This window comes from Ambystoma mexicanum, chromosome 1p (assembly GCF_040938575.1).
Source record: "Ambystoma mexicanum isolate Mex_15411 chromosome 1p, UKY_AmexF1_1, whole genome shotgun sequence".
Lineage (NCBI taxonomy): Eukaryota > Metazoa > Chordata > Amphibia > Caudata > Ambystomatidae > Ambystoma > Ambystoma mexicanum.
Window position 1 is genome coordinate 1,424,361,041 of NC_090921.1, and position 72,089 is coordinate 1,424,433,129.

General features: G+C 46.6%; 1 non-coding gene across 1 annotated transcript; it reads right to left on the minus strand.

The window, feature by feature from the left end:
• Positions 1-40,630: 40,630 nt before the first annotated feature.
• On the minus strand, positions 40,631-40,703 carry TRNAQ-UUG (transfer RNA glutamine (anticodon UUG)). The gene has a single exon. It is a non-coding gene; the product is annotated as a tRNA-Gln (tRNA).
• Between the last annotated feature and the right edge of the window lie 31,386 nt (positions 40,704-72,089).

Sequence of the window (72,089 nt, forward strand, 5' to 3'; positions counted from 1 at the left end):
CCTATCTGTCACCACTATATCCAGTTGCTAGTGTTCTACAGGGATCAAGAGATGTGCCTTACAGGCGCCCTGTTGGAGTCAGTCCTTCTTCTACCAGCTAACTCACTCCTCTATCTCTCCTGATCTCTTGTTACACTCTTTCTTCAACTTCACCCTCCACTCTTCTCACCGCCCTCTACTCCATTGTCTTACTGATGTCTCTCACTCCATCTATGCCTAGGTAATACTCCCTCCATACACTCCAACCTAATACTCATACCTCTGCACTACTACTTCCAAGTCACCACTTCTAATCCCTTCTCCACACTACTACTCCCTAATGCACACTCCAACTACTCCAACTCTGTACACCTGCTACTCAGTCACACCCCTTTCCCTCAGTTTCATTCACTTCTCAGTCACTCCTTACACTATCTCAATGTCACCACACTTCACACTGCAAGACTTATCCTTGGCCTCAGGCTCAGGGCCTGCATCCCTCCACTGGCTCCCGGTTGCTGCTAGGATTAAGTTCAAGACCCTATGCATCAACCACAGGCTTTCTGGGCCTGGGACCCAGCTACATCCAACTCTCTCTCCCTAAATACCTCCCTACTAGATCCCTTCGGTCTTCTAGCTCCAACTCTCTGCTGATCAGATTCTTCGCTAAGCAGAGAGTGGGGCTAGATTGCTCTCCTCCGCAGGAGCTGCCCTCTAGAATGGTCTCCCTGCCCCTCTCAGAATTGAGCTGGATCTCCTTAAATTCCGTAGGTGCCTCAAGTCCCCCCCTTTTCTCTTCCTCCTTCCCTCTCCCCCTCCCCTGCTAACACCCCTGTCTGCTGCAGTGACTCGCTGCCTGATTCCCTCTGAGTTCTACCGGGCACCATACCCCACCATGCCCAGTCCAACCCCCTCCTCACACGTAGCATGTGGACCCTCACCACCTGCACCCCATGCAATCCCTGGCACTTGCCCTCGTAGCCTCCCCTAAGCACTTGACTAGCCCCTGTGGCCCTCTTCCCCACCCCTCCATTTTTACTTGCACTGTTTGCTCTTTAACCTGCACTTCCTTTCCCACCGGTATCCATAGATATAAACGGGAGAAAAAAAAAAGACAAAAATGCTGAATTCAGCGCAAAAAAACAAACAAATTCCCATAATGTCCATCAAGGGGAGCGGGAGAGTTGACATTCCCCCGCTTCCATAAAAAGGAAAGCGGGGGGACAAACACACTAAAAAAAAAAACAAAGTACCCTGCAGCGCCGGTTCCCATGGATGTAAGTGAAGGGAACCGGTATCGCAGAGGATTGAAGGAGTTGGCGGCACACGGCAAAAGTGTTTCGCCAAAAAGTAAGTATGGGTGTGGGGGGATGCGGGTTGACAGAAATGTCTGCAGAAGGCAAAACCAAAAGTAATTTTCGTTTAAATTACTTTTGTTTTTTTCTCCCTCAGACATTTTGGATTTGATCAATTCATGGGCAATCTTTCCCATCCTAGCACTTCGCATTTTACGCAGACTGGCACTCCCCCCCACTCCCTCGCACTTCTTGTTACTGCACTTGTACGATCTGAATGTCACAAGGCCTAGTAGGACTGTTATTGTCATCTTTCTCCCTTGTACACCCTTTTTTTTCTTGTGGCACGGTGAAACACCATTTGTTGTATAGGCACCTTACAAATATCTAATACAAAAATAAAATTAAAATACTCACAACGCAGTACCACTTGTAGTCACTAATACCTCACCTTCTCCAGAAATCATCTCCACACTCCACTGTTCCTTCCTTTCTCTTGCTGGTATATTGGTCTGCCACCTCCACCTCCTCTGACTTCACCTAAACAACCCACAACTACCTGTCCTTTTTATTTCCCCCTTCTTCTTTGATTGATCTGCTCTCCTTGTCCAATCCACCTGAGCTTTCCCAATCCGGGGGTAGGTAAAATTAGTGAAAATGTTAAATAGGGGACTAAGCCCTGCCCAGTTTCTCTGGGTGGTCTCACCGTGGAGTAGCAATCATGGATTGGGTATCAGATTGTCCATGTTTGTGTTAGGGGAATAGGTTCTTGGATCCCCATAAGTAATTTCGGTCTTTTTGCAGGTCAAATCCCTTCTATATTGTCCAATGTGGTCTAGGAACACACCGCCAGTGGCGGCATCAGGGAGTGTTGTGCAGCTTCACTCACCAACGGATAGTGGCTCCTTTGCTGGCGTCCTTGTTCTCTGCTGCCTCTGTTCCTCCCTGGCTGGAATTTGGTAGCGCTAGGTGCAGGCGGGTTGCTGCTGCTGACTCTGGTCCAGGCCTCTAACAATGTTTGAAGAGTGGGTGTCGCTGGAGGGTTTCTTACTCTCTCTGATGCTGGTGATCTCGGTTGCTGATTGTTTCAGTGACTCTATAGAGAGAGTCCGGCAAGCATATTGTGTAGGAGGCATGGTGTGAGACAAATGTGGACTGTATAACATCATACTGGCACAAGGAGTGGGGTTAGGAACTGGGGGCATCTCAATTGCCATCGTCCTCTTCAGGGGATGGACTGGCTCTGGATTGGTCAATGGTAGACCTTCCACCCCCGGCTGAGAGGGTTTCCATTCCCACGTGACAAGGCCTTGCCACAATAGCTAATTGACAAGGGGGGTCCTGGGAGTCTCTCTGCCAGACATTAGTCCTGGTTACGAGAGACTTACCCAGAGTCTTTAGCTCACTATCTTTCACAGAGAAGACATATCCCAAACATATCAGTCTTTGTCCTGCTCTGGGGCAGTCCAGCACCGAAATGCTAGGCAATTCTCCTCTGAACAACAGTACCAACAGCATCCCCAGACACGTGTTTCGGTCTGGTTGGACCTCATCAGTAGGGAGGAGCTGTGCCTCTTTAAGAATAGTGAGCAAGGGGTCCACGTCTGGATTCCCCTAGTAACTTAGGGTGAGACCCAAAGTTACTTGAATATGCAAATTGACAAGGGGGTCCTGGGAGTCTCTCTGCCAGACATTAGTCCTGGTTACGAGAGACTTACCCAGAGTCTTTAGCTCACTATCTTTCACAGAGAAGACATATCCCAAACATATCAGTCTTTGTCCTGCCCTGGGGCAGTCCAGCACCGAAATGCTGGGCAATTCTCCTCTGAACAAGAGTACCAACAGCATCCCCAGACACGTGCTGGACTGCCCCAGGGCAGGACAAAGACTGATATGTTTAGGATATTTCTTCTCTGTGAAAGATAGTGAGCTAAAGACTCTGGGTAAGTCTCTCGTAACCAGGACTAATGTCTGGCAGAGGGACTCCCAGGACCCCCCTTGTTAACTTGCCACAATAGCTACCTTGATTTTCATCAACAAAAAGCCATGATCTCATTCACCCAAATCTAATTGTGGACCTAATACAGCCACCCTAATCCCAAAGGAATATGTTTAATATTACTGAGGATCCAGAACTAGTGTCTGGAAATATTTCTGCAAAGCTACCAACACCAGACTCCTCTTCAAACCCTCACCATTCCTTAATGTTGCAGATCCCACCATTTTTTTTTTTTTTCTTTTTATGATATCCTTTCAGAGCTTCCACTTGGAAAGGCATCACCTTCCACTGACCGCAGTATGACAATTGGTCCTCGCCGCCCCCCTTTGTGCCTGCATCTTCTCCCTTGTTCACAAGATTTTTTTTTCTTTTTTTTTCTTTTTGCATTTTTAAAGCACTCACACAGCCCGGAGGCATTGAGGCGCTGTTGCAGGAGTATGCCTTAGTTGCATATTTATAACGCGCTTAACTACCCAGAGGTTTCTAAGCACGGACTTGGATATCAAACCTGTGTTGCTTCGTATCGTCTTGCTTCTAAGGCGAGCACATTGCTGCTGAGCTATACTCCCAGGACAAGAGGCTGTGATGAATACTACGGAACCCTCAATGAAAGCCTGCCTAAGGTCTCCTCCTCTGGCCAGGGAAAGGCAGGTGCTTCTTGATCCTGACCTTGGGGGTGGTGTACTGCGGGAGGATTACCTGGGTGGAGACAGGGCCCACGGTGGTGAGGAGATCCCGTGGGATGAGACACAGTATTTGTCCTTAAAAGGAAGAACCTCTTTAAGTTTCCAGATAATGGCTTATTGTCATTATGATTTATCTTAAGTTTTGGACACAAATACCTTACAACCTGAACATACCTTAACAACAGAAAGACTTTGTAAGGTACTTCAGGATACAACCTGTCCTTACTCCTAAAGGCATAATGGAAGGAAATGTAAAAATGTTACTCTAAATAGATTGTCTTCCCTCTGTAACAACACATTCTAAAGGTTCATCCTTAAATGACTCTAAGGGAAATAAATGTACCCTTAAAACTAAGAAGTTACTAAAAAGACCTAACTTTGTTGTTGGGGACTACAAGTTCCATAATCCCATAAGTACTGGGATAAGGAAGAGCACTGAAGAGTCAGGCTGTAGTAGTAGTCAGTCAATTAAGCCTAAGAGCCAACACCTCAAGGAACCTCAGAGTCATCAAAGGCCCCCTCAGGTGCAGGCAATAGGAAGGAGCTGTAACTATGACTGGAGTGTGTGCAGTAGTAGCAGAGGCAGAAAGAAGAAGGCACTGTGGTGGAAATTCTGGCAGAAATGGGAGACCCTAAGGATGCTGTAATGTTGATGCAGCTGATTTCACCCGCTTGTTGGGAGAGGGTCCTGTCCCCTCAAACTCTGAGATGTAGAGGCTGCGCAGCAGAAGGCGTGCATGAAGGCTGCCTTTCCCCATGTGAGCCTAATTGCAGAGGTTGCTATGCAAGAAGCATGTTGGAGACCGAGATGAGGAGTTGTGGTAACGCTGTGTGTCTCAGGAGCGAGAGGGGCTCCTTAATCAAGTGGCCAGACCAGGGATATCTTCAACGACAATAGGTGTGGGTCCCAAGTGAAACCAGAAGCGGTAAAAGTTGTGCAAGCTGTGGAAAAGGATCACAGAAGCCAGTGAGGCAAACCTGGCATTCTGATTCATTGTGTGTGCACTGCCGGCAAAGGTATCCACCTTATTAATTTGCATATAAGCAGAAGCGAGCTGAAGTTGGTTGTTGTGTTATTAACAATGGGACAATTCGAGATGTAGCACTCGTGTGTGATCAGGTATTTTCTCTTTCACTCGCGTGAAGAGCAAACGCTATGGAAAACCACTGTTGAACATTTAAAACGTGTAAAACTTATGAAGAAGTAGTTGTGTGAGCCTACTTTCACTTTTCAAGGGAAGAGTGAACTTTTAATCTTTATTCAGGCGAACAACAATTCCTCGAAAAAAATTAGTGTTTAAACATTGTATCTGCAGTTGGAGAAGAGCAAGGATTGCCCAAGCTAAGAGTATTCCCCTATTAAGACTGAAAGCAGCCTTTCTCAAAGCCAGAAACCAATGCTGTGAGCCCAATAGAAATTTAAGCTTGCCTAAGATACAAGTGTGCTAGTATTACCTGAACCCAAGAGAGTGCCACCAAGGTTTCTGGGCAATTATTTTGGCTAACTGTTGGCAGAGAGATGAAGGAAAATTTGGGTAAGGGAAACTTGCTGAATATAAATATTATTTGAAGTTGACACAACCTATATTGCCAAAGACAGTAACAGAAAGAGAGAAGTCGGTCCTAAAGGCAAACCTAGGTTGATGTTGTGGCAGTCAGACAAAAGAGGGAAAGGGGATGCCCCTATCATGAGAGATATTCAGAGGAAGAGTGTCTTGACTATTTGACGGCGTTGAAATACCTCAAAGTAAATCTTGTCAGAACCATAACCTGTTTGGGTCACAAAGTCCTGGAGCTGTGGTGGTATATCTGGTGTCAATAGATGCAAGACTTCAGCGTTACAAGTGAAGTGGAATACTACGAGGCCAAGGAGAAAGTTCTTATAATATAATTTAGTAGAAGTGAAGTTGTTGAAGTAGGAGCAGTAGCACTGTGAAGTCATCCTGATAAAGATACCTACTATTAATCCTAATCTTGTGACCTACTATGAATCCTAATCTTGTGAATCGAGACATAATAACTGTTAACCAAGACCTGTGTTTCAATAACATTTACAGAAGTTATATTTCTTTTGAACTGTTGCAAGTCTTCTTGGATAACTGGAAGTGGTGGCAAAACATTGTGGCTGGGAATAACATTGATGCTATTTTGAGGAAGTGGAAAGTCCTTATTTCACCAAGAAGAAAAGCTTTGCTATTGTTGGAACTTTGGTTGATAAAACTTTACATTGACATTGAAACATCAAGAATTGATTTAAGACTAAATTACCTACATGGATTTCCTTGTTTCTTTCTGTTGCTCATTGGAGCTGAATTCACTTTGAATCCTGGGGAAGGGAACTCACCCAGGTTATTGAGAGGTTATCAAGAAACTGTCAATACCAGTGTTGATGTTATTTAAATTGCAATGTATGTTCTTTATATTTGATGTATCATGTGAGGGCCGGCCAGACACCCTGTGTTAGAGTGTTTTCCCTTTAGTTTTGTTAGGCAAGGAAATCCTCGTCAGAGTAGGGATAGTGAGGCTTCTAATAACTTTTATGATTTAATAAAATGGCATGTTTTGAGAAATCATCAAAATGTTGTCCACCTTATCATTGCTGGCCCCTCACAGTGCTCAAACAAAGGTACTTCCGAAAAGACTAAAGTAAGTGCTGGACTTCCTACGGAGAATTCTGGAGATTCTCTGGTGAGACTCTGAACCCACTCTCTAGTTTTCTGCTCCTTTTCCAGTCACCTAATCCCCTTCTTTCCACCTCCCTTAATTCCTCACATCCCTTTGAAGTAAATAATTTGTTATAAACTTTGCAGTATGTTGGTCCTCACTATTAAGTAATGTTGCATGTCCACGTTTTGTTATGTTTAACTATCTGGCAATCCCTATATTGGGACGAATGTGCTTTAAATGCACTAATTGGAAACAGTTTTCCAAATTTTCTTGCAGAAGAACCCCACCAAACTCAATTTTGAGAGGTTTGCCTTGCTCACAAAGTGTCATATGGGGCCAATTTGAAAAACATTTCTGTGGCCACTTTTGGTTCCTAGTTCACCCCCCTCCCTAAAGCTCCCATTTTATATTACTCTTGAATCAGAAGTAACATGAAAAACAGCAATGCAAACATTTGTCTAAAGACACTATATTAAATATGCAAGAACACAATAAAAATCAAAAAACAAATCCAGCTCCCTCAAAAACTACATCAAGAACTGATTTGGGGCAGTTCTCGTGCCCCTTCACCTTGCCCACCCTCAGGCATTCTATGTCCTATAGCTCTGCAGAAGACTCTTAGCCCCACTTTGATGCGCATAGATAGTAATGGCGAGCAATTAAGCATTAATCGTGGGCAGTACCAAATCATTTTTGATCAAATGCACCAAAAAACGGATGATATTTTGGCACTTCTGTTTTCTGCTTTCCCCTGCTCTTTAAACATCTGAACCTTTCCAAAATGCCCTCCTTGATGGTCTCCAAGGTCCTTTTGTTGATGCTGCCAAATACTCTTTCGAGAGCTGCAATGCCATCAATTGTAGCTTCTACAGTCCTTGAGGTAGTCATGGTTTTAGCTGGTCTGCGTGCATTCGGAACTAGCCTACTAATCCTTGACTGCTGTGAACTAGAGTGTGCGACGGTGGCACTTGTCCATAAATGAAATGTGTTGTGCGCAAAACTGAGTATTTATATTAAATAACTAAACTCAAATTCTCTTGATAGTATTAACAAAGCAAAGGTCCGTTGTTGACTTGCTACACAACACTCTTTAGTCAAATTACTTGTTGCCACATTTCCTTCTCGATCCGCACTGGTAAAAACTGCAAAAAGACAAACCTCTACGCTCTGCTCCCTCTGTGCTGCACTTGCCATTAGCCCTGTTTAGTTATGGCTATTAGGTGGCACTTGCACCACCTATAAACTGAAATTATTGCATTAGAGTAGCGATAGGGAGAAATGGCATATGAAGCGGGACACACAGTTTGTACGTGTTGTTTCGTTATTTGCTCACCAATTGACTGTACATGGCTATGCAAATCTCTATGGCCATTCCTACCCAGATCATGCCCCTCTCCGCCCAAAACACCCCCCCATGGGCTCTTTGAGCTCACTTTAATTAAGCCTAACCATCAAACTTTGCACTCAAGTGCCTGCCAGTGTTTTTTGAAAGTGGTCCTCTGAGAGTTAACGACTTAATTGAAGCTGTAAACACGCTACTGGTGTAATAAAAATGTCTTAACCAGGTCTGCCACCAGCCACTCCATTTATAAGCATTATGCATGTCCTTCACTGAAGTCCGATTAAAAACAAGCATTGGTAAAGCCAACAGTTTTGACTTGTGTATAAGTATTAGGCATTTGCCCGGCACTGCTATTAGATGTTTGCATCATTTTGCACCAGCTACCATCAATGGGCAGTTAATACCACTACAGCAGTGCTTGGTTAGTGCATTTCCCATGCCCACACAAAAGCTCAAACTGTTGGCATTGATAATGCTTGTTTTATTGAACCTTCCTTCAGCATATCATTACGCACTGATTTGCTGTCTTTCACACCAGCCTGTCAGTCACCACAATCTCCCTCCTTCCAGTGTCTTATTTCTGTCCCTCAAAGCATGCTGTGGCCAAACCCAGCCAACCCTCTATCCTCTCCTCTCGCCATCATCCTTTCTCTGCTCTCTGCCCCCTTCAGAGCCCTTTGTTGGTCAATGTCTGCCCACAGGGTCCAATAATACCCACCAGTGCCAATGATTTGCCATTTGCTTACTATCCCAATATTTACCAATGCTCAGCCAACTCTTTCGTCCTTACTCAAAATAGTCCTATTCTTTCCTCTGTTTACATGTATGTCTTCCCTACTCGGCTGCTCGTTTTCATTACTTTCTGCTTGCCTACTTCTCAGACTACCCAACATTCCCGCTGACCTAAGTTGTTTCCCTCCCCTTACACTGAGACCATCTAATACGTGCAACACTTCCATTCTGCGCTTAGGAATCTGGTCCTTAACCCTCCTTCACCTATGCTCCTCTTGTCACCAAAAACTTGCCAAATCTCTTGCTTGCTTCAAGCTCATTGCATATCTCTGAGCTCTCTGTTCTTCGCCTGTCCTCCTGACCGAATCTCCACCATCAGTCCACTAGGAACTCCTCCTTGCCAACAACTGGACTGCAGTTGTGTCTTGTCCCCCGCCTCACCCCCCCTGCGCCCAAACCTTCACAGAGCCCATGCAGGAATCATTCCATGAGTAATTGCACTATCCCTTTGGCTAAAGGTGCACCGCTGTTTCTTGTGGTCAGTTGGGATGTATGAACCTTAATGATAGAAGAAAGAACACCGGTGGGAGACATGTCATGTGTTTATCGTGACTCCAAACAAACATCTCTCAGCATCTTTCTAGCTCAGTCACACTCCATTCAAAACATATTCTTCCTGCAGGAACATTGCTGTGCTCAATGGTTCAATGTACACAAAATAAATGTTTTTATTATGTAAAATGTTTAAAGGAACTCAATAGCTCCAACTAACAGTATCCAGTCCAAATAGCTACCCCTGCAGGTAAACAAATTAGTATAGATGATGTGGTTGCTGATGTCTTTTGGCCAGAAAAAAACACTGAAGTAGAGTGTGAATATTGTACATGGCCAGAGGAAAGGCATTTAGGGGACAAGTCCAGACTTATGTCTGTGTAATTAAAATAGTGAATTTAGTGTTAGAAGTACTGTTAGTCATGAGTGTAATATCGCTGTTTTGAGCTTTTATGAGTCACTTTTACTCATTTTTGTGATAAATAGTCCACCGAGAGTGGACTGAAGACTGTTATTTGGTGCTATTGAGTTCTTTTAAACATTTTACATAATAAAACATTTATGTTGTGTTCATTAAACCATTGAGGACAGAATAGATGTTTGGTTGGAGTCACGATAAACACGTGTCTCCCACAGGTGTTCTTTCTTCTAGATTTTCATCCCAGTAGAGGCAGACACTAGTGCAGGCCCCACCTTTTTTTAGGGTGAACCTTAATGACATGACGTTTGTTTACATTTTGATGGAAGACCGCTTTATTTCAAGGCAGTACCTGATGACACATCACACAACCATGGCATATTGCCTTACAGACTAAAAATCCTTTGGCTAATTTTATTACAATTATTTTCTTGTCACCCCGCCCCCCACACAAACCCATTCTTCCCAAAAATGCATTGCCTCCTCCTGTTTCCCTGCTGCTCTCTGCCAACCTTGTCCTTCTTTCTAGTGATTGGCGCCTTTTACCCTTCCCTTGCTTTTATCGTTCCCTTGTTCAATCTCTCTTCCCTATCCTCCCTTTCTTCTTAGGCTTACCTGCCCTCTCTAGTACCAGGTACGTTGTCTCTTCTCTCGTTGCACCCCAAGTTAACAAATGCCAAATTTTACAGTCTTTAAAAAAATGTCACAACGTCTTTTCTTCTGCTTTCTACCCAGAACCTTCCATATGATCAACCAGTAACATCAAGCATGTTCGTAATTATTCCCAGCCTAACGATCCTGCCTTGACCAAACACGTCCCATCCCCCAAATGAGCCTCCTGTTTAGTCCTGATTTTAGGAATGGGTGGTTGCGCCATTGCTGTCTTCGCTCCTGAGGGAACGAAGCTGCGGCTGCTGCTCCTGTGCGGTTTCGTTTCGTCCCTTGGAGGCTACAGTCCTCAGCAGAGGCCTAGCCAGGATTGTCTAACAAATGGGGCATGAAGCTAATCTAGTTGCTGGGTGGGCATTTACAGATTGTGGGTGGGCCGTGCCCGCTCAGGCCATAACCTGTCTACCCTCTGGTGCTCAGCCAATCAGGGAGCGCTGGCATCATTTTGTAATGCTACATTGCCACCCAAAGGCCTGCAGGTAGAAGCAAACGTCACTCCTCCTGCAGGATTCGTTCCTACTCCCCGTCGCCTCTGGGCTCAATATCCTACCAGTATCCAGTGTTGCGTCTCCCTTTTTTCTTCCCACTTACTTTCCTTAGTGGAAACTTACTGGCCATAACGGGAATAGAAACAACTATTGAAGGCGCGTTATTCTTAAGCTTCTCTCTCCTACCCAGCCCTGCTGGCCACGTCATCCCCATCCCTGAGTTACCGTCCCTTACTTGCAGACTCTGGTTTGCCAGAAGCATCTTATCTTGTGTAAAAGTGGAAACAAATATTTTTCACACCACGTCCAAATTGAATGAAACCCATCATGCCATATTTTTGTTTATTGTATGGTAAGGAATGGTGCAAACAGGTTTATTTGCTAGTCTAGGCAACTTTTTATTTCAGATGCCATGCCCAAGTATAAATAAGTACACAGCAAGAATGTTGCTTTCTAATGAGACCACAATCGCGAGGCATTGCACAACGCAGCAGGAAGCCAACCCCACTGTTTTTCCCTCTGGCTCTTCCTCACTGCAATTTCTTGCAACATGATGTATGAGTCACACCACCAATCATGCGAACCTCTGTGGTGCAGTTGACTTTTCTTTCTGTGGTTAGTTTTCATTTTACATTACCATCATAGTCACGTGGCTTTCCATTTTACCATGCCTTCTGGTCTTCCTATTTATGGCTCTCCTTTCCCTGGATGTATGTATGGGCTTAGTAAGGTGCAGGCCTAGCGGTGAAGCAGCATAGCAGTGTTCATAGGGGACACAGCTAAGGGGTACAAGTAAGGTGCAGCAGTAGCAGAGGAGCTGGCATGGATGCAGGGGTAGCAGCGAGGAGATCCATAGGGGGAGAATCAGTGTTGAGTTGAGCGATCAGGAATTGGCAAGATGATTTTTGAGTGGTAGGGTCTACAGGTTCTTCCGGAAGTGTAGGTTGGAAGGTGTTAGTCTTCTGTGCATTGGGGATGTGTATCAGAGACAGGATGTAAATAGGCAAGTTTCAGTTTATTCATTTGTATTGCGCACCAGACCCGAGGGTATGAGGGCGCATGAGCAGCATGGTTATTCAAAGCTTGGTTACAGGTTTCTTATACATTACATTACAATCTTCCAATGTGGCAATGTAGGACAGTGTATACAGTTTTACCAGATGGGTGTAATACAATACAAAATTTTTATAAATAACAGATAAGCATACATTACAGGATTGCGGCAGTGTGGTGTTAGAGGTTAGTGGAATTAGTGGTCCTTGTTCTTTCTCCAGCGGATATAGTTGTGTCTGAAGTGTGTATAGGTTTCGGGTGTCCTGTCGGAGGGAGGTAGGGCGTTCCAGTGTTGGGGTGCTTTCACTTGGAAGCTATTGCCGCCCATTTTGGTGTGTTTGAACCTGGGAACTATGAGCAGGTTTGCGTTGGAAGTTCTGGTGGGTCTGTTAGGGGTGTATTTGCAGATTCTGTCTGCAAGGTAGCGTGGGGCAGCGTTGTTCAGGCATTTGTGGGTTAGTGATGCGACTTTAAGCAAGATTTTGTCTGTGGTATTGAGCCAGTTATGGGATTTCCTGATGTTGGAGATGTGTTCTCTCCTGGGAATGCTAAGCGCTGCTCTGAGAGCATTGTTTTGTAGCGTCTGAATTTTGTTGATAATTTGCTTGCTGGCTCCTACGTAGAGGGCATTGCAGTAGTCCAGTTTGGACAATACCAGGGCTCTGGCTAGTGTAATACAGCTCTGGGTGGATAAGAAGGGTTTGGCTGCTCTTATAAGCTTACATGTGTAGGCTGTGGAGGAGGCCATAGTGCTAACCTGTTTGTGGAAGGTTAGGGAGGAGTCAAGATATATTCCTAGAGTTTTCACTTCTTTGGCTACCTTGATCGGGTTCCCGTCAATGATGAAATTGGTGTAGTTGTGGTCTAGTTTGGTTAGGTTAGAGGTGGAGCCAAGGAAGATGAGTTCAGTCTTGTCATCATTCAGGCATAGACTGTGCAAAGCCATCCATGCCTGGATGATGAGGTACACCTTGTTCACCAAGGCCAAATCCTGGTTGTAGTCTCCCGTCAGCGGGATGAGGAACTGTGTATCATCTGCGTAATTGGTGTAGGTGATACCCAGGCCATCTAGATCATCAAACAGGGGCTTCGTGAACATGTTGTACAGAGTAGGGGAGACGCAGGAGCCTTGTGGGACTCTGCATGTGATGGGAACGGGGTCAGCCGCGACAGAGGTGGAGAAGACGCGCATGGATCTGTTGCTGAGGAATGACTCGATCCAGCCGATGGCTTCTTGGGAGAAGTGGGCAGCTGAGTCTAAATGATTGCATAGGATTTTGTGATCAACTAGATCAAACGCTGATGAGAGGTCTAGTAAGAGTAATAGTGCAGTTTTCCCGTTATCTCTAAGGGGTTCTATTTGGGCAAGGGAATAATACTGGTCTCATTGCTAATTTTCAGAGTCATGGGTGAATCATTTTGAGGGAAACTCAAGCCGCCCACATTTTGGGTGGTTCAAGGTCCCTCAAACTTTCGAACCTTCACAATTCGAAAAAGGTTTAAGGTTTACCCATGACATACTTGCCAACATTCTGTGACCAAAAAGATGAAGGATTTTTCAAGTTTGAAAAATAATAATTCCCATCACAATGACATCACAGGAAAATACAAAACATACAAACAGCACAACATGGAAAGATGTTGAAATGTAAAAAATGTATAATTCTGAATGCAAACACAAAATTGTCAGCAGATGCTGTTTGATGTTGTTACAATCTGCCACTTGCTTTAACTGGTGCTTCAACTAAGGGTTGTCCCGGCAAGAGTGCAGGACAGAGTCACGCAGCTGTCAGGTCAGTGGATTGGTCTGAGTGCAATCAAAGTAATCACCTACCAGTCCACTATATAGACACACTAATTAATGTGTTGCATGCTCTGTCCTGGAGCCTGCCTTAGAATCACATAAATTACTTGCGACTGTAAAAAGCAGTAGGATCCGTCACTGAAATCTGTAGGCGGTAGGGCTGCTTCCAAAGCAGTAGCCTACTGCCTAAATCTGTAGGGTTGGAAAGTATGCCATGACAGGGCCCGTAAGCGAGGGCAGGCTTCCATTGAACGCTGGGCCCAAAAGCATACCACACTGCACTGCCTGGGCCCGCCAAGCCCCCACATGGCAGTGAAGCATGTTCCAAATGTTTCTGTTTCAAGTGCACTCGAGATGGAATGGTGGGAATGGTGGAAATGGAAAACAAAGGTTTTATATTTCTAGTGCGAGCAGGCTAGAATTGGAAGTTGGAATTTGAGCAAGCTGCTAGTGCTAGAAATAGAAATACGATTTCTATTTACAGTGGGGGCAAGCCTGCTGATGCTAGAAACAGAAGAGGTATTTCTTGATTTCTTTTCTGGCACGCCCAGTGAATTTGTTATGGGATGGGAAGCCATGGGGAAGCTAACATACTCCAGAGGATAGTTAAATGGAGGTGGAGGAAGGAGGCGAAATTAGGGGCTTTTGTACAAGGGCATGAAAGCGATCCAGAGTGGTGGTGATAATAGGGTCCTCTACGTTTTACCCCCACTTTTTGTCCTACAAATATTTATGTGTTAACTGAGTTTTTGCATGCCTACTCATGCTCACAAATTGCAAATTAGATAAGGTCTAGGATAGCCACAGTCCTGATACTCATTGGGCAGCCATGCATTTTTACTTGTGCTTCCAACAGCACATCACTGCTTTCTTGTACTTTTCTCGCTGAGTCTTACTAACTCTCCCCACCCCCTTTCCTTTTCAGATCCACGAGAGTGCCAGGCCACCACTTCGGTGGTGATAGTGCAATACAAATGTCCTTTAACATTAACATTAATGTTCCCTCTAAACTGTGTCCATGTGTGCTTGCCCAGCTTCCTTCTGAGTGCCACTCAGGGAGATATCCCAGTGAGTGTTTAATTGCTGCTATCTCACTTTTTGCAGGGCCCAGTAATGGAGGCTAGCACAGGATCAGGGAGGGATGCGGCAGGGAGGGCACAGGTGCACATTCCTTGAGGATGAAGAACAAATCAGCAACTTCAGTAGTACAGTACAGTGAAGGAAAGGTGTTGCTTGCTTTCTAAAGGATAGAAAGCTCTGGTTGTAGTCTAGGAAACTGCACCTTCTTTTTCCTTCTATGCTCAGCAGCTGAAGGCTTTTCATTATAATCATATGCTCTGTGTTTAGTGCCCGTAGCATCCCCATGTATCTTGTTTAACAGTGAATTGGAGAAGAGGGGTTCCAAGCTACAGAAGAAGGAACTCAATCTGTGTACTACTGAGCATTGCTGCCATTAACTTAAAGGTAAATATATGTGATTTTCTCCGACGGGGCTCCATAGGAAACGTCAATAAGACACCTGTTGAATTGTGTCTAGGCTGTGGTGAGGAAAAGCTTTATTATGTGCCTTGTCATTTCACTTCCTGTGTCAGGATATCAAGCAGGGCTCTGGGAACATTGTACTCCCTACATGGAATAAAATGATTTTTCAGCAAGTAAAGAAGTAACTAGCTTTGCAAATAGGGATATTTTATGCTTATTAAAAGATGTTTACCCCTTAAAATTCTTCTTGCGGTCAGGCAGCAATATTATTATTAGAGTTCCTTCCTATGCCACTGCTCTTCTGGGTAATGAACATCAATGGAGCTATGTGGGTAGAAGCAGGGGGTAGACTCGCAAATGTTCACTGGTTCACATTTAGTAGAGCACATTTACCTGTTTTTAAGGAGTACAATGGGTGGTGTGTATGCCTCTTAGCTGTAAGGCTAATTTGGAATACATGTTGTCACAACTCTGTTCACAAGTCAATGTAACGTGAATGGTAAACAGAGGAACAGGAATTCTGATCATCATATTCTGAGGTGCACTTATTCTGATGCAGTTATCCTTAACACATTATATAATAGGCATGCTCTCCTGGCCTTGAATTACTTCATTAAAATGTCAGTTTTCTGACACATTCCTTTTAAACGCCATTATTCCATCTGCAAATATTGTATCCTGTCTGAATTTATTTGCCGGCCACATCAGTTTTGATAAGTGATTTTTGTTTTTGTAATACAGATAAGTGTTTTTTCCAAAGGCATAAAACACATTTCGAAGGTCTTTACAACTTTACAGCTTTAAAACGCTGAATATTCTGGTGTGCCAATATTACCATTTCTGGCAGGCCGACCGCTGGAATTACCGGCACATTACAGGTCCTCGAGAGTGCGCACACCTCCTGCCAGGAACAGTCGTTGAAAACAACACGAACATGGGGTCACCCCAATCTGAATTTTCCGAATGCAAGGAACCAATGGGGATCAATCGACAACCAACACAGAGAGGGTCCCATGCGTACCAATCCAATATATCAATATATTGGCACACAGGAAGTCTACAAAAGGATTTATTTAATGTAAACTTTGTAAATCTTAATCAAAATATTTCAACACATAACAAAATAATAAGACAAGCAATAAATGTTCATGCAACCTGTATACTGCCAAACCGTATCTTTACTTACATAACCCATGCCAAGTCATACCTAGACAGCACTAAATACATATAAACAGGATAAAATACATGAACACAAGAAGAACAAAGAAGGTGACAGTAGCTACTCCTGTTTGGTCCCGGCTCAATGCCAAATGGGGAAACCAAAGACTTCCAAACACGTGGTGAAAGAATCAACCCCTCGGGCACGCCAGTTCATAGATGACAAAAAGTATTTAAAGGGGTAGGTCAATTGGTCTCAGTCAACTCGAGTTTCGGCTGTGAGATCACGATATTTTCACAAAAACCTCTGCCTTCATCTCAGCCAAGGAACACAGCTTCTTGTAGAGGGACGTTTGCCAACAAAGGAATTACATATAATTAAAATAAATGACAAAACAAAGTGTATTCTACATCACAGTGCATGTGCATGCAGGCTTGTTTCCGCATGCTGGGCCCACAAGTGAGCATCCACTATTTAAATAAACCAACACAACCTGTGCCTATATCAACTGTCCAGTGCGGACCACCACTCACCCTTAGAGGTGCAACCATGCCCAGGACCGTGCACGCCAAGCTACACCACGGGTGCCCACTTCAAAATGGAATGGAGTAAGATGATATAAGCCAAAGTAGCAAGTTGTGAGTGCTGTTTTTACTGGGCTCATAAACTGTCCTACTCACGCACAAGTCATGGTGTGCTTGCTCAATCAGGTGAAAAGCAATCATTGCCCCCACCGACCTTTGTGAGGAGACATGATGTAGTATGTAACATCCTACACGGCCTCCGGGGGTTCACAGCGCTGATATAAGGTCTCTTTCCTTAAAGAAAAGGAGGTTCATGAGTACCACATACACCTAATTTAGCACACTGTTGTTGAACCTCAGTGACAGCATTGTGCGTGGAAACAAAATTGCATCCTTAGCTGGCTTACGTTTCTACAGGAAGAAAAATGCAAGAGGAGAGCCAATGGTCAAATTGGGGTGGGCTGACACCCTCTTTCCCCAAGCCATCTCACCCTCTCCACTTTGTGGAGCTCTGTGCGTGTTGGCTCAGCATTTACTCACCAATTGTCAGCCAGTCGTGAGGATAGACCAGAGCGATGCATTCCCTCTGCATCTGCTCTCTCCATCTGCACATGATTGCTGCGAGACACTCATGGGTCATATGAGCAGCCGTGCATGAAATCACATGATCTTCTCCCAACACGCGCTGCGGTGGAGATGTGGTTTAGCCACCATCTTGGAGTGGAAAAGATTAATTGGACGGGTAGCCGGCACACCACTGACATTTCTGGTGTTTACTAAATTGTGGGATTGCTGTCCTAGCAGTTACGTAACTGTCATATCCCTTCAAGGCACACTGCCATACAGAGGGGTGCCGCTCTTGTAAAATGGTGTGTCCCTCTAGTCGTAATGATGCACCCAACAGGGTCTAGCCCAAACACAGATTTCTGCAACAATAGTTTAGCGTAGCTGTTGGCCCGTCTCTGTTATGTCAAGAGTGCAGACCATTGTATCCCATTATTGAGGCCACCTTCGTGAGCCCTCAGCCATTCGATCCATTTTTGTTGTAATCTCAGTAGACGATTTGCCATGGGGAAACCATGTTCATCTGGCTTTAGGTGGTCTAGGACAAACCACACAAAGTCAGGCCTGTGGCTATGTTCCACAAAGGCACTGGGAGGACCTTGTTCCTAATCCTACTGCATTGCTTGCAGATCCTCACAGACACCTTTCTAGATGTCATGCCTATATAAAGCAGGTTGCATTGACATTTAATGCCATAAATAACATTAGCCATGTTGCAGTTAGAAAACTTGCTAAGTGTCCAATGGAATGAGCCATGGACAAATTCCCTCATGGCGGTGGTGAAAGAGCATACACTGCAGTTCCCACAAGGGTGGTTGGCAACGAGTGGGGATATCAGGGATGTCCAGGCCGCTTGGATGGTGTTCTGTACTATGTTCTCCCGTGCGCACACGCCTGTCTCTGAAGTTCTTTCCCCTCTTGAGAGCATCTTGAGGATGCTTGCTACGCATCCTGTGCTGGTGACCAACCGCCAATGCTTCTTTAAAAAGATTTTTAATGCGGATAGTGTCTCTGGAAAAAGTAGTGATCCACACAATTCTGTCTTGTGTTCCTTCCCGTTCATTTGGAAACAAAGGAGCATCTCTGTTGGCATTGGTGTTTCCAGCAGAAATCTGCCGGAAATAGCGATACCAGCACCCAAAATGCCAGAATCACTGGGGACAGTAATTCTAGCACCTGAAATACCATCACTGCAGGAACGGGAAGCTCGCCCACAGCCATTTTGAAAACTCAATTCACTTTAAATCCCCCACTTCCCGCTCCCATCCACCAGAACTGGAAGGAAAAACATGTCTGTGAGTAGGAAATCCTGAGTCCCTGAGGTCCCGCTAAGGAATTCACAGTTCACAGAGCCATAGTTGACTGCACTTGCAGATACAGTGGTGCTGCATGCGGGGTTCTCTTTGGGGCTGGCAACAGGAAGACCAGCCAGAGGAGGAAGATGGTCATATGGCAGGAGGTGGCAGACAGGGTCACAGCTGTGGGGACTGTCCCCCACACGCAAAGGGACTGCCACAAGCGATGGGATGATTTACCGCTGAGGGTCTGAAACCTCCTAACCACTCAGTGGAGGGAATCTGCTGCCACAATAGAAGGGACGGTGGCACCCCTGACCCTCATGTCCTGAGATGAGACGTGCAGCTCCATCATGCACATGGTGGGCATGGAGGGTCTCTGGGCAGCAGAGGTAGGAGCTGGGACCCAAGGTGATGGGGGTAAGTCCATCAAACCCCATGTAAATGCAAATATTGAATCCAAATAAATTTTCCAGGCAGAGAAACACCGAATGGGCAAGGGAACAGGTCCAACACATGTCAGTCACAGCAAATGGCCCGATCAAACACACATGCCAAGGGATGCGGGCAGATGTAGCCATACATAAGTACTGTTGCCAAAATGTACAGCCCTCCACATGGACACATGACGAGCGCCGATGTGTGCCAATGGAGAACAGGAGAGGAATCATAGGCCCACCACACACACAACAACAAGACACCTTGCCAGACCAACAGTCAATGTGCACACCCACCACCTACAGGCAGAAGCACACATAGGAGCAAACAGACCAAAGAAGTCACATCACAAGAGCAGGACACACACAATTTAGCATGAGTGTGATGCAAGGCCACAGATATGACTCCCAGAACACTAACAGCATGCTTATCTCTCCCCACCAGGCACATCCTTTGACACCGATGTGCCTGAACCATCGACATCAGGCCCGGCAGGTGCAGCCAGACCTGTGGCAGCCCCACCAACTGCACCTGCGGCAGCCCCACCACCTCCAACTGCACCAGCCCAACCACCTCCAGTTGCGTAAGCCCCACCACCTCCAGCTGCATCAGCACCACAACCTCCAGCTGCATCAGCACCACAACCTCCAGCTGCACCAGCCCCACCACCTCCAACTGCGCCAGCCCCCAATACCTCCAGCTGCGCCAGCCCCAACAACCTCCAGCTGAGCCAGCCCCAACACCATCATCGCTGCCAGACCAACGTGGAAGGGCAACATCTGATGAGGATGAAGAGGACCACGATGATGTACCATCTACCCGTCGACCTGCTGCATCCCCACAACTCCCCCCCCCAACCCCTTTACTCTACCCCTGTCCAGCATCCGGGCAATGGATGCCCAACTATGTGCAATTGAGGACCAGCATGGGGAAATGACCACACTTGCCCAGCAGCATCATACTGAGTTGAGGCTGCTGCATTAATGCATCTAGGCCAGCAGCTGCAGGAGTGCACAGGCACAAGGGCGTACTAGTGCTGCCCTTCTCATTCAACACTCAAACAGTCTGCAAGGGCAATGAGGTGATGTCAGCCATATCTGAGTACTGAGTACCTCACGCACTCCATACAACTAACTTTTGAACACTTGCGGGCCCAGGGGTCTGACCCGCCCACATCCACCACTACCCCGGGAGCTCTTAGCAGGGCAGCCCAAGGTGTTACTCCTAGCAGCTTTTGTCAACACCTGGACCAGCCAAAAGCGCAGTGCTGAAGAGGCAGAGCAAGTGACATTTGACCTAACACTTGAATTCACTTTGTGCCTATGGGGTGTTTGGGGACTTGAGGGGTGGAAATGGGAGTCTGGAAATGGGGGTGTGTTGGTAGGGGAAGGTGTGTGTGCGGGGAAAGAGGTGTGGGGTATGTGGGGTATGCATTGGGAAGGAGGGTTGTGGGGAGGGCAGGGGGTATGGGGATGGGGTGTGTGGGGAGGTGAGGGTGCCGTGTGGGGAGGGATGTTTTGGGGGGAGAGGGCACCCAGTGATGGAGCATGCACATTGTTTTTCAATACATAGTCTTCACTAGAAGCAATAAGTGGGCATTCCTTTTTTGGTACAAGTATTTATTGTGTGTGCGCATCATATGCAGTAAGGTGCAAGGGAAGAGCATAGTGAAAGGGGTACTCAGAGAAATTTCTCTATGAGGTCTTGACGGGCATGCGCCCATACCTGGCCTCCATGCACACTTGCACGGGCCCGGCAGGTGCTGCATCATCAACATCATTCTCTAGCGGACGAATGTCCAGATCTGGGGACAGGGGTATGTTGCGTCTGACATAGATATTATGCAACATTGCACAGGCCGGGACTCTCTGTCCCACCTTTTCTGGCCTGTACATGCGCATACCCCCCAGACCAGTGCAGTGTGAGAAACCAAAGGGTGTCTCACTCGCTAGTTCTCAGGGACTTGTCATCCAGGTGGCCAGGACACTGCCATCGCTTTTGGATCCAGTTCCTGGGGGTGAACCTATGCAGGAGGATCACCTGTGTGAGGAGTCTTCGGGGAGTGGGGGTGAGGCAGCCGATGGTTAGATGCGGTATCCCCCACTCTTTGGTTTATCTAACCCCTCCTACTCTTTAGGATTCTCTGACGTCCCAACTCCCCCCTTTTTAGACAAACACTAGGAAGAGGAAGAGGGTGACAGAGTGACAACATTAACTTTCACACATCGTACTGGACAAGTCCCACCTATCGGGTCAGGCACTTGACTCTAAGTAGATGCACCTGATACCAATTAGCTCTTCTCACATAAATACAAGGCAGAACCCTAAGACACACTTTGAGCAAGGCGGAACACGTGTATGAGCATAGCTTCCAGGATGAAGGCAAACCTACTGAAACGGGGTGACAGACGAAGGGGCGAGAGCAGCGGGTTGAAGCCCCCAAAGGTCCCCTACCAGAGGTCGTTGCCTCCGGCAGGCCATGGAAAACATGTGGAGAAGGCCACAGCCCACAAGTGAAGACTGCATTGTGTTTCAAGGATGCCAGCAACCCTCCCAGATGAACGGCAGGGTTGGGGAGGCGAGGCCAAGCCTATGGTACTAACATTTACTAGTGAATTGGGTATCAGCAAGCCAAGAAAGAGAAGCACACAGTCAGTGAGTTGGCATGCGACCTGAGTGACTGGTGTGTGTAACCGCCTGCGACAATACATAAAAACATATTAGAAAACCTGAAATAGAAGTCATGTTAGGGTCTGGTGGGTGGGACAAAGTTCAACTTGCAGCAGGTGGTTAAGGGGAGAAAGAGACCCCCCCCCCTGTGCCTCCATTATATAGAGGCCCCAGAGGGGCCTCTGATGTCACCAGTTGGAAGTGCAAAGATACCTTCTCCCTTCAATCAGGAGATTACACAGGGGAGGGATCTTCCTCCCCTTCCTGTCCCCAAGCTCGTTTTGGCCTCAGTTTCCCCTTCCACCTGTGTCACCATCGTGGCAACCCCTGTTGCTTGCTCCTTCTAAGGAGGTGGGGGGCTTGGCACCTCTGTCATGTTAAGCCCTGGCGTCCTTAGCCCATTCTTTCAGGGGGCCGCACCATAAGCTTTTCTGTCAGTATTTTATTTAATTAAGTGGATTGACACAGTAATGCTTGTACTGGCATCAGTAATTGTACCACTGCTTACTCAGGCGATTAAGCAGTGCCAAAACGAACCTCCTGACGGAGGACAAGAATGACCAGAAGTGGCCCACTGTTAGTCTAACACAGCAGGGGAGAAAGATCGGATGAAGAGGTGCACCCCCCGCCCGTTTGGTCATCAGCTTTCAGCCTTGGCTGGTTGAAAGAAAAGCATAACGGCGCTCCCTCCAGCACAACATCAGCGACTGTCAATGTGATTCACCCTGAGAGGGAGACTCAGGTTGGCGGAGTTAGACCCAAGTAAAGAGTTGATCATGAGAAAAAGAGAGCTGACTGGCGATGAATAAAAGAGATTGAAGGTTAAAGGGGGTGCTGATAAATTTGAAGACTAAACCTATCGCCACAGACAACCAGACCATCTATCTCCACATTGAGACCTGGATGAGTAAGAACTGGATGTGTCTAAATGGTCTTTTGAAACAAGCATGCTTGAGCAAAATTACGCTCTAACTATCAATCATTCTCTATCCATGGCTGTCTAATCCTGGCCTCAAAGAGCGTTAAGATCCTGGGCTTCTATCTAAACCTGTTACTCAGTGCAGATGCCCACATCAATCAGACAGTAAAGAATGAATCATACTATCTTCGGCTGCTGAGAAACCTGCGCCCCTTCCTGTCAGCGCCCAACTGCTCCTCAGTTGCTTGTGCTGTGATTCTGTCTAGATTAGACTATGACAATGCTCTGTTAGTCGGAGCCAATTACAAAAAAACATTCACGCTCTACAAAGCCTTCAAAATGATGCAGTCTGCATTATTGCGAAGACATTTAGAAGAGAGCATATCTCGGATAGCAGGAGAGATCTTCATTGGCTCTCGGTTACCACTCGGCTAGAACTCAAGGCTGCTACACTAACCCACAGAGCGCTATTTAGCACTGCTCCACTCTATATTAAGGACCTGGTCTCTCTTTATGAGCCACCGAGGAAACTATGCTCAACCACTTGGGTGTCGGTAAAAACTCCCAAATTCTCTCTCGCCAATTGCTTGGTAAGATATTTCCCTGTTAGGGCTGCTAAGATCTGGAATGCCCTGCCTCTGGAGCTGAGGCTGATAACGGAATAGGATATATTTTATTGGAAACTGAAGACTGCTCTATTGATCTAAAGGTTCTACCTTGAACTAATGCCGTTTTGCTGACGTGCTGGTTCTTCCTGCGCTTTTGTCCTGTGCCTTTATGTTTGTCCACTGTGTTTTTGTTGATGCACCTTGATGTCTGCGTGCTTTGGCGCCCAAATAAATAAATAAATAAAAATAAACAAAAGGTGCTGTATTATTGAAAATTAATGTGTATTTTTGAGGATTATGGTTATAATTATGTATTAGTGCCCGGTGAGGGGGGTGGGGGGGGCAGCCATAGGGCGCATGTAGGAAACTATGTTTGACTGGAAGAATTCTTACATCTAGTGATACTTTCTACTCTGAGTATTTACCACTGGTGGTAAAACTGAAATAGTTACACGACATCCAACGTGTACTGTACTTTCGCCAAAGTGCTCCAGAAATGTAGAAAAATCAATAGATCAGATTTGAAGGACTGAAATCACGGCTTCGTGCAGTGATACTAGCAGTAAGGTCGTTTATTTTTACCACGGGCAGTATTTCTTACAAAATACGTTCTGTTCAGTGATTTATTTTATATGACAAACTGTACCTAGATAACTGACTAGTCCAAAGGCAGGTTAACAATGATGGGCACTGTCAGACTGATAATGCCTCACTGCAGTGATGCAAGGCAGCTCACATTACAATTCCTCACTAAACAAAGAAGTATATATGCGAGGGTGAAAAGAATCCTCGACTTTGAGACCACCAACGTTAGTGGGTATGTGTCACAAGTCTGGGCGGAGAGCACAGGGTAGAGGCTATCTCTCACGGTATGCACATAGATTAGGGGAGATTCCGGAGGCAATACCAGCATATAACAGAAAAAGGTACATAGCAGGTTGTTAGTTGAAACAGGTATTCACAGGAACTTCAGGAGCAGAAGCAGGCTGTAAACAAAGACACAGAGAAAAAGCAAAGACAAGCAAGTACACTGGGCCACACGGATTGTTCAGAAATAAGGGTGTACTGGAATATGATAAGGGGTCTCCAGGGATTAAGGAAAGCCTCTGGGATAGGTACCAGTGCATTACTTTTAACAACAGTCATACAGCAGCGTCATGACTAAGGCGTGCCGAGGAAACTGTTGTACTCAGTGCAAGGGTAAAACTGAAGACCATATACTGAGGCAGGTACGACTTCAATGGACTAGGCGAAGGCAACAGAAGTCTTTCCCTTATCTGATCTGAAGGGAGACCAACCCAGGGTCACACTGTAAACAAATTCAAGTGGAGGCACCACAGTGGACGAAGATGTAATACAAATAGAAAGCAGCGTTGAAAGAAATAACCAGGTACAGCACAGGATAGGATTCAGACACTAGAACTAAGGCCTGAAGTCAGGAAATATTGTAGGTGAGGAATAAACAGGAAAACTTCAACAGACTGAGTTTGAACAAGGAAGAGAGAAAAGCAACACAGGAAGATATCAGAAGCTAGGACAGGCAGGTTGCAAGGGAAGGAGCCGAGAGGAGCAGGGCAGAAGGCAGCTGAGTGCGGCAAGGCCGCCAGGCGGGAAGCCCAGAGGAGCGGGGCAGAAGGCAATGGCGTGCGGCAGAGCCACCAGGCGGGAAGCCAAGAGGAACAGGGCGGAAGGCAGCAGAGTGAGGCAGTGCCGGCAGGCGGGGAGCCTGGAGGAGCGGGGTGGAAGGCTGCGGAGTGCGGCAGGGCCGTCAGGCGGGAGCCCAGAGGAGCAGGGCAGAAGTCAGTAGAGTCCAGCACAGCCATCAGGCGGGAGCCCAGAGGAGCAGGGCAGAAGGCAGCGGACTCCGGCAGGGCCGCTAGGCGGGATGCCCAGAGGAGCAGGGCAGAAGGCAACGGTGTGCGGCAGGGTCGCCAAACGGGAAGCCCAGAGGAACAGGGCAGAAGGCAGCGGAGTGTGGCAGTGCCTCCAGGCAGGGAGCCCAGAGGGACAGAGTGGAAGGCTTCGGGGTGCGGTACGGCTGTCATGCAGGAGCCCAGAGGAGCAGGGCTTAAGTCAGCGGAGTGTGGCAGAGCCGCCTGGCGGCTGTGCAGAGGAGCAGGGCGGAAGCCATCGGTGTGCGGCAGAGCCATCAGGCGGGAGCCCAGAGGAGTAGGGCAGAAGGCAGCAGAGTGCGGCAGAGCCGCCAGGCGGGAGCCCAGAGGAGCAGGGTAGAAGGCAGCAGCAGACTGGAGAGGGAGCTGCAAGCATCAATAGCAACAGGATTCAAAGGTCAAACAAGGATTTCCAAGAAAGGTCAAAAACTGGTAACAGGAGCACAAGAACAAACTCCCAGTGGAAGCAGTTGTCAGTCAAATGCTTCTGTTCAAAGTGAGCTTATAAAGACCCTCCCAGCCAGCAGGCCAGCAGGGTGGAACTGATTGCAGACTCTGGCAGCTGTGTTCAATTAAGCCCAGCCCTGGCTTCAGTAGCCTGCAGCAGTGGTTTCTAATTAAGGGCTCTCCAGCTCTCTACAGCCTAGCCAGCAGTAGCTTGGAACAGGTGAATGCAATCAGGTCCTCTGCAGCTCTTAGTAGCTTGCTGCAAACAAATGTATTTAGTATGCCTCCTTCAGCCCTCTGCCTTTTGGACAGCATACATGTCCCAGAATGCATCTGCTGGTTTAACCCAAAAGCCAGAATGGAACATGCAATTAGATTGGTCCAAAACTGCAGCGGTAAAACAAGTAAATAAATGCAGAGGTAGTTTGCAGGTTTTAACTTTGCAAGTGAGTCTCTGAATGCGTGCATGTAGCGGTGCTGGGTGGCAGATGAGTAGGATTGTGACAGTATGATGGGTGCCTGAACAGCTATGTGCGTGAAAGGACTTTTACCTCACACCCTCATCCTCACAGTGCATAATGAGCGTTGTGGACAGATCATGCAGACATGTCGACCAGCGTTAAATGACAAGGAAACACCTAATGCTGAATTCATAAACAGGGTCTTGGAAAGCTGTTTGAGGTGTGTATTACAGATACATTAGGACAAAAGTAGTGGCGAGATGGGATGGGATGGCAATTTAGGCCGATAAAAGAAGAGCGATATGTCCAAAGGTCGCTCTCAAGTAAAATCTTATGAAGGACTGGTATGATTCAATTTAAGAGACAGTAAGAAGCCCCCAATTGACGAATGCAATCTAACAAAGATACACAAAGGTTTTAATGTTTCTATGGCACATGGACATTAAATGAGAGAATGTTTAATAAAGTACAATAACAAGCTTATTAATTGCTAGCTTAATCCAACTATGGAAGGGATGTGTACTGTTAGATTTCTACTGGCAAAGCTTTCTGTTGATAATGGGTCACTATGGCATTTGAAATGTCCCATAAGAGGTGCGATTGGGGGTCTGAATAGAAAGGGGGGGTGCATAAAGTGTCATGCTGTGGCGAACAGTGACATAAAGAAAATCTGATCTTAACATGCATTTTCGTTCACTGTATTTCCTTCAATCTTGATAATACTGTTGTTAAACACAGTGGCACAGATTTGAGTGGAGGAGGGACAGTATGTCAGGTCCGAACTTTGTATTGGGGGAGAGTGAGGGAAGTGAGGGATAGTTGAAGTGGGCGTATAGTTCCTACTTATTGTTTACACTTTGAGAAGTCTATAACTACTGTAGTCAGAGCAGTATTTCTGCTGATGTTCTTGTACATATGCTGCCCTTGCTGTAGTTTGCTGCTCTTCCAGTGTCGCTGTGTGTAGTTCTTGTTGCTCAGGGTTAGCTTTCCATAACCCGTGCATCCGTCCATTTTGGACCCATTACATAGCAATAACTCATTCCTCTTTTTCCCCCCAGAAAAGTGTAACATGAGTCTTGCTTTGTTTTTGGCATAAAAAGGCTGCAGATTTATTTTCCACAATCTCATAGAAACACATTGCACACATTTGTGGAAATAATTCTGAAGAAGCGGCGACTGCTCCATGTACAAAACCTGCTTCCCCCTTTCCTTCCAACAGTCCATCATAGGCCCAACTCTCCCAACCCTTTTCACCTGAGCCTCACCTGCCCATGCAGGTGTTCGTGGGCGGGGAGAGTGCTGTTTCCTTGGAGGAAGCTGAGCCCTTGTTGTTCCCCCCAGACGCCCCTGCCGTTTAGGCTCCCAAGGGGCGCTGGTCTGAGAAGAGCAAAGACCCTTCTAGCTTTCTCCTGGCTCATCTGGAATCTGTCTCTTGTGTTTGGTTGCCCAAACACCGCCACACCACAGGTGGGTTACCACCCACCATGGCTCCCCCCTGCTTCCTTCCTTACATTTCTAGGATTTTCGTGCAAAGATTCCAGTAGAATAGCTCCAACCCAAGTGGTGACAAGTGTACCCCGTCTTTCAGAAAATACTCTGGAGAATTTAAATTAATCAAGCCGTGCCTGATCTGGCCAAAGCCCCTGCAGAAATTTGCCATTGCACCATTTAGCTTTCTTCTGGACCTCTCCACGGCAGCGTGATTATCTGCTCCCCTCCATTCCTGCCTTGGTAAAATCTCTGACCAAATGATTTCAGTTTCTCCTAGTTGACCTGCTGGCTCGTGTAATTAGCCCATCATTTCCCGCATCAGAGCCCCCCTTCCCAGGCTTCCCAGGCTTGTCAGGTCGTTAGCAACCAGTTGTATGACCAACACCTCCGGCTTTTGATGCTTCCCCTGCACCCATTTCATCCCACTGGCACCCCGTGCCACTCAATCCGGAATTCGCCTTCCATTAATTCTTCCTGTTCCGCCGGCCAGCTCGCCCCTGCCCTTGACACAAATGAGTGTCCTACTACCCAGACTGTTCTTTTTTTCCTCCGGGCTGCTGTTGGTGGGGAGAAAAAGTGGCATGTCAATTTATATTTTTTCCGGCCTGATATATCTCTTAAAACACCCTGACTTCCATCTACCAATCTGCTTGATTGCCCCTTCTCCCATGCCCATAGCTGCGGCTGACGTGGCCACCCCAATCCGAAAAGAATGAGTCCCAAAGACTCCATTTGTCTCCCCAATTCCCTCCAGTGCCATTTCCATAACCCTTCTAAATTGGAAGCGGCTTAGCGCCGTCCCATTGTGGTGAATGAGCGGAGGCGCCTCCCCTCCTGAGGGAGGTCTCAACCTGAGGAAGTCTGCCATCGCCCTGACCGGGCATATTGGACTGCCCATGATGGGTTGGAGGGTCACCATGCACCCCTTGCCCTCCTGGTCGGTTTTCGATCTCCTCACCCGCAACACCAGCTGTGTCCCTGAACAATACACATCCTTCTACTGTAAAAACCCCTTCCCTTTTGCATCCTTGTTTTCTGGTAACAGTTCGCTCACCCTGAAGGCCTAAAAAAACACCAGGGTGAAAGCTGCTCTAAATAGTGCTGCTTCAAAATCCCTGTGGCACACTATGCCTAAGTATGTCACTATCTTTTGGAGGTTAACACTGTCTATGGGCCTCCTCTCGTCGCTCTTATGTGTTCCTTGTTTGGCCCAACCCTTTATGGCAGTCACAATGTAGTGTTATTTAGTGGGTTCTGCTTTCCCCTCTAACTTGTAATAATGGGCAATGGCCGCCAGGTGATAAGCCATCCACGACCTGGATTTTCCTTTGTGCCAGCCCTAACCCACAAACGCCCTCACTGGTAGCTCATGCTGACCCGCCAATAATACCACCTGTTTGAAGGCCAAATACCGCTCCCAGCATGCCTTGTATCTGCTTGCCGTGCCCGGAATAGCACCGCCTGAATCAGGGTGCTCAAATTGGCCCAATCATGTCCCACCACTGTGCTTCGAAAGGGGCCATCACCTCGTCCGCTCCCGGGCAACTCCCTCTGAATTTTTCCCACTGCAAACAAGAGAGAGCGTCAGCGGCCATGTTCTGCACCACAGGTCCCTGCTGTTCCAGTCCCCTCTCCACATCTGAACCCCATTGAATTTGTCCAAGAATGTGTCCCACATGGCCAAGTCTTCCCGTACCTCTGCCCCCAACCGCACATGCTGGTTCGCGTGCTGTAACCCCACCAATTTTAGCTCAACACTCCTTTCAATCACCCTGCCCACTGGGATGACCTTCCCAGCGAAATTGAGGTTACCCGCCAGCACCTGGAGCTCTCGCAGGGTTGCCTTGCTCCTACCCCTTAGGCTTTTGATGATTTCTTTTAGTTTCAGCACCTTTTCCTGGGGGAGCCTACACTCTCCCCTTGCTGTATCGATTTCGATCCCCAAGAAGGTCAGACAGGTCACTGGTCCCACTGTTTTTTCCCCTGCTAGCGGAAACCCCATTGTCTTCATCAATCTCTGGAATGTCCCCATGAGGGCCCTGCAATCGTTGGACCCCTTTTTACCAATAAAAAGAAAGTCATCAAGGTAATGTACCACCGCCCCTACCCGACACTCCTGCTTTACCGTAAATTCTAAAAAGGTACTAAAAGCCTCAAAATACGCACAACAAATGGCACATCCCATAGGTAAACATTTATCAAAGTAATATATGTCCTGCACTTTGAACCCAAACAAATGTTGGCGTTCCTTGTGAATGGGCAGTAACCGGAATGCAGATTCTATGTCCGCCTTCCCCATAAGGCAGGGGTGCACAACTGATTTTGACAGAGGTCCGAAAGTACCTTACATGATGGCTATAATGGGCCGAAAAGTAAATGTGGGTGGGGCGGTAGGCGCAGTGGGGCATGGCGTGGCAGGAGGCTTTTTCAACCCCCAATTTTTATTAAACACTATGCCCCACAGCCTCCACCCCTCAAGCAAACACTATGCCCCATGGCTACCACCCCTCATGCAAACACTATGCCCCAAGGCACCCAACCCTCAAGCAAACACTATGCCCCATGGCCCCCACCCCTCAACCAAACACTATGCCCCATGACACCCACCCCTCATGCAAACACTATGCCCCAAGACACCCACCCCTCATGCAAACACTATGCCCCATGGCCCACACTCCCTGACCAAACACTATGCCCCGTGACACCCACCCCCCATGCAAACACTATGCCCCATGGCCCCCACCCCTCAAGCAAACACAATGCCCCATGGCTCCCACCCCTCATGCAAACACTATGCCCCAAGACACCCACCCCTCATGCAAACACTATGCCCCAAGACACCCACCCCTCATGCAAACACTATGCCCCAAGACACCCACCCCTCAAGCAAACACTATGCCCCATGCCACCAAGCATGCACCATGCATACATACTCATACAGACCCAAACCCCCCACCCCCAACTCAGCACACAAACCCACAAGCATACACCATGCACCCATACAAACCCAAACCCCCCCACCCCCAACTCAGCACACAAACTCACAAGCATACACCATGAACCCATACAGACCTGATCCCCCCACCCCCCAACTCACCAAACAAACTCACAAGCATGCACGCATACAGACCCGGACCCCCACATCTCAACATACACTGAACGTGAACACAACAACAACAAACATTCAGGCAGACCCGACAACACCACCTTCCCCCCCCCCCCCAGCATCTCAACATACACCTCACTTGCACACAAACACATTCAGGCAGACCCGACACTCACCCCACCCCCACATCTCAACATGCACTTTCACACAACAACAAACATTCAGGCAGACCCGACACCCTCCTCCCCCCAGCATCTCAACATACACTGCACTTGCACACAAACACATTCAGGCAGACCCGACACACACCCCACCCCCGCATCTCAACATACACTGAACTTGCACACAAACACATTCAGGCAGACCCGACACACACCCCACCCATGCACCTCAACATACACTGAACTTGCACACAAACACATTCAGGCAGACCCGACACACACCCCACCCCCGCATATCAACATACACTGAACTTGCACACAAACACATTCAGGCAGACCCGACACACACCCCACCCCCACATCTCAACATGCACTTTCACACAACAGCAAACATTCAGGCAGACCCAACACCCTCCTCCCCCCCAGCATCTCAACATACACTGCACTTGCACACAAACACATTCAGGCAGACCCGACACACACCCCACCCCCGCATCTCTACATGCACTTTCACACAACAGCAAACATTCAAGCAGACCCAACACCCTCCTCCCCCCAGCATCTCAACATACACTGCACTTGCACACAAACACATTCAGGCAAACCCGACACACACCCCCCCTCTGCATCTCAACACACACTGCACTTGCACACAAACACATTCAGGCAGACCCGACACACACCCCACCCCGCATCTCAACATACACTGAATTTTCACACAAACACATTCATGCAGACCCGACACACACCCCACCCCCGCATCTCAACATACACTGAACTTGCACACAAACACATTCAGGGAGATCCGACACACACACACCCTCCGCATCTCAACACACACTGCACTTGCACACAAACACATTCAAGCAGACCCGACACACCCCCCGCCCCCGCATCTCAACATACACTGCAGACATACAAATACAAACATACCCATACACACCCGACACACACCCCCACCTCCACATCTCAACATACATACAAAAACACAAAACACAGTCAGGACGGACCCGAGACAGACAGACACACACACATGCAAACATACAGCCCCCCACCATGCACTTACCCAGACGTGCTGGAACGCTGGCGAGGCGTCTGGCACTACAGCTGGCGTGCGCGTGACTACGCTCAAATGCCTTCCGGCATCAAGTCTTACTGGCCACGCCAGCCGTAGTGCTGGCACTCCATTGGTGCAGCACACACGCACTACGTGGCTCATAGGAGCTGCGTGGTTCATGTGCACTGAACCAATGAGGGCCAGTGTTTTGTCCGGCCCGGAAGACAACAAAGACTTTCCTAATGGAGGGCAGCCGATGCTGCTTGCGGGCCGCCCTCCATTAGGAAAGTCTTTGTTGCTGGCGGGCCGGACAAAATGGCATAGCGGGCCGCAACTGGCCCGCGGGCCGTATGTTGTGCACCCATGCCATAAGGGCTCCCTTCCCGGCAGTCCTTACCACTTCCACTGCATCCTCAAAGGATGAATAATGCACCTTGCCCGTTGCGGTGAGAAAGGCGTCGTTGTCTGCTGTTTCCCGCTGTGTTAATCAAGGCACCAGTTGTGAGCTGTAAACTGAAGAAATTGACTTTCCACTTACCTGAATACATCCCGCTCCGATTCGCGTAAGCCTCTGTCTCCTGCACAGCAGTTTGAAGCGAGCGCGGTGTTTGCTGAATTTTTCATTTTCTTTTTCTTCGTGAGGTCACGTGATCTGAGTCACGTGAGCGGACTGAAGCACCGCCCCCAGGAAGCGGGCTTAAAAGAAACACCCAGCCGCCCTTGCGGCGTTAAGCCCGTCGCGGTGACAAGGGCGTCGTTGTCTGCTGTTTCCAGCTGTTTACGCTGGATACGCGGTAACTAAGTGAGAGCCTGCAGCCTCTACGTCCCTACACATTCAAAAGGAAAAAGAATAGATATGGAGAACACCAAACCCAGAACCCGCCGCCAAGAGAAATTAGAAGAAACTGTTCCTAACTTTTCAAAATATACTTCAACACTGAACTCACAACCCACTGCACCTAAGGAATCCAGCAACACCACAAGCAAAACAAAGCCTCTCACCCCTAATCCGCCTCAAATCCTCAACAACAACAAAGAGAAACCAGTATCTCTCAGTCCTACGAACCAAGAACCGTCACTTACCCCTACCACTGAGCTACAAAACAATTCACCATGCTCTTCCAATGAAGAACTGAAGCACCAAAAACCCTCAACTGCAGCCAAAACACTGAAGAACGACAAAAGTCAGAAAACTATTAACAATCAAACACCAGAAACGACTTCCAAATCATCCCCACTAGTTTGTGGAAAAAGAGGCTTCCCACCTGCACTCCAATCTGATCTCCAGTTCCATACTCTTGTAACCAAAAAATCGAAAGATCCAACGCTGAACCTAACACTGCGACAAAGAGCACTCATAGCAAAGCAACAGTGGCAGTCAACTTACCACCTCATAGACTCCCCCCAAGACAACTTCTCCAAACCTTCAAACCGGGCTTCTCGACCTTCAATCAACATTACAGAAATAGATGCCATCATGGATTTACAAGAACAAAAGAAAACGAAAGCCCTAACAGATAAACACAAGGGAAACACAAATGTGATATCTAATACATTGACAACACTTGCCACCAAAGCTAACTTGTTTGTCCCTAAAACATTCCCGGAAGAGAACCAATTGATTGCAACGACGGCTCCACTAAACCAACAAGAGTCAAATTACCCTCCACAAAATGCTGAAACAACACCCAATACTCCAGAATCCAGTAAAAGAATTCCAACAACCATGTTGGATCTCCAAAATACGCTAGTAGCTGTCCTATCAGTAGCGATGCTCCCCTTCTTAAAGATCCAAGAAGCAACAGTTGATGCCACCAAAGACCAAGCCACTCTACTTGCAATGATCCTAACAAAACAAACAAACATAGACTGTTTCATAACCTCAATACAAGACCGACTGAATCACGAAGCAGAATCTGCAAGAACATGGCAGAATCGTCTAGCCGAAATAGCAAGAGCTGATCGATTAGACAAGCAAACTCTCATAGAAACATTGACAACATTTACCACCAAAATAATGGACGACAAAGCCAAAGGACACATCCAACCATTCAGGCCCCAAGATCAAGGTACAAGGCACCCTCATACAGAACATTCCTCACCAAAAGGCGAATCTAAAAAAGACCAAACAACCCAATATAAATTTCAAATGCACAACCTACCAACTCATCTCCATATCGCCAGTACAGAACCTCCAGCATGCACCCCGTTTGGCATTTTTGACCTAACCAAACGCAATCAGCCGGGTAAAGCAACAACTACAAAAGAAACAATAAAAAAAAAAACGTCAAACAGGATCACGAAACTGCGAAAACTGCAACTCAACCAAGAGCACAAGTCGAAACCCCACCCTCAACAACAAAGAATCCCATCAACAACAAAAATGAAACGAGCACTAATCCATTAATCAAAGAAACGACAAAGACAAATACAAATAATAACAAAAAACGGACACCCCAACCACAAGGAGAATTGATCTCAATCGAAGAACAAGAACCATTAGACGCATTACTGGATGCCATCGACCACGACACTGAGCCTAAAACACCGACAGCAGTAGACACACAAAATACAACGCTGATTACGTCTTCACTTCAAACTAGCAACAGAGAACATTCCCTTCTGATACCACAGGAAATAAACTGATTGACATGAATACATCTCTAATTAGACCAACATTTACAGATCCGCGTCAGGAACCAAGCATATTCAGACTCTCGCTAACTGCTGTAAATCTAAGAGCGGATGAAAAACTAATCTTGAACAAAGTAAACATCCTCCGCCTACTGAACGCTATCCCGACATTGTCGAAGGTCGCTACACAAGACATCAACGTCATACATTTTCCGAATAAGAAAAAGATGGAAACAGTCCACATTGATTTTTATCACAACCAAACAATCCAACTAGTTATGGCTGCCAAAAAACAACTTGCCAAATGGGGCTTCATCATCGAACCAATCCAAGTAACAAGATTTATGGCTCTCAAAGAAAAACAATTGGATACCAACTTCAGGCCTCAAGTTTCCCCGATTCATCGCAAATATGACCAACAACAATCTTTAAGTAGACCACGAACAACCGAAGAACCATACCTAACAAGAAATGACAACCAGTCCAGGCAAACAAATACACATCAGATAACCAGCATCCCGGAAGTACCAAGGGAGACGATCACCCATAAATATCCGACCAGAAATTCATCACCCAGAAGCACTTTCCAAAGTATACAAAGGAAAACCTTTTTATAACAATCAACCTCAAACCGAAATTCAACAACAGAAACAACATTATCTTCATGGAATACGAGAGGGTTCAAACATCTCCTCTCAGAGGGTCCTATAAAATAAAAAGAAACAGCTATAATATCCCTCCAAGAGACTTGGCTATCCACAGAAGTGGTCTGCGATGGGTTTTCCACTTTCATGAACCCGGCAATCAAAGCACAACAAGGCAGACCATCATCTGGCATGGTAATCTTGACTAAGATAGACCCCAACTGGCCAATTGTCAAAAAGAAAAATATCCATCCATGGGCCCAATACATTGTCATCTGCATTTTCATCCCGCCATCCAAACCAGAGCAACCTCCGAATAAAACATACTTAACAATCTTCAACATCTACTGGAACGCAATGTCAATGACTGATAATAAATTCATAGATTCCATCTAGGACGAGTTCGATAAAATAGCAAACTCCTTCGCGCAAACTGAGTTTGTAGTCGCCAGCGATTTAAACATCCACCTCTACAACTCTGAAGGAATTTGTCTAGACACCCAGAAAATATCTCCAAGAGCAAGAAAAAGAGATCGAGATCCGCAATTTAACCCTAACAGAACAACCGTTAAACACACAAGGTCAAATGCCCCCAACATGGTCCAGGGGCAACTCCAAATCGATTATTGACTATATTTACATCTCTGAAGGAATAAAGGACAACTTAATTACCACTGAAAGCTCCGCACAATCTAACAGCGATCACTGTCAAATCTCAATAACATGACAAACAGAACAAATCGAGAACTCAATCCTGGACCTCGCAGAACTTGAAATAAACAACGGACTAACGAAACTAAGAATAAAACAGCATCAAACGATCGACTTAGTATCCAAATTTGAAAGATCTTCAATGCCTGACCATGTAAAACTCAACTATGAATGGGTACTCAGAGACTACCAATCCATCCAAAGTACCAATCCCATTGTTACACATAAACATGCATTAAATATGGAAATTAAAGAAAAGAAATAAATGCTTCGGAAAGAAATACATCAACTGAAAAATCTGAATACAACAGCAGCAAACATCGCCATAAACAAAGAAAAACAGATTTATTCTAACTCGCTTAAATCAGTCAAAAGATCATTGCAACAAGCTGACGCTGAAGCTATTCTAGCGGCAATCAAAGGGAAAAATACAAGGCAATTATGGTCACTTGTAAACGGAAACAACAGAACAACAAACATGATCCAAGAAGTTGATCCAGAAGCGTGGACTGCACATTTCAACACCTTATATAACAACAGTGCACATGCAGAGGCTATCCAACAAGAATCCACCTGCCCAAAATTGAATCTGAAATGGGAAACAGAGGACATCATTCAAACCATTAGAACTCTAAATCCATCAAGAGCGCCAGGTCCAGACGGATTATCAAACGCAATCCTGAAGGCTGCACCGGAAAATTGGGCTAGCCTCCTCTCCCACCTGCTCCTTATCATTGAAAAAACCCAACGAATCCCACATAGCTGGACATTAGCCATCTTGATTCCTATTTACAAAACCGGTGACAGAAAGAACCCACATAACTACAGACCCATAGCCTTACTCAACCCGTTAGGAAAACTTTTTGCAAACTTTCTACTGAAAAAAACTCACTGATTGGGCAACGAACAACGGGAAAGTTGAAAAAGGCAAACAGGATTCGTAGGCAAAATCAGAACCAAGGTCAACTTGATAATACTGAGCCTCCTCAAATACGAGGCGGCATTAAGAAATCAACAGGTTTATGCGGTTTTCATTGACCTAAAAATGGCATTCGATTCAGTAAACAGAACCAAACTATGGACCAAACTGACAACATGGGGCTGTCCACCAGCAATTCTTCACCCAATCAAGCAACTATACACTAATACCTCAGTCCGAGTCGGGTCTACAAAAAACTCTGGACAAACTAGCAACCTACATGACAGCCAATGAACTTCAGATCAACATAAACAAAACCAAAGTAATGAATTTAACAACCCAAAAAACAAAGAAGAACCGAAAAATCCCAAAGTTATATCTTGAAAGCAAAGAAATTGAAACAACAAAATCCATTAAATATCTAGGAGTAATGGTTAATGCGTCATCCACGGAACAACAGTGGAAAATGCACATTGAAGACAAAGCCAGATCCCTGGCCAGACTAGGTCGATTCTATCACTGCAAATCGGGACATATTCATTTAAATCAACAATCATCTTCTACAAACAAAAAGTTGTTCCCATATTGACCTACGCTGGCGAAACCCTGGTAAACAACCAAGGACTGAAATGGCACCTCTACGAAGCAATATGCTGGATGAAAACACTTGCACTACCAAAAAACTTCCCCATGACAAGGATCCGTTTCGAACTGGCGTTGGAATCATTACAATCCATAATATCATGGAAACAGATGGACCTCTACAGGAAAACAATAAGCCACGAAAAAATCCCAGCCATAGAAATATTGAAAAGCAAAAAAACCGCTACAAAAGCAACGATTCTCCAACAATGGACCAACAAGGTCAAGACTCAAATGCAAGCTGAAGGCATCACCGAAAAAACGTTAATGAACAGGCCACAACATGCAAAGCTAACACTACAAAGGAGCGACTGGATAAAAACTCTTGAAGATCAGACTAAATATTAACGCCATCAAGTATGCGAAATAGACATAAGAGCCCTCCATGAACTTCCATCATACTTTACGATTGAACATCTTACCAACCCAAGACTATCTGAGTATCACCCAGTAGACAGAAATCAAATCCTCAGACTGTCGCTTCTGCTAGAGCAACAGAACAAAAGAGACATTGTTCCATATCATCATGATTTGTCCAGCCCTACAAGAAAAAATAAATCTATTCAAGGATTTTTTTTAGAATATCAAAAAAACATGACTACAAAAGAACACTGGAACCATCTGCTAAAAGGCAACGACAAACATCTAACTCTAACGGCCATTAAATTTTGGATCGAGACTGAAAAGATCACGAAAAAAAATAAGAAGTAAATCTTTCTTTAGCAATTATCCTAACGATTCTTCGAAATTCTACCAAACATACCATTTAAAAAAAAAAAATAATGCACCTTGCATAGTTCTTCTCTAATCCCATCATTGACCGACTCCCCTTCGGGAAAGGAAAGGTGGTGAATTAGCCGGTACTGCCCTCCCTCCTTTTTGTGGACCAACCCTAAAGGGGATATTACCAGATTGCGCAGTGGCGGATTTTTGAATGGGCCTGCTACCCTGCCCAACTTGACTTCCTTGGCAACTTTCACCGCCACCACCTCTGGCATTGCTAGTGCCATCCGCAGGTTGGCCGTCTCTGTTCCCTTCTTTATTCCTGCGCATGGGATTTTAACAATCTGGCATCCTTACAGTTGTGATAAATATTTAACAACAGAGTCATAGCCTGTAGTTTGACTGGGGTTGCCAGCCCCCTTTTAATGACATTTTTACACAACTGCTGGTATGGTCTGGACAAACTGCTCTCCTCCTCAATCCCTCTTGACCTTCTCCTTTGCTTTGGGGCTGCTTTTACGTTTCCGTTCGTTGGCTGAGGAAGTGCGATCCCTGGCCCTCTGCCCCCGGGGGTGCTTGAAGCGGCATGTTTTCCCAAAGGGGCACCCATCCTCCAAATTGACCCTCCAGCATTCAGCTTGCTCTCCCTGGTAGCTGGCTCAGCTGTTCCAGGAGGAGTACCCGCAAAAGGACGACCTCCCCCGCCTGGTGTATCCTGCCCTACCCCTCCAAACTTGGGGTTTCTCCCCTGGGGATTTCTCTCCCCTTCCCCTGGTGGGATCAGTTTATCCAAGAACCCCCCCACATCCATTTCATCCCAAGACAAAGCTGCCCATACTTGCCTTTTCAAATGAAACACCTGATCATATTGCAACCAATCTTCCCCCCCATGCTTCAAATATAGGCCGTGGATGTATTGTTCATGGGCCATCATTGATGACGCATCCTGTGGGTACTTTTCTTTCATAATGGATGTGTATACTTTGAATGCTTTTAGCCAGTTATGTATGGATGCCTCTGTCTTGGGTTGCTCCTTGTCCCTCTTCTCCTTCTCCTTCTCAGATAATTCCTTTAACCCATTACCCAGAGGTTCCATCCACACAAAATCCACAATTTCAATAAATTCTTTCCTCCACACCCTCTCTTTAATGGTCCCAGGTATATGCCATCATAAGGAATTCACTGTCACCCTGACTGGGCCAAACCCTGGCATTGTTCTCCCATACCATGTCATTGTGGTTCCCCACATCGCCTCCTGTCCTATATTGGCATTAGGACCCGGGAGTATACCTGCTCCGGCAACCCCTTGCCCCGGGAGATGCCTGGGCGGCCCCTGCCATTGCCCCTCCTTCTTGGGCTGCAGTACTGTGTCCCCCAAGGGGTTTGCACTGCTCCCTGCAGCGGCCTGTTGACCCTGTGCCAACTGAGCTGGGTTGCCCTGACCTAAGGAGCTTACATTGGCCATTGAATTGGCCATTTGCCCCTGCGCCTGTTGCCCTCCTGCAACTGCTGGGTTCACCCATGCCCCTGACCACTGGTTTATTCCCATTGGCCACCCATTGTTGTTTGGGGTCCCCACCTGGTATCCCCCTGCGCCCAGCCCACCTGGTTCCAGTGCCACCCCTGTCTGTTGAACTACCGCTGCCCCGTTGCCCACTTGATTAAATGCATTTACATTCCCACTTAGAACCTGCCCATTACCCCCATTTCACCATGCTTGCATACATTGCATTAGCATACCTTTTACCGCCTCCAAGGATGCTGGCCCGTCTTCCCTTGCAGCCACCGGTTTGGTTGCAGGCATTCTGGGTGGACCCTGTTCCCTTGGTGGCTCCACAGTTACAGGTGCCGGTATGGCCACAACCTCCTGTGCCCGTCCCTTGTTCTTGGCCCCGGTGGGCCTAGGTTTCTTGCCATTTGCTACTTGTTCCTTGCTAGCCCTGGCCTTCTGCGTCATGGTCCTCTTTCTCTTCCCAGCAGGCTCTTCTTCTTCTTCCCCCGTTCCTCCACTTCCTGCTCCTGCAGTTCCTCTTTGTCTGGGTACAGCAGCGGGGAGGTAGGCCCTTGACTAGCCCTGCCTGCTCTTCTTCCTCTTGCTGCAGCATCATGGCTTCCATCCACCTGGGGCCGTGTGTTGCTGCTGCCAACTTGGCCATGGCCCTAACTGCCTTCAAATTCATTGCTTCCTCTGTTGATCCGCCGACCCCTTTGTACTTTGAACACACCACGCCTCCTGTGACCTTTCCTGCCCTCGGCTGCCGCAAGTGCTTCCTCTTTGATGCGGGTCACGCTCAGCGAACCCCGCCTGCTCCCGCCTGCTTGCTGGGAATATTTGCTGTGTAACACGGGTCGTGCTTCAGCGAACCCCGTTTGCTGTTGCTTGCAAAGAAGTGAAGGTACGCCCAAACAGGGAGTTGAACCCTGGACCCTTAGATTCAAAGTCTGATGCTCTACCAACTGAGCTATTCGGGCACAGGGCTGTACAGGCGTGTTCCCATGTCCTTTTCCGCCCACCGCTGTGGGGGAGGGCCGTGAGCATGGTTTGCCTGTACTCCACGGTGAACGTTCTTACGGCGGCTGTCGCTGCTTGCCCTTCCGTACTAGACAGTGTTTTGCTCCTTGCTGACCTGGCTGATGGTAAACGGTATGAACTTCCCTGATTGGCTGCCTCTGCCACTGGAGGGCGGAGAGATTCCACTGGATGGCTGGAGGAGATCCCTCCAATAGCTCGCCAGCTGCTTCACTTGTATCGGCGAGCCCCAGTGGGAGCGCAGGGTTTCAGACGCACGCCAAGGATTGTTGTTCGTCTGCAGGAACTGCAGCGTGGACCCCCGGTACCGCGCTACGGGTAACATTTGTTTCAGGGCGACTAACATTCGACAAGAAGGTGAAACACAGAAGGGGGGAGTAGTGGGTGTGGTGGTGTACCCGGTGCGTTCTCTGCATCTGCACAAGAGGTTTGTAGGCTGGCTGGAACATCTGTAAGAGCGGGATTTTTTGTGAGGGTGGGCAAAATCAGGTATGGATCGAGCGTCGGGTTGTCGTCATAAAGACACGCGCCTTAGCTGCGGTGTGTGAGGTGTGCACAGAATCAAGCGGCCACTCTGGACTTTTCAAAACTCTTCAGTCACTAATTGACAGCTTGATAAAATCCTGTTGTGCTCACAGTACTGCCCAGCTCAAGTATGTGCCGTCTTGCTTACTGCTGACCCCAGAACACTGTTGGTACGTGATCACCTGACACATTCACCTCAGTCCTTGCAAGGAGAAATACAAGAGGGGAACTCATATTTTTACACATTGAATAAACAGGGGCGGACTGGCCTATAGGGAACTCTGGAAATTTCCCGGTAGGCCTCTGCACCCTGGGCCTCTTTTGTGTGTTATTTCCAAATGCTCCCATAGGTCAAGGGTTGGTCTTGCTTAGAGTGTGTAATATGGGGCCCTTTTGAACATTATTTCTAGAGCCTCTTTTGGTTCCCAGTCCACCCCTGTGAATAATTGTTAACAACCACGTTATATCACCAGGAAGATAACATTGGGTAGATTATTTTAGAAAGAGGAGCAGTTTCTTGTCTTATGATTGCTATAAGGACGAGAATGAGCATTTTTTAACCCAATTTAAGAAAAACAAATAATTTTAAAGATGATAATGAAAGTACAGCGCACCCTACAAATGTTTCATGTTTTTATGTGCTACGCTTACCTAACAGAATAACAATGGTCTGAGTCCAGATTCACAGGTTAACAAATTTGTAACCCAGTCACTGGCGAGATCCCCTCCACGCTCCCCAAGAATAACACTTATCCCGGAGTGGCTTCTTCTGAGCAGCCGCATCCCGGAAAGGTAACGGGGACAGCACCTCATGTAATATACTCCGATTAAAACTCTCGCCATTGGAGGGTATCAGCTAGCCGCCGCTACTACAATCCTCCCGACCAGGCTTAAGGAAACGGGGGCAAGGGTGATGGGGAGGGGCAAGGAGTCCCCTAGGGAGAGGATGGATGTCAGGACTGTGACGAGGAAGAGTACGACTAGGTGTCATGAATACGTTAATCAGGGCATTACTCCACGTCCCCTCTTTCTCGTCCCAGACTCTCAGTCATGCCTTATTAGACAGTCCCAAAGGCCAGAAACATTCACCTGTCTAGGCACAAAAAACAAAAGCCAGAACAGGATACTGGAAACCCAGTGTGCTTTAAATGCCCTTAACTGCACAACAAACTGCTGAACCGCTAAAGCAAAGCCAAGAACCTCCTGCTCTGGCGTAGACAGCCGAACGTGATGGTCAAAAGTAGTCAGTGTAATGTATGCTCCCTCCCTAGGCTTGTGCCGTGTCACGTGTATCAAGACAGTTGACAAATTATGTCATTAAGTGAATGAAAGGGCTGCACTGCTCCTCATCAGCATTTTGAGCACCAACTCACTAACTCCTGTGTCCATCCGGACTGAGAATGCAGGACCGGGCCCATCCCTATCCGGAGCCCCATAACAATGGTGACAAGGGTCTGAGAAGTTTCGGTGCGAACTGGCCACGCTGGAGCAGCAGCTGGGAGCGCCCGCCATGCAGAACGCCCAAATCCTGCGTTGGATCTGGTTCGACGACTGTCAGACATGCTGACGAGGCCGCGAGGTGCTCGGGCTCCCGCCACTGGAGTCCAGGCACCATCATGAATATGTCAGGGCAGTCCTGACAAACGAAATGGGAAAATGAACGATGAAAATGAAAAGAAAAAGTTGGCATGGGGCAGAGAGGGATGGATAGGGAGGGACGGGGCCCTCCACGGGTCCGCAAGGACTGTAGGGGGGGTGGGAGTTAGGATGGTACTCTCAGCACAGAATCCTGAGGGTAGCGGCGAAAAGGAACACTTGTAAGATAATTCCTGACTTTATGTATTTTAATAAAGTTTGCTGTGGCAATTTCACTTCCACTCAGCCAACTTGTCCTGCCTCTCATTAAGGTATCTGAGGGCGGTGAGGGGCTCCAATGGAGGAAGGGAGTGTCAATGTAATGTGGACACAAGGGGGTGTAAGAGTGTGCAGCATCTCGGGACGTGGCCCTGCTGCTGGGTGTCGGTGCTAAGCAGTTTGTAGCACCAATTCAATGAGCGAGGCGGGGGCCCACCATACAAAAAGCTGGCTTCTGCACAGGGGGAGGAGAGGAAGAGCGGGCACGTTGATGAACGCTGCGTGTTGCCGCATTGTACAGGCTCCTGCCTGGGGGAGAGAATCCATGTGGCTGCTGCTGCCACCTGAGACAAACACAGTTGCCGCCTGCAAGGAAGTGAACACGGGCCATGACCGCAACCTACCGTCAGCCTGCTACCATCCCCCATTAACCCAATTTAAAAAGGAAGATCTTCCTGGAATCATTCTTGAGTCCTCCGGTGACTACATCCTAGAGACATCCATGGCTAGTTCAGGGAGATCATCCGAAACCATCCTGAAGTATGTGTATAGGCCAAAATATTTAAATGAGATGACTTTAGAGTTATCACAGAAACTGCTCCAGGATGAGTTCCAATTACTTCCAGTGATCTTGTATTACTCAAGGATAACCCCCCCCCCCCCACGACAACTTCATGATGGGTGGGGATTACTCCAGGATGACTTCATGACAACTTCAGGATGGGTGGGGGATTACTCCAGGATCACCCCCATGACATCTTCAGGATGGGTGGGGGATTACTCCAGGATCACCTCATGACAACTTCAGGATGTGCTTGAATTTGTGACCGATTATTGCAGACAACTTCAGAGGAGTTATTTCATGTTGCTTCCAATTGATTTAGGAAAAGGATTTTGATTCCTTGTGTGTAAGACAGGTGTATTACTATAGGGTGAGTCTAGTTAGAGTTCTGGATAGTGTACTGGAAAAACTGAAGGGAATTTGCAACCGTTACTTTCCATCTTTGCTAGAGCATTCAAATGGCATTACCTAAGGTTCACTGATTTAGTATACAAAACTACAAATCCAGCCCACAATTTCACAAACAAACCTGTAAACTCCCTCATTTAATTTCTCACCTCTAGCTAACATGGCATCACACCCAATAAACTCACACAATTACAAATCACTGCACTAAAATACCCACTTTCAGTGACCTAAACAAAATATGTTAAAGGTCAATAACACAAAAACATGTACCATTTACAAGTTGGCACCGACCCACAAATTCACCAGATCAACTATATAGTTCTACACACAAGAGCACTTGCATCTTCAGTTTCACAGAGCTGTGTGTGAGCTACAATAACATTGTCGATTAGTAGCAGGGGCTGATGAAGCAACCAAACTCGTTGGAGGGATGTTCCAATTCCATTATTTTGTCAAATGTTTTCTGTGTCTTAATACGATTTATTGGCTGCGGGTATGAAAAAGGCAAGTTGAAACCTCATAATGTGACTACCAATGCAACAAACATTTAGCTTGAGTTGTACACTGGGATAGGTGACTGCCCTTAAGCACAATCATATCCGTCCCCTTGGATTATTGCTTATTCTTGCTCTCCTTGGTGCTTTCCCACCCTCCCCCTGCAGCTACCCACAACTCACTCTAGCTACACATACTCTGGGGCATTCAACCCATAGCGCTTTGCCAATAACATAAGAGAAATCAGTAGACCAGCTATACTTTGGAAAGTTACTCTAGAGGGAAGACATGCTGTAATAGAGTGGTGGGTATTGTGCAACATGAAAAAAGGGAATGCCTCCGCGTAGGGACGTCAGATGCACCCTCCTCTCCCAAACATCAAATAGATGAACAATAAATACATTGCTCACCAGGACTAGAAAAGCATGACTGCCTTGAAATCCTTTCCTTCATGTATTTTCCTTCTACTTTCATCAGGAACCTCTAGCAGCCATTTACAATTAACTTCACCAGGAATTGCCAAAGGCTCAAATTCCCCATCCTTTCAAATACACAGAGAATTGTCGCAATCAACGAAAAGCACATAAAGAGTGCCATGATTTGGGTTATTACCTAAAAGAAGAAATAACAAAAAGAAAATTTAGTATGCTCCAAGTATTTGTGAAACAGGTCTGTACCCAAAACCAAGCATTAATATATAGTGGGCTTGCTATACATTTTCCTGCCTGATGTGTCCCAATTTGTGAGTGAAGCGTCTCTTGATGCTTGGTAACTTCCTCCAAGACTTCACCCACTGTGGCTTTAACTATTTGCTTCTGCTCGCTAATAAAATTAGAGGTGGGTGTTCTGGAGAGGCAATACGTTCTTAACTGCAGCGCTCTTGTACCTAAAATGCTGCAGTCATTTTGTGTATGTCCTTTAAAAGACAAGCACCTGTTTCAGTTTCTTAAATGTAAATATCAACCATAGAGTCTCAGCTTGCAGACAGCAACATGTTCAGAACCCATGACCAAAGTGATCTCTACACCTTAGCAGGAAGGCATTTGCTAATATGAGCCAGGCACTATTCTCCAGAAGGGTCAGAGGTCTCCCCCCGCTCTCATAAGCATTGCTACTGTGCCATAAATTCTGTAGTGCAGCACTCATAGCAGTGGAAACATCCTGCAAAAAAAGTAAACCAAGCCATGGGTAAATTTGGCAGAGGCATGATTTCTCACACATGCGCCACGGCCTGATACATGTACTTATTACTTAGATGGTCGGGTGCAACCATCTGAGGAAGGCATGGGCCTATTTGTCTGGAACAAAGCAGGGCATTGGAGCAGCAACAGCGTTAAAGTCAGAGAGGGGCAGCCAGTAGGAGCATGTATCCCCTACTTGGTGGCAGTCTGAAAGCAATCCGCCAGATCAGTAGAACAGTCATTGTGTGGAACTGGGAAGGAGTCGCCCCACCCACAAAAAGGGGGGCCTCTGTATGCTGAACAGCTAGCGTGCCTTAAGGCTGTGGCCTTCAAACTGGAGGCCCAAAGGATGCTCGGTGGTGGGGGGCTTGAATGATCATGGCGACTGTTTTTAATAGAAAATATAAGCATTTGTGGCGGGGGGCAGAAACTATATTTTACTCGGGGGAAGGGGGAGGGGCTCAGCATAAAAAGGCTTGAAGACCACTGCATTAAGGGAAAAAAAGTGCCCTCCCACTTTAAAATAGCAAAGCAATTAACAGCACTCCTTGCGCGCCCAGGTCAGAACACCCACTATCGCACCAGTCCCCAAGGCTGCCGAAAAATCCGGAAAAGCAAGAAAAGAGCTCCAAGCTCCACAACATCTAACAAGAATGAACTGATTCCATCATTAGAGACAAAAAAAACCATCACCATAAACAGAGAGTCATAAAGGGATTCAGAACACTGTCCCACGTGCATAACTAGCCCTACTGTGAACCGAAAAGGCTACGGGGGTGGGGTCGTTAAACAAAATAATATTCAAAAGACAGTTCATTTTTTTTGGGGGGGGCATCTTGACAGAACCTCTTTAGGGGTGCTTTGGCCATGAACTTCAGAATACCCGTCATGTACACTTTTCACATTACACACATCTCAAACTGATGCACATACCGAAAACTATCTTCCCCAGCTTGAACCTTGAATGAGGTGCGGTTGTATCGAGGGAGTAGTGATGGGGGGGGGGGTTCAGTTGATGGACAATTAATGGATGAAACTTTTTTTTAGTTGGCTGATGTTCAATGGCTTAAGTGAAAGCAATGATCAGGTTGCAAGCATTGTTAAGAGAAATAAATGGATGGGGGGCATAAGTCCACTGTTGGTTCGAGTAGCCCTTTTCTCTGTCTTCCGAGAGCTTGGATGGCCAATATCTGCAACCATTCTCTGTGTGCAGAATCACAACATCAAATCTAATTGGAGCTTTTGTAAAGTAAAGCCCAAAGTGCCCTGTGCCACCAGAAGCAGGAACGCAGGAATCAAAGAATGCATTCATCAGGACATTTCAACCATCTCGAGCCTGAGATTACAACTGGCGGTGTGTGCAGCACAAACAGTCTGCCACACACTTCAAAACTTAGCCAGCCTTCATGCCAGCCAAACAACACTTGGCAACCTGCTGCAGAATTAAGCAATATTAAAGATGCTGCAAAAGTCACACACGCGTCCCACGAGGCACACATCAACAATCCCCACACAAAGGAAATCTATGCCAGCGGGCGTCCGTGCACTGGCATGCAGGTGTCTGGGCCGTATTTTGAAAATTACAAGCACTATGCCCTTTATCTACAATAGACACAAATTACAAGCACTATGCCCTTTATCTACAATAGACACATTCTCACAGAGGACACTGTTAAGCAGAGTCAAATCTTGAGTATCGCTGAGCCCGTGCAACTCTTTTCTTCACAGTAAAGCACTGGAATGATTTCGCTCGTACCCACTGAATGTGCGGGCATGTGTATGAGTTGTATGTATATACACATAGCAAAGTAGCACACAGGTTTATTTAGTACATTACGCTTTGCTGTTCAAGCCCACATGTGCACTGTCCCCTAGGGACTGGGGAGGGTCGAAGTGCTCTTCCAAACTAGCACACAAAATATATGTTAACATATAGCGGTGCCAGCAAGATATCAAATAGGTTTTGTGCCCTTTTTTAAAAATAAATAAAACATTTTTCTTTAGAACAAGCTAGTCACTCTACAGCAGTGTTTTTCAAACTTTTTTTACCCCGATCTCCCCTAAGAAAAAGGTACCTGGATTGGGCCCTCAACGGTTATCGCCCGCTGGTGTAGAATGGTGCCCCAAATGGAGGTGTGGGCGCCAAATGACAAATTCTGTCAACATCACTGCTTGCAATAACTCAAATTAGATGAAAGGGCAAATATCTAAACACAGCATTCAGAATTTTTTGCTACAGACGACTTGACTGAAAGCAGTGTTGGATATTTATTTCCTACAGTAACGTTTGACATGTAACAATTTAAGCACAACAACTTCATTACAATGCAGTCACTAGCAAGTTGGACAGTGATATACTGGAAAACTGAAGGGTGGGACTGTCACTATTGGGTTCAATTTTTTTTACAACAGCCAACCACAGGTTTTCTTCCAGCTTTGACCCTATATTTAGTCTTATGGGCTGCAAGTGCTGAGAATCCAATCTTGCAAAGGTACAAGGTGCTGAAAGGTAACAGTACATTTGGATAAAGTTGGAAACTCTGCATTTTGCCAAAATCCACCCAAAGACAATTTTTTGAATTGGCTCTCCAGTAGGCGTCACTTTGAAGCTTCATTAGTTCCTCCCGGAGGTGTATTGAGAGGCGGGCCCCTGGGTCTGCTAGGAAAGGCTGAACCACTCAGTCATATATGCTACATTTGTACTCTGGAAAGTATTTTGAGACTGGTTCTGGGGTGGTTTCCTCTTAGTTCAGCAACACATGAAAGATCATACTCCGACTCAAGAGCATCTGAGAAGAAATGGAAACGCATCGGAATGCAGACATCAACCCTCCTCCTACAAAGCTCCAGCTTCTTCTTGAATGCTGATATTTTTGCATTCATAGCCAATGATGTGGTTTATTTCTGTGCCTTGCAGGGAGAGATTTAGAAAATGTAGCTTTTCAAAGAGGTCGCCATAGTAAGTTAACAGTACAAGCCAGTGTGAATCACACAGAGGCTCTTCTTTCGTCTGGTCTAAACCCAGGAGAATGTGTCACTTTGTTCCAGAGTTACTAAACGTGATTTTAAACCTTTCCCCCCGGAGAGCCACCCGACGTCCATGTGAGACAACAAAGCATCATGTACAGCTCCCATTTCTGCACATAATGTGGCAAACAGACTGGCGCTTGTGCAGTGCATCTTAACAAAATGTACAATCTTTACAACAGAAGTCATCACCTCTCAAAATCCATTCCCACATTGCGCACAGGCAAAGATTTGCAGGGGATCACACAGTGTGTCCAAAATATATGTGACACTACTGCAAACACTTTTGCTTTTAGCCCAGCTCTAGCCCCACACACCGAAGGAGCACCATCCATGCAAATACTAACACAATGGGAACTTAGGAAGTAGTGTAAAGACTGGAGGGGGTATCTGTACTCCTGCTCTCTATATGGCAGAGTAAAAGCACAGAGCACCCCAGCCAAGATTCTCTATTTGGTAAACGTGGACGAGTAATCAAGGCTTTAGCTCTAAGGAGGTGATGCGGGCTGGTTCTTAAGTACAGTGTAGTCTCCAAAGACCCGCAAAGGAATATCCACACACTATTTTAGTGAAAACAGTGTTCTTTATATAAATAAGGCTTTGATGATGTACACATACAATAACACACTTTGTGCTCAGGCAAATTCTAAAATGGTAAATATATACAGTCTCTATGTGGTACCACAATTACTTTGATTCATTAAAATGCATCAACTGTAGACAGTTTCAAATGGCATACACATCATTTAATAAAGTGAACCAACAATAGTTTGAGGAGGAAAACAAGTTGGTAAAACAATTGGCAGAATACTTGGCCCCTGCCCCTAGACACAGTTCTGTATGAGGATCCCCACACCTGGGAAACCTGTAGAATAAGGATATAACACAAGTCCAGTCCATATATTTCTCAAAAGAGTCTTATCCTCTTCTAGAAAGGCTCTACCACACCAATGTACCTGGAATAACAGAGTTAGTCGTCGGGTCATCGACAGATCCTTCTTGAGCAGCTCCCTTTAAGGCAGGAGATACGGATCGTCGAGATCCCTTGAAGAAATGACGAACAAGTGAGTTGAGTCAGCAGCTTCCGTCCTGACTGTGCTCGTTGACGATCGGTTGTGGACGTCCTGCGAAGACGAGACATGCGGTGCACCTTGACGATGATAGCTCATTGCTGCAAAGAGTTACTGAAGAACTTTGGCCTAGCAAGGGTGTTGGGTCATCGGGGTCTCTGCGGTCGTCGGGTGGCGCGAAACCCACTGGTGGATTCTCCTTGGCGCATCGGCGGCCTTCACTTTCTCCGGCGGGACAAAGCCGTCGTCGGTGATGAGCGAGGGAGTCCTTTGTTCAAAGTGTTCTTAGGCAAAGGAGCACTGCAGCTCCGGTCGTTGACAGTGATCGTCGACGAGGATGATGGACTTCAATGTCTAGGCGCTTTTCTACGTGATTCCGCGGTGGTCCCCGTCTCCGGTCGGCAGCCTTTTGAGGCTAGACTTCCAGGGCACTTCGGCGAAGGTCAGCTGGTGCACAATGGTCCCTCGTAGCGCAGGAAGAGGTCTCCTAGCCAGGTCCTCTCTTGGATCAGTTCCTTGAAGGCACAGCAGCTTTCAGATTGGCGAAGGACAGCAGCAGCAATTCTTCTTCTTCCAGTGGGCTTCAAGATTAAGCATGAAGTATCAACTTCAGCTTCTGAACAATTTCCATCAGTGAGAGGCCCCCAGATATACTGTTTGGGCTCTCATTCACTCTGCCTGGTCAGACTCGGGCAACCAATCATTCAGAAGGGCATTCAGGAAGGCAGCCAATCAAGCTCAACGTGTATTCAGGTCATTCTCCTCCTTCCAGACACTCACAACAAGGAATCTGTATTGGGACAAGTACCCAGCCATTCCGCACTCCACACTGCATTCATACCAGTTTTGGGCAAGGCTGTCTCAGTCTTTGTATCACATACCAGAAACCAGACATCCATTACATGAAGTGCATATTGGTCCCACACTCCATTCACCCAGGTCCCACCCCAAGGGTGTACCCACAACATGCAGTCACTGGGACGGCTCCAGCCAGTCTGGCCTTGACTTCCCCACAATACCATATATGGAACTTCCACCCAACAGCCAGTCAGCAGGAAGGGACAGAGTCAGGGCTTCCCGTGACTTTGGGAAAAACAAGGTAACAGGCAATAGAAAGCAAGAGGCCACGGGGTCCATCTTGTCGCCATCAGGAATCCACTGATTCCAATGACAGGGCCTGGGCATCCCAAAATGGAGTATGCACAGGGCACCTGTCAATTCAGCAGAGCTGCCACCAGCCCATACCCCTGCTCCGTGTGCCACACTCAGGTGCCCAAAAACATACACTAGGTGTACAGGGTCGTACTCCCACCCATGGGTACCATAATGGTATCCCAAGGGTCTGTACACCAAACCAAAAAGAGGACGGTGTGCGGTAAACAAGACAAAACATATATGATAAGGCAATAGAGGCCCTGACACTCCGATGCATTTCCAGCATCACAGTTAACAATGTTAAAGACTACAGATGCAGTTACTCTGCCCTGAATTGGTTTACAAAATATTTCTCAAATATTTCTTTTCCACAGCAGTACCTCGCAAAAGCAATCAAATGTACTTCTTTCGAAATGTCAGTGGCCTCATACAACTGTAGGACAAACTGATTGTTACACGATATCAATTTTGTACTGATAGAGTGACATAGCAGAAAATTGTGGTGTCAGACATAGGGGTACTTTTGCATTTCTCTGCTGCATCATCACTAAGCATTAGCCGGTTGACAGCGAGAATTGTTGGCAGAATTAATTTCTCATAATCTGTAAAGGGCTTTTTGTTTTTGCGCAGATAATGTAGAAGCTTCCAAAGCATTTGCAGGTACTGGGGTCACATTTTTAAATGTGTCTTTTTGCTTTTGTATGCCTTGCTGCTGCCGTACAAACAAATCCCTGGTCTTTTTTTCTAAATCGGCATGTTTTGTTTTCAAATGTCACCTTAATTGTGTTGGCTTCAGGCTTGCTAATGTAGCGCCACAAACCACACACACTGCAGTTTAACTTGTCCAGCAACTGCAATCCATGTGGATACAAAGTTCAAATAAGAGACATCATAGGTCTGTGTTTTTGCATTTCTTTTGTCTGTTTCCACCTCTCCTGCTTTTCGTTTGAGATTCCTTCCATCTTTGGGCATTAGGAACCAGTCCAGTTCTATGTGATATTTCTGCATTTTAAAGCCTGAACACAAAAAAAAGATGGATTTGTTTCACCCGTTTTTGTATAGGCTTTAAAATGCGGAAATATCACATACTGCCCCTCTCCTTCCCCACCCGCTCATTAACTCGTTAATCGGGGGGGTGTTAACCCCCCAGACCCACAATTTCCCCACCCACCACCCCCATCAACACACATATCCTACCCACATACACACACACAAAGTCCAAAACTCACTCCTGCGACTACGCCGCTGGGGCTCACAGCGCCTGTCAGCCCCTGTGGGCACTCGTGTGCGGCAGGGGTTTTTCAGTTACATTTAGAAAGACAGCTCTGTGCGGTCATGGAGCGGTCTTTCTAAATCGACCCCCACCAATCGGTACAGTGAAAAAGAAAACAACGATCCATCCAAAAAAGAAGCCTAAATCTGTGAAAACTTTAATTTATGTCACATTTGAAAACCCTTTCAAGTTTTCAAAAATTAAAAATGCTTCAAAAGATTTAAAATGGCAACCACCACATGCAAAGATTTAAAACTAATCACGTGAAAAGGCTGGGGAATTTTTTTTTTTTTTTTTTTTTTAAAAGGCCCCCAAAAGAAAAATTCCCCAAAAGAAACCATGTGAACAGCTTGAGGGGAAGAAACAAATCTCTGCAAAAATGTGTCAGAAATACTGGTCTCAGGAGACTCCCTGGTCAGATCGTGAAGTTTTCTTTTTTAAAAGCCTGGTCCTGGACTAGGCCATAGTGGCGGTGAAAACCAAACTGAATGCACATTGCACAGGGCCGATATAAACATTCAGCACTTCTACTCAACCAATGGTACATAGGGAAAAGAAATCCTTACCCGCCTGCTTGACTGGGTTAAGTGCTTCACTGGATTTTTCTTGCTGGGACACAGGTGGTTAGGTTGACACACCAACGTTTGGAGCGCTGCTGCAATTAAAACAGTTAACCAAGGATACATGGTTCTACCTGAGACTTCAAAATTAAGATTAGATGAGCAGGGGTTAAAACCAGCTCTTGGGTTTTAGGCATCAGCTAGTAAGCAGGACGCAACGTTGGGAAACCAGGAGAGAGTCGACAGTGCACTGTAAAGGCAACTCAGACAGGAGACATGAACTTTTACTACCGCCCCAAACTGGACATGAGAAAGGAACAGCTTCAAAAATAGGTTTGAAATCTTAGCTTTAAAATTGCCCCACCATCACCCACAGTAAAATTCAGTCATTTTTTAAAAAAACTTTATTTTGAAAGAGAGTTACATCAAAACAGAACATCATAGGCTCAGCAGTACACTTCAAACATTGCACCAAGCCAACATTCCCGGCACATCAACCATTGCCTTACTGTCCAGGGTGTTATCGGGTGTGTAAAGTCATTGGGCCTCATTACGAGGTGGGCGGTGAGGGATACCGGGCACCGGTAAGGAGACCGGTGCTGGTAATCCCTTAACGCCCTATTCCAAGGTCCCTTGGCAGGGACCGTAAGGAACGTGTGGTCCGACCACACGTCCCTTACGGGTCCCGCTAAGGGACCAGGGTGCTAATAACGGGCTTGCAAGTCGCGAGCCCGTTATTAGCACCCTCCCCATTCCCATTGAGCCCTCTAGGGGCTCAATGGGAATGGTTTGTTCAATGGGGACTTATTGTTCCCACCAGGGTCGGACTACACCGGTAAGTCCCCATTGAACAACACCGGTGCCGGGCCCGTTATTGGAGGCAGTCATGGCGCAAATAGCGCCATGACTACCACCAATCTCGGAATGAGGCCCATTGTCCGACACCATATTACACAAGTAGCTTCTGAAAGGTGCCCAAATATCTTTAGGACGACATGTTGCCAAAACAGTTAACACAAATTGCTCTTCGCATTCATTCACCATTGTGAGATCCCTGAAGAAGTTTTCTTTACAAAGTGCATCTATAGTTATCCAGCATTTTAAGATACCACGTTTAGCAACAGCACATGCCACATTAAACAGTTGTCTGGTGGTCTCTGCCATTTTACCAATATCCCCGAACAGGTATTTCAGTGGAGAGGGCGATGCAACCTCAGCCCAGAAACTCGCCACAGGGGGACATGAACAGTACATATGATACGAACTTGCGTCTGGTGCACTACATTTCAGGCATCTCCCTGTGCTACCCTCCACAAACTTGGACAGTTTAACAGGAGAATAATGTAACTGATTAAAGGATAGTTCCGGGACTTTTTTTTTATTGTTCCTACGGTTCGGCCACGTGTTTTTAAGCATAAATCGGTAGATCGTAGACAACTTTCCTATGGACCTCACCCGACTTTTCATCCATTAACGCACTCGAAATCAGCCGCCATTTTGTGATAATCCTATCATTTCCCCCCATCGACCTGGCTCACCTGCGTTTGCGGCACTAAATCAAATCCCCCGCCCCTGAGCCTGACATCAGCAGACGCGTACCGCCCATTTCCCAACGCCAAAGCACGTTTCGTGTCAACAATCGCTGCACTTCAGCTAATGAAGTGTCGCCATGGAAATGGCAGGACGCCTCTTTCCTCAATAAGTATAAACACACCGTTTCACAACACACAGCAGCAGATTTTCGATTCCATTACTCTCTCTGTGTTACTTTGAGTATTCTGTGACTCGTTTCTGTGCTCTGGTCAGCTACCTTCGCCGCTTCTAGGCCTTGTGAACACCTGTACCATCTCTGTAAATTATTTTACTTTCTTTACCACACAATGGCTACAATAATGCCGTATATGTACGAGCCCGAGTACACTGAGGAGGAACTACTGGAAAGGCAAGCACGCGAAAACGATGGGGATTCGGACGGCAGTTGGGAGGACCAGTCAACGGATGAAGAGCCTGGACCATGTCGCATGGACGGCGTCTCCACCTGGTGCACGTGCAATCGGTGCAAGCTAATGCCAACTGAGGAGGAGAACTGCTGCTGCCGTGAAAATTCTGGGTGCTTGGCCTACATTTCGGAAGGCGAGCCAAGTCCGCAATGCATCACCGAGCTGCCAGAGTTCAGGGAAGCCTGCCTCTCACGGACCGTGTTGAGGATGATGATGGTGCTTATGCACGAACTTCGCGGCACTGTTCGTCCGCGTAATCCGAGTAACGAGTAAGTATACTCTGGTTGTGATGTCAATGATGCCACTACTATTTCATGGTCGTCTCCCACATATAAAATTACATCTACATATCATTCGAACGCATCTAAATTGGTTCCATATTGTGCATTTTCTAGATAGAATTTTTTTCAAAACAGAATGACATTTTTTACCTGAATCGATATTGATAAGAAAGTTTTGTCATTTTAATACAGTTTGCATCTTTCTTTTTCACAGGTGGTACAGGCTGGTGGCCTATCGTTGCTTCACTTGGTGACTTCACGGGAGGCTCGGACACCGCGTTCGGAGAGTAATACCTGCCTGTGCGGTACTTGCCATTAGACAACATTTCCCCAGCGACAGTGGACAATACCGCGGATTTTCCCTGGATGTGCTGCAACCGGAACTTTACAATGTGTAATGTTTATTATTTATGTTCAATTGAAATTAAGATCTAAAATAAAACCCAACATATATTTTAAAAATGGTTGTTTTGATTTTTTAAATGAATCTAGTGTGTCTCCATTGAATAGTCTTCCTGTGCCTTGTCTTGTCATACCACATGTCTCCGGCCAGCATCCTCCCTCACGCTGGCCGCCCACCTTCAATTCACATAACCGTTGAACCCATATGCAGCAGACATACATATGTTATTTTGCGGGTTGGCATCAAGCCTCCCGGCCTTGCCTCCTCCCCCAAAAATACTTACCACACCACTTTGTTCAAGCGTTGGCAATAAAAGGCCGTTGGATTTTATTGATACAAAACATGGTTATAGGTAAATAATCAATATGGTTGATCATAATAAATCATCCTTTTGGGCACCGGGTACAGAGATGACCCCCTCTGGCCCGTGCCGCCTTGCCACCACAGGCCAGCCTGCTGCTGACTAACTGCCTAGGCATCCAGGGTCTCCAGGGTGAACTGCACCCATATATTCTCCTGGGAGGGTGAGGTATTTATAAACTCACCCCCCTGCCTTCCATGTACTAGATCCTGCAGCCTGCCCCTTACATGCAGTTAGATGGCCTCTCCTTGGTGAGGCCCTGCGGCAAACGAGTCTTGTCTGCACGACCACCGCCCCAATCCACCCTCCGCCCTATCAAAGGCAGTTCGCACCGGGGTACTTGCGCTGGCAAGTGGAGCTGTCAGGGAGCGATAAAGGCCAAGAGGTGCCAAAGACCATGTACACTTCAAAGTGGTCTATAGAGCATGGGTTGTTCTTCCCATGTCTACCTCCAGACCCCGTGTCTCCTGCCAAGCATCCCCCCTCATGCTGGACGCCCCCCTGCAATCCACATAAGTGTGTCTCCATTCACGAGTCTTCCTGTGTCTTGTCTGCACGACCACCGCCCCAATCCACCCCCCCGCCCTATCAAAGGCAGTTCGCACCGGGGTACTTGCGCTGGCAAGTGGAGCTGTCAGGGAGCGATAAAGGCCAAGAGCTGCCAAAGACCATGTACACTTCAAAGTGGTCTATAGAGCATGGGTTGTTGTTCCCATGTCTACCTCCAGACCCCGTGTCTCCTGCCAAGCATCCCCCCTCACGCTGGACGCCCCCCTGCAAACCGCATAATGCCACGACATATTCACGTCATTCATTCACAAACACACCCCTGTTTCGAATTCTTTATAACCCACTTCCTATTTCTAATGAGAACTTCTTTGCGCTTTGCTAGTCAACCCGTGAAGGTGCTGGTTATCTGCTCTTCGTCTCTGTGAACTTCCGTGACCACTTCGAGCAAACTCGTCAGTTTGCAACCTGTGAACTGCTCCCTGTTCTACGACAAGAAACTACTCTGATCCCTGCATCTAACTGTTTGTTCGTCAAGGTAAGGCCATGTACCATAATCATTTTGCGTCCAATTTTTTAATTTATATCTATTTGCTAGTAGTCATCAAATTGCATCCATGTTTTCTTTTCGTTCAAGACACTACATGCAAGGAACTAGTCACATGTTCTGAGTTTAGTCAAATTATTTTTCTATTTTTTTAAAGTTATTCAAATACTTATCCGCATGTGAATAACGTGTATAGTTCCAAGAACCAAAACGAACCTTGCATTGAACCTTTTATGTGTCATTTAATTTTTTAACACATTGGTATTCATAGAGAATTGTTGATCTTTACTTTTCAGAACTTTCCACAATGCCTGCCTGTTCCATTGGCGGTTGCCCTTCGAAGACCCATAAAAAATCTGAAGGTACTATAATGCATGTTTTCCCTAAGACAATAGATCAGATAAGAGAATGGGTCCGATATTGCGGATATCCACCGTCTGAGCTTGAAAGTAGAGTCCTAGAAGTCTTTGCGGACAAGAGGGGTGATCGATACCGCATCTGCAGCAGGCACTTTAGCTCAGACATGTACTCCACATCATTGCTAATAAAGAAGAACACACCGCGAGCGAAGCGAAAATTGCTCTCAACCGCTATTCCCACTCTATTCGTCCACATCCCTCCACTGGTGAGCCAAGTATACAGATTTAGCTCTCGGCCTTGCGGTAGTGTGTAGCATTAGCAAACAATAATTTCCCCATTTATGTATCCACTCAATATGAAGGCGGAAGATTCTCCATCCGTGTCGTTATTGCAGTCATCAGCCACTTCAAGCGCCTATCGGGTAATCTTACTTAGCTATTCTGCCACTGACTTGTTTTAGGCATGTAAATCAATAGTTTTAATTTATCGTGTAATTATTTTACCTAATGGTACACCCTAGTACTCGTCCTCGAGTCTTTGTTTTCAGTTATAATTATTCTTATCCAAAATAATGCAAGTACTGTCTTTCAGGGAGATGCTGAGGAGTCCAACGCATTGACGACAACCGTTGATGTCACTCAGATGCTCGAGGTACGTTTCCGGACAGTTCCATCGATGGAGATCATCAGATCTTGCATTCTTGTAGCGTGATTGTTACACACAATGTTTCTTTCGTTTTTAGCCATTGATATGTCCTTCTGTCGTCGCCCTCCTATGTGTCTTCTTTTTTCAATATTGTGTTCATTACTAATGAAAGTCCTATGTTTCAGGGAGTCGATGGAGCATTAGTCCAAGAAGAAGGGGGAGCATGCAGTTACGGGTCGGCGCAATGTTCTACAAGAACATCACCCCTAGTAGTTGCTGCAGATCTCTGGGTGGTGACACTTCCAACGATCGAGCAAATCGAATCATATTTAGATATCCATTACTTATTTTAGACAACTGATCATTTGTGCAGGTCTATTTAGATGAGCCGTTGACGCCTGCACAAAGTTTATGTTCTTTTTAACAAAATAGAAAACCATACTAATGCAATTACTGTGTTTCAGGGAGTTGCTGAAGCGTCATCTTCAATAATATCATCAATGGAAGTCTATGCGGAGCCCGAGGTATGGATCTTGACAGTTCCATCTAACTAGATCAACAATGCGTGAATAATTGTTGTTTGAATGTTCTACACAATGCGTTCATTCGTGTTTTGCTATTGGGATGCACGTGGGTATTGGTCCCCAAGTACATTTTGTGTGTTCGATATTATTATACATACTAATGAAAGTTCTATGTTTCAGGGAGTCGATGGAGCGTCAGTGCGTGATGGATGTGCTTATCATGAAAATATAGTCGTTGCAGCGCAAAAGGAAGTGGAGACATGCACACACGAGTCGGAGCAACAGCGTCCTGATGTTGAAGTTCGAGGCAAGAAAGTTTCAAAGAAAAGAAAGCAAAAGAAGGTTAGTGTCCTGGTCACTATATTATGTTGTTTTTCACTGTTAATAGTTCAATACTGTAAGTTGTGTTTAAACTGAACATCCCTTTTCCAATCTGTCCTCTAGTTGCGAGTGGGTGTACGAACTAGATCTACACAGACAGTGAAGCGAACGAGAGATGTTGCTTGTCAAACCTTTTGGCAGGGACTTGAGACTGGAGATGCATCATGCCAATGGGAAGAATATGAAGTGATTGACAACAGAGCTATACCACCACCAGCCATTGATAGTGAATGTCCTCCTGGTAGTTCGGATGCAGTCGGAGATCAATTCACAGAATCCACACCCGCAAAAACTAAGACCGCGAGAAAGTTGAAGAAATTGTTTTATTCACCCATCGCCGGAGAAGGAACAGATGTTGCAATGGAAGAGAATGAAGTGGACGACAATGAAACACCATCAATATCACTGAACATAGCGGAAGACGATATCAGAGATTCTACCTTTCATGTGAGTGACATGTCCTCAACGTTACAGGCCGAACCAGCTGGGATGCAGAGTGACAGTATAAGGAAAGAGGCCAAATTCATTGTATTCGATAGTTGTTTGATTGATATTATTATTAGGATGAAATGTGGGCATTCGGTTGGTGGGGAAGTATGTGGGGAGCCATTGATTAATGTGACTCGTGCAATTCGAGGCACTAACCTTAAAATACATGCCACCTGTACAAAATATCATCCTTTCTCATGGTCTGCACAACCCATGCTGGGGCAACTGCCAGGAGGCAATCTACTTTGTGCAGCGGCCGCACTTTTTAGTGGTTCAAGTTTTAAAAAGTTAGAGTATTTCTTTCAGTTTGTGGGAATCCATTTCATTGCGAAAACTCAGTTCTACAAATACCAAATCGATTATCTATTTCCAGCCATTAGCGAAGCTTGGAGAATGGAAAAAATGTCTATTGATAGTACATTCGCGGGCAAACGGTTCAGGCTAGCCGGTGATGGACAGTGCGACAGCCCAGGATTTTCAGCCAAGTACTGCACCTACCACTTTCAGGACACGGAAAGTAAGAAAATTGTGAGTTCGGTGGTCGTGCAGGTGTCACAAAGTACATCCTCAGTGGCCATGGAGAAAGTTGGCTTTGTAGCATCATTGCAAGAACTACAATCGCGGGGAATGGTGATCGACCTGATAGCCACGGACAGACACGTTTCAATTGCCAAGACAATGAGAGAAGAGTACAAAAATATAAATCACCAATTTGACGTATGGCATCTTGCAAAAACAATCAATAAAAAAATGTCGGCTGCAGGTAAAAAAAAAGATAGTCAAGGCATTTCACAGTGGTCCAAGTCAATCAGCAACCATCTTTGGTGGAGCTCAAAAACATGTGGAGGGTCGTTGGAAATTCTACTGGAAAAATGGCGGTCAGTAATGCTACACTGTAGCAATGTTCACCGCTGGACCACAAACCAACATTTCCACAATTGTGAACATGGCCATTTGTCCACAGAGGAGGCACGGAAGAAGAAGTGGTTGATTCCTTCATCACCCACTCACAAAGCCATTGAAAAGATTGTATTTGATAAAACTATAACAAGAGATTTGAAGGGACTCACGGAATTCTGCCACACAGGAGATTTGGAGGTGTTCCACAATATGTGCCTAAAGTACAGGCCAAAACGATTGCATTTTGGCATGGAGGGCATGATAAATCGGACTCTTCTAGCGGTCTTGGCACATAACCATAATGTTGGCCGTCAACAAAGTAGGAGGACCGGAACTTTAGGGACGCTTCGCTACAATAAGGCCTTCACTAAAAGAAGTAAACAATGGGTGATCAAACCAGTGTTTCAGGATATGCAATATGAGTTTATTGAGAGACTTATTGTTGATGTCCTAGATAGGCACATACATGGAGTTGTGAACGAACCTGTGCAGGGGACAACTGCATTGCCACGCAACATTGCCTCTGTTCCATGTCCACCTAAAGCAGAGCTCATTGAGAAATACACATCACGGTTTAAATGATTGTAATTTGATTGTCTGTTCTCTCGAGTCTCCTCATGTCGCAGGCCCATTGAATATGTGTAGCTATGTATTGTGTAAATAAAAGTGATTGCTCAGTGTACATGCAATGTGTCTATCCAACCTTGTTCATTTGCGCATTAAATTAAACCAAACAGTAATATAAATCATTTTTCAAAAAATATAGAATGCCTCTGTATTTATGGTTCTCTGGGGCTGCAAATGCACGCAGACAAAATGCAAAGATGGAGTGTAAATTTCAAGTCCTGTGAGATGGCCTTACACTGAATGTAGCTAACTAGGAATGTGTGCTCATTCAAAGTGAAGGTCAGCTGCTTTGATTTTTTGCTCGGGTGCCGGAATGGCCCACGACTCAGTATAAGGTTCTATTGTTATTTGACCTTGACAGGCCGGGACCATCCCGAAAGACTTCTTTTTGGGGGTGTGGTGCAATAACGCAAACGATAATGAATATAATTTCAGAAACGAAAGCCATTTAATGTTCGTTCATTAGAAGAAATAACATCGGCATAGAAGGAGTGGTATTTCGGGGCAGCCCTATGCACAGACACAATGGAAAATGCAAATATAATGTAAGTAACTCTTTAGATGAGTTTATACCGCAATTTAATTACTATACAGTAGCTTTAAAGACGGGTTAAGTTGTACTTGTTCGTTCTATGTGGCATATTGTTTTGTACCGCGCACTATCTTGAGGAGAACCATCTCCTTTTACGGAAGCACCTCAAAACCTTCCTCTTTGCTTCTGCTTTCTCTCTCCCTCTCCCCTGCTACAACTGGTCCACTGTCTGCGACCTCGGTCCTGGGCCCTTCCACTCTCCACCTGCACTGCCTCCCTGTCAACCCCTGCACTGGGGGACTGTTTCAGTATCCTACAGCCCCCCCTTCCCAGCACTTGTTCTGCACTTACCTTGCACTCGCCACCAGCTGGCCCTATGTATTTATTATTTTATGCTACTTACCTTGTACTCCACTTCCCCCCTTCCCTTCCCCTTGCACTTTTACCTTCCCCCTACCCCTGCACTTGCGCGATCTGAATGACACCTGGCCTAGTAGGATCGTTGTCTGTCTTCTCCTTGTCCCCCCCCCTCCCTGCCTCGCCACGCCTTGAAACACTTGTGTATAGGCGCGTTGCAAATGCCATATTATATCATATCAGTGACGAAGTGGTCCACTGGCGCTCAGGCGGCTCTGAAAAAGGCAGAGGAGAGGGGGTGGGTTACTTGAAATGACGTATTAAAATACCCAGTTGCACTGTCCTAGCTATGAAATAATTTCCCGACCTAATATATAAAATGAATAATTTTAATAAAGATCTGATGGTGAGACTAATTTCATTTTTTATGTTTTTAAAACAGGTACATCCTTCATTATTGTATGTGTCACGAGTACCAGACACCGGCGGATGGCTTTTACAACCGCCAGTTGCTTCTCCGCGTGAACAACGTTACCACCCTGACCATTTTATGGGACGATCGCCAAGTACAAGTATGCCCTTACGCGGTACTAATGGCTAGATGCAACATACATACCGTTGTGGTGGCCTAGTGCCTCGTTGTTGGAACAGCCATGCGATTATCAGTGCGATTGAAGAGCTTATTTTATCGTAAACCAACACCCTGTGTACTGCACACGAACATCGCTTGCCTCAAGACGAACTATTTTGGATCGAGAGCAAAGAAAAATGCAAATCGCTGAATATTCTCTAAACATTTGATGTCAAATAAATGTACTTTACCAAATTTACAATCTTGCGGTTTGATTTAAAAGTACAGTTTCATATTCCGAATTGTGGCGCGCTGTGTTGTGAGCTGATCTGTGTTGGTTTCCGGGTTCTGTGTGGAGTCGCGTAGAAGACGCCTGGGCGCATTTGCCTACGCAGCACAGTCACGTCACGGATAGCGGCGGGGAATATGCATGTTTTTATAAAGTCTGTTTCAGGGGCGGGGGATATGATTTAGTGCCGCAAACGCAGGTGAGCCAGGTAGATTTGGGAAATGATAGGATTATCACAAAATGGCGGCTGATTTCGAGTGCGTTAATGGACGAAAAGTCGGGTAAGGTCCATAGGAAAGTTTTCTACGATCTACCGATTTATGCTTAAAAACACATGGCCGAACCGTAGGGACAATAAAAAAAAAGTCCCGGAACTATCCTTTAAGTATTTTAAATTGAATCAGCCACAACCCGGAGTTTAGGGAGACGGACCTAGTAAGCTGACAACATCTGAGCCATTTTTCATCACTCCGTGTGATCCCCAGGTCTCGTTCCCAGGTTTCTTTCATATTTTTACAGGAGGTTGTGTATGATTGAACTATGGCGTACAGGATCAAGACCCCTTTCTTTTGTCCGTCAGCTGCTGTGATAGCCCTCATGCATTTGTGTGTAGGGAGTTCTGCAGGGAAGGTTGGCCATTTAGCTGCGAATGCAGCTTTCATGCAGTGAAACTGGAATCGCCTGAGTTGCCCACTGCCCATTGTGTCCACACAGTCCATCAGCACAATTTATACACCTTCTGGGAACATATCCCACATCCTAAACCGCCTACTCGGGTCCCAGAGCTTTTGCAGTGCTTTGTCGAAAGTGATGGCAATATTGGGGAAATTCTACAACAGGATTTCTGGGTCATATGGGATCTCGAGTCCAATCCTTTTGTATCTCTTAAACCATGCGTGGACGGTGGCACTCACCGGATCAAACTCACAGGAGTCTTTGTGCTTGGATACAAATATAACTGACCTAACATCAGAGGGGGAGGCTGCAAACCTCTCTATAGGGATATGTGCAGCCGTATCCTCCGGGTCAAACCAGTGTTTGGCAAATTGTGCTTGAGCCACTATATAGTAAAGTTCAAAATCCGGGACTGAGATGCCACCCTTCGAGAAAGGTTCAGTCAACTTAGTCCATTTCATCCTGGCTGCCTTCCCACCCCATATGAACGTGGTGACTAGTGATTGGAGTTTCCTAAATAAGGTTTTACCGGGCCAGATGGGTATGTTGTTGAAACCTTAGAGTAGCTTGGGGAGGACTACCATCTTAAGGAGGGCCACTCAGCCATACAAGGAAATGGGAAGTTTGGTACACAGCTGTAGCTTAGTGGTTAACAACTGTAAAAGTTCCTCATGATTATCTGCGTATAATGTCTGTTTATCCTTGGATACCACCACTCCCAGGTAACAAACCTGAACCGGAGACCCCTTGAACCCCCCTCATGGCAGACAGATCTTGGATAGCTGGATTTAGGGGAAACAATTCAGACTTGGAGATGTAAATTTTGTAACCGCAGTATTTGGCAAATATATGGATGTTTGTCATAATTGGTTCCAGGTTACTTTTGGGGTCTCGGACATGTAGCATGTATCATCAGCGTACAAAGAAATGAGTTGAGGGGGTCCAGTCATTCTGATACCTCGATGTATATGATGTAGCCAGACAAATTCCGACATGGGTTCAATTGTAAGGGCGAACAATATGGGGGGAAAATGGGCAGCCCTGTCTGTTACCTCTACCTAAAGAGAAAAGGGAGGAGATAGTACAGTTGGTGAGGACCCGAGCTTCCGGGTCCGTGTATAGGAGTCGGACACATTTGATGAAGTATTGACCCAGTCCAAATCATTTGAGCACTGCAAAGAGACAGGTCCAAGAGACCGAGTCAAATGCCTTTTCGGCATCTAAGGCTGCAATTACTGCATCAGCCTTAGGGTTGATCTTAGCCATTACTCCAAAGAGACGTTGCAGATTTAAAGCTGTGGATCTCGTAGTGATAAAACCTGCCTAGTCCGGGTGGAGCAGGGAGGGCATATGTGGTAGCAGCCTGGTCGTGAGTATTTTGGCGTAGATCTTAGCATCGGTATTGATCAGAGAGAGGGGTGATGACAGATCATGTGTTGGACGACGTGGTTTAAGAAGCACAGTGATAATAGCCTCTCGCATGGATGCTGGGAGTGAGTCCCGTGCCATCGCCTCCTCCCATACCTTGAGTAACATAGGGGCCAGTTTGTCTTGGTATTCCTTATATAGTTCTGCATCTAGACCATCAGACCTGGGGGCATTACCAGATGCTAACGCCTTTATAGCAGATATGACCTCATCTAGTGTTATGGGTAAGTCAAGTGCAGATCTGGCTTTGGGGACAAGAGTAGGGAGTTTGATACTCTGCAAATATTCAGTTATCTCATCTATGGTCTTGATATCTCGGTTGGAATATAGGCTTTTGTAAAAATCCACAAATGTGGTGTTAATGTCCACCTCTCCATTTATCATCTACACCCGCTGGAGTCTGGATACTAACAATTGGGTGCCGGTATGCTTCTGCTTTAAGCATATTTGCCAAGAATTTCCCTGCCTTGTTGCTTTCACCATATCTACGCGTTCTGGCGGGAGTGGCTATGTTTAGGAGTTCCCTATCAGCCAGTTTGTTAAACTCACCTAACGCTTCATGCATCTTAGAAAGGGTCTCTTTATTATGTAAGGAGCTATTTCTACCTCCAGCCTTGCCAGTTTAGTTTCCACTGTCCCCAATTCCTTCCAGATGGCCGTTAGCAGTCTGGTAGACTTACCCATAATAATGCCTCATATCCATACCTTAAACGCCTGCCACAATGTAGAATAGGTGCTAACTTGGCCCTCGTTCACTTCAAAGAATTCCTCTATCTCTGCGTGTAATGCTTCACATACAATGAAATCTCTAAGTATAGATGCGGGCATCCTCCAACGTCTAGCCTCTGGGGCATCATCTCGTGGGATCAGGATAAGAGATATCGGGGAATGGTCCGAGAGAGTACGTGGGTGGATATTGCAGTCGGCAACCGACCCTGCCATGGATGAGCTCACCAGCCAATAATCAATGCAGGATTCTGAGTCATGGACAGATGAGTAAAATGTGCATTGTTTCTCAAGTGGATGTAGTGCGCGCCAGGCATCTGTTAGAAACATCTGAGACATAATTTGTCTTAGGGTGGACACTGTTTTTATGGGACTTCGGGGGGTTATTGAGGATCGATCAAGCGAAACATCCAGGATTGTATAAAAATCCCCTCCCTATAGTATCAACGCATCCTCCCTTGCATCCAATTTACTTAGTATCGTGTGGTAGAATTCAGGGTCCTCTACATTTGGCCCATATGTATTTACAATCACTATAGTATGACCAGCTATCTCCCCCCACACCAAAACAAATCTGCCGTGGACATCTATTATACTATCCAGATACCGAAAACCCTCTGTTGGGTGTATAAGGGTGAGGACTCCTCTGGACTTGGCCGAATATTCCATGCCATATCTAAGGGGTCCCCACTGTGAGAGAAAGCCGAGGTTCACATTTTGGAGAGTGTGTGTCTCCTGCAGTAGCAGTATCTGTGGGTTATGTCTCGCTACATATGCTGTGACCTTCCTGGCCTTGATCCGGTTGTTGAGCCCCGGTAGATTACAGGAGAGTAATTTGACAGTTAGTCCCCTGTAAACTAGTGTTCTCTGTGCCATTTTATGGTGGTATTGCTCCCAATATAGCCGCACCCTTGAGCTGGCCGGCTAGATCCTGTAGCGATGCAACTCTCTGATTTTATATCTATAACAGCCCCAACATTCCCCAGAATATCCCCAACATACTTTGGCCTGGAGCCGGTGGTAGAACTTCCCACTTCAACATTTCTCCGCCTAGTGCAGAGGACAAAACTTCCCGCTACAGTCCCCCTAGCCCCACCCGCACCATCAACCCCAACCTGATGATGAAATCCCATAACCAACTTCTGGAACTCTGCGGTGGTGCAAATATCGTGGCTCACAACTGCCACGTTAGAGCGTCACTCATCCGGTCTGCAAAACAGGCATCTGTCGGTTCCACCCATGCACCCCATTTCCCCACCACTTATGCAATCGTAAAAAAGGATATCAGAGTCAACGTGATTACTCATCTAGATCTCTTCTTTCCTCTGCAGGATTCAGTAGACTGTTTTGGTCATTTCTAGGTCCCTGCGGCGTCAATGGGATAGCAGCCTCTATGTAGTCCATGGCTGCGTGGGGTGTTCGAAAAAGTGCGCCCATCCTCCATGCTGTATGCGCAGTTTCGCTGGGAATATCAATGCATTTGGAACCTGTCGCAAGCAGAGTTTTCTTTTGACCTGGTTGTAAGATTGCCTTTGGGCCTGCACCCCAGCAGCAAAATCTGGATAAATGTGGATATTATCGCCCTCATGTCGAAAGGGGCCCATCCCCCTTGCCAGCTGGAGAGCCGCGTCCCTGTCTCTGTAGTTCAACAGTCTGTCAATTATGGTTTTAGGCGGAGATCCGGGTTTGGGCATCGGTGCCAACATGCGATGAGCTTGTTCTAAGAAATGTTCAGAGAAGGCGTTGTTTCCAAACAAGGATTTCAGTAGCTGCTCCACATGCGTCTCCATGGTGCCCTTGGAAAAGGATTCTGCCATCCCCACTATACAGATATTGTTCCGGGGGATCGGGACTCTAAGTCGTCACACTTCCCTCGTAGTTTGCCCATCTCGCCTTTCAATAGGGTGAGTTCACAAGTGTTTTGGCCGATATCGTCTTCATTGATGCTAATCCGTGTCTCGGCCTCTGTCACACTTGTGCTTTCTTTCTCAACGCAGGCTTTCAATGAACCAATGGTGGCGACAATGTTATCCAATTTTACATTGACAGTCATAAACCCACTTTGTACTGTGGTAAGGAGTTGCTCGTACCTGGCATTCTTGGGTGTGGTTGATGGGGGCTCCGCCGTGGAGGCGACATGGCGGCCGGGGTCTGGGAGCTCGTAAAGGATTCCACGTGCCCGGTCTTCTTTTTCTTGAATCCGGCTTCTTTGGTCATTGACAGGTATTCAAGGCGTAGATGTCGATTCGCTTTGCACGTAGCTGGCACACACGTGAGCTTTCACAACAAGGCTAATTCTCTGTGGGTATCCAAGCCATAAATTAGTTTTCAAAAATTGATTAGCAGATTTTGCTAATTAACATTTTTTTGATTAACAAATGAACTAATTTGATTAGCAATTTTGTACTAATATTGAATGTCACCAGAATTAGTTGCACCCCAAGATATTGAATTAGCAAGAATGCAGAAATGATTTCTATGTACCTCTGAGGTATAACATCAGTGCAATGTCTGTAAAATGTAAAGGTTTGCTGCAAGATATTTTCAGAATAAAACGTTGGGCTAGGCTTACCTCTCAGGCTGTTCTTATCAAGTGGGAAGGTCCTCTATGCCTAATCTTTCTCTACACTGCAGACCAATTCCTACAAAATAGGCAAAAAGCAACTCATTTACCGGCTACCCACAACAATGCACACTCACTCTGGAGGGGGAGGCCTCGAGAATCGACAGCCGAACAAATGCCAGCGCAGCCACTTGCCAACACCCAGCCCAGCAATCGGGGACAGCATTTGGGCCTTTCGCCTTTACAAACAAGTGAGGCCTCGAGCCTCTTGGGGGGGGGGAGGTCCAGCAACTGCCCCCATGGTTTCAGTCCACAAACTGGCCAGTGTAAAGCTTCCTACTGGCTCTGGCTGCTTGCCTTGTGATAAATAAGGCAGCTAACCTCCATGCACCACTGCAGGCTGCTCGGACTGGCCTATATAGAGCAATAGGCCCATGGCTTAATCAAGAATGCAAAATGCTTGTGTGGGCCCATATTTTTGGGTCAAAGTGAGACACCTTTTTGGCCAATGTGGGCCAGTTTGATGAGTTACTGGAGTCCAGTAACTCATCAAACTGGCCCAATAGTTTTGACCAGTGTTGCTGAATTAAAATGTACAATTTGCCTCACCTCCCTCTTGGGTTATTCAAACAATGTCACAAAAGGAATGAATTCACTGTGGAGCACTTTTTCGGTTGGTGCCCGAGACAATTGGATGCCCCAGTCCGACCCTGCCCCACTGTTTCCACCATCAGCAGTGGGGGGCCGGTGGGCACACATCAGAGTCCCTCCACGGTTCTATATCTGGTCCTGCACCCTGGCGTCTATTATGTGCTCTTATTTAGTGACCTTCACTGTATGACCAGTGGTGTAGCTAGGAGGGGGGCAGTGTCCCTTGTGCCCCCTTACCTAACCTGATGAAAAACAACTAAGTTTAAATGTCCAATTTCGGTACTGTAAAATTCAGGGAAAACTTTGTATTGGTTCCTGGAGTTTCCATGCGAATGCCTTTTGTCCAATGCAATTTGGGTGGTTGTGAAAAGGCAATCACATCACAACAGAGTTTACCTTTTTCACATGTGGGCAGAGCGCGGTTTTGTGTGACTCACTGTGGGCAGGGCATAAATCTCAGGAATTTTGATTTTCAAACGTAGGCAGGTATGGGTGCTGGGTGTTACAGAGCACCTGCTCTGTGACACCCAGCACCTGCCGTAATAATGCAGCCTACGAGTACAAGGCTGCGTTATTACGGCGGGTGCTGGGTGTAAGTGGCTGAGAATATTTCCCCACCCGAACGGGTGGGAGAAATATTATCAGCCACTTACACCCAGCACCCAACAGGTAATTTATAAAAAGGCCCCGGCTCCCGCACCCAAACCTCCTTACCGTTGAAGCCGCAGTCGAGTGAGACAGGGGGGCGGAGATCCTCCTCTCACGTGATGCCACACCCAGGCTGTGCTCACATTGATACAATGTTTTGAGCCCAGCCCGGGTGCTTCTGCCTGCCTCGTCTGCAGTGCACGCGGTGCACGCTGTACACAGAGGCAGGCATTTTAAAGGAACCTTTTTTTTGTGAAAATCATATCGCAGTAACTGTGACATGATTATGAACATAAACAGCAAAAGGCCTTCATTATATCGCAATTTGCAATGCGATACCGCTTATTTTATGCCTTGGGTATCTGTCGTGGTTCCACAGCAGTTCACAATTTATCTGTTCCCTATTGCGCCAATGACGTATGAGACCGTAGTACTGTACAGTATCTTGACTGGGCTTAGTTTTTGTGGCAGTTCCAGTACCCGGAAGGGAGGGTCTGTCCGTTCACTGTATGATGGGAATCAAATGATCTTGTATTGCTCTAGGTAAGCACGAGGTCAGTCGTTACTAGCCCATATCCACTCCAGGATACATAGCGTGAGGGTTTTATAGCAGAAAGAGGGTAGTTCAGTGGCCCGTAGGTAAGTATCTCTGTCTCATCAACATGCGTGTGCCTCCACGACTGTGGAATATTAGAATATCTGAATGTATTCTGATCTCTCACGTAGCAGTAACATGTTCATATAAACTTTATAGCTCTGCCTCGGCGAACCACCCTTCACGTATTGTTTCAGCTGTATCTTGTATGTACACCGTGGCTATATTCGTAGCAGGTACCATCCGCTGCTCTGCCCTGGTGTAGCTTAATGGGCAGGCACTCTGGCGCAATTCTGAAGGGTGACACCAATCAATTATCTCGCTTACCCCAGGTCTCCCGTGTTGCCCTGCTTACCAGATGAATGGAGCGTTTCTGCTCAGCGTAAGCCAACTTGGAATCTCCAGTTTAGTCTAGGCCACCAAGGATATATCGCTATTAAGCCGCTGCAAAGCAAGTGAGTGTTAGACAGCCCATCTGATTAACACTGGATGACTCAAACGTATTGCGCTCTCTCCAGTAACTTCGGCGGGGTTCTAGCAGTCCCCCCACGTTTCCTCAGGCAATTCCTCAAGTCCCCAGCTTTCAGCCCGTATTATAGTGCCACCATTGGATCTAGTGGCGTATTTCGAGGTATGGCACCCTCTCCACCCGGCCTTCCCTGTGGGACTCCAGTCATGCAGCGTGTGATAGACCTATCAGTTATTACGGCCACTGTCTCCACCGCATCACTGAATTATGGCAACCTAGAGTTCCACCAACGATTATGCCCTGGTCTGGCGCTGCAATCTTATATCACGTGCCCAGCCATACATGCGTCCACAGGCCATTTCTCCGGGCCAGCTCTCTCCGCCAAATCATCGGCCGGGTGTCATTGCATGGGGTGCGGGTCCATCGCCTATTCCACAAAGTAGTATACCCCCTCAACGTGTCTTGTCACCAAGCTCCAAGCGGGGCGGAGGGTGTCTGCTGCCGTAGTATCGAGGCGGGTTACCGTTGTCTTCCCCAGCCTCAGTGCAATCGTGGCAAGTATACCCAGTAAATCTTCAGGGCTCAGGCCCACTAGTGACAGGGCCGGGCGCCCCCAGGCTCCAGGGGTGTCCACGTAGGATGAGCAGTGCATCCCTTGCGATAACCAGGATCTCGTTGTAGAATCCCTGCTCCTTTGGTCTGTCCACAAAGCATGTGCTGCCAACCCGTCCGTACCAGCAGTGGTGGGGACAGCCGCCGCAAGGCTCAGCAAGCAAGTAATAATATATAAGGGATGCCTTCTCGAGTGATCAACAGGCCTCGGTATTGTAGCTGCGTACGTAGTGAGAAAGCCTGGTAGCTCCTACCGCACAGTCTCCGCCCACTCAATGGCCCTGAGGCGTTTCTCAGGCAGCGGGCTCAGGTGAGTTTAGCGTGGTTCTCACTCCCGGCGTCTTGTCTCTGTCTGGACCTGGCAGATCGGATTCTCGGCCAAATATTATCCGAGTTTTTCTCAGGATTTTCACAGAGGGTGCACCCATATGATGGGGTCAAGTGCACGTCGTGTGGGTCTCCCAGGTGACTCTTTAAAACAGGATACTCGCCAGAGGGGAACTCACACTTCAGGCAGCCATCTTGTGTGCACGCAACAGCGCCCCCCAAAATTTAGTCATTTTTAAAAAGGGCATTCTTACCGTCAGCAGGTCCTAATACAGATGTCAGGATTTTTTTTCATGGTGCCATTGCTGCTGGGGTCTTTGCTGTCCAAGATGGGATGATAGAGCCAATTTGTGTTCCAGGAATTGAAAAAGTACAATAAAAAAAAATATTATAGATGTACCAGATGGACTGTACCAGTATGTGCACACTACACTCTGCCGGTCGGCACACATCCTCCCCCGCACACAAAAGGGACCTAGAGTGCAGAGTCCTACCAGGAAAGTTCCCTGTGGGCCAGTCCACCCCATCTGGCAGAAAACAAAGAGCAGTCAGAGCACATACCTGAAAACGTCACAGGCACAGACAAAAAATAATACAGCGAGAGAAAGAGCATCCGTTTGTTACATTTTACCCTTTCTATTCCCTGCCTAGAATAGTTGAGAAGTCCAGCCTGCTGGCATTCCATCATTCATCTACATATCTTACATAGATTCGGACATGGAATCGCTGAGTAATAGCCATGTCACTTTT